This window comes from Oncorhynchus masou, chromosome 12 (assembly GCF_036934945.1).
Source record: "Oncorhynchus masou masou isolate Uvic2021 chromosome 12, UVic_Omas_1.1, whole genome shotgun sequence".
Taxonomy (NCBI): domain Eukaryota; kingdom Metazoa; phylum Chordata; class Actinopteri; order Salmoniformes; family Salmonidae; genus Oncorhynchus; species Oncorhynchus masou.
Window position 1 is genome coordinate 63,755,094 of NC_088223.1, and position 72,089 is coordinate 63,827,182.

A 72,089-nucleotide genomic window follows, 5' to 3' on the forward strand; every position below is an offset into this window, starting at 1 on the left:
GGTACAATACAGGGAAGAAAAGGATATAGTGTACTTGTCTTTTTTAGTGAACTATTGCTTTAAAAATGTGTGATGAACATGAATGAATATATTTGATGGTATGATTAGAAAGAATGAAGGGTATTGTCTTTTAATAGTCATTAAATGTCTACTTTTCTATTCAAATAATTTTAACATTCTGTACCAGACAGAACCTTTTTACTTAAACTCAGATTGACATTACAGAACTACAAGGTTCAATTTGCAATTGCAATCCCCTAAAAAATTGGTTTAAAAAATGTACCATGATTTGCGCTTTAATCACTGGCTCACCAAGAAACAAATATAAAAATGGTATATATTTTTTATAACTATTTGTTTTTATACTGAAATGCCTACTTAAAATGCGATATATAAAGCATTGCAAACATCTCAACCAGACGGTTGAGTTGCCCAATTAGGAATTACTATTAGGATTTGCATAGACTTTTAAAATCATCAAAAAATGACTTAACATTATGTCTGCTTCAGTTACTTATAATGGAAGATACATTTGTGTGCCATAACATGAAAATTAAAATATACAGTACCAGTCACAAGTTTGGACACACCTATTCATTCAAGGGTTTTTCTTTATTTTTACTATTTTCTACATTGTAGAATAATAGTGAATACATCAAAACTATGACATAACACACATGGAATCATGTAGCAAGCAAATAAGTGTTAAAGAAATCAAAATATATTTCAGATTTTAGATTTTTCAAAGTAGCCAGCCTTTGCCTTGATGACAGCTTTGCACACTCTTGGCATTCTCTCAACCAGCATCATGAGGTAGTCACCTGGAATGCATTTCAATTAACAGGTGTGCTTTGGTAAAAGTTAATTGTGGAATTTCTTTCCTTTCTTAATACATTTGAGCCAATCATTTGTGTTGTGACAAGTTAGGGGTGGAATACAGAGATAGCTCTATTTGGTGAAAGACCAAGTCCATGATATGGCAAGAATAAGCTAAGAGAAATGACAGTCCATCATTACTTTAAGACATGAAGGTCAGTCAAGAACTTTGAAAGTTTCTTCAAGTGCAGTAGCAAAAACTACCAAGCGCTATGATGAAACTGGCTCTCATGAGGACCGCCACAGGAAAGGAAGACCCAGAGTTACCTTTGCTGCAGAGGATAAGTTCTTTAGAGTTACCAGCCTCAGAAATCTGCAATTAACTGCACGTCTGATTGCAGACCCAGTAACATACACATCTCAACATTAACTGTTCAGAGGAGACTTGGTGAATCAGGCCAAACTTTTGTCCAAACTTTTGACTGGTATGTATGTAAATTAATGCATTAACTGTTAATAATGGTGCCCATAATACCTGTAAAATGAAATGTACTGAAACATATTGAAGATAACAGGCAAACAGTAAATACTGAAATGAATATGAAAATATTATTCTATTTACACAGACCAAAAACAATATTTCTCCATTGTCCAAATAACATTCATTTAATGGGTAACTCAACCAACTGGTAGACAACATTTTTCTAGAGTTGTTAAAATGATAAAACAACATTTGAATAATTTCATCATTCCAAAACCATGTTTTAGAGGTCAACAACATTTTACAGTCTTGTAATTTCCAATTTTATATACAGTGCCTTCGGAAAGTATTCAGATCCTTCGACTTTTTCCACATTTTGTTACGTTACAAACTTATTCTAAAATTGATTAAATAGTTTTTTCCCCGCATCAATATAAACACAATATCGCATAATGACAAAGCAAAAACTGCTTTTTTAATAAGGTTTACTAATTTATATAAAAAAACTGAAATATCACATTTACATAAGTATTCAGACCCTTTACTCAGTACTTTGTTGAAACACCTTTGGCAGCGAATTCAACCTTAAGTCTTCTTAGGTATGACACTACAAGCTTGGCACACCTGTATTTGGGGAGTTTCTCCCATTCTTCTCTGCAGATCCTCTCAAGCTCTGTCAGGTTGGATGGGGAGAATTGCTGCACAGTTATTTTCAGGTCTTTCCAGAGATGTTCGATCCGAGTTCAAGTCCAGGCTCTGGCTGGGCCACTCAATGACATTCAGAGACTTGTTCCGAAGCCACTCCTGCATTGTCTTGGCTGTCTGCTCAGTGTCATTCTCCTGTTGGAAGGTGAACCTTCACCCCAGTCTGAGATCCTAAGCACTCTGGATCAGGAGTTCATCAAGGATCTCTCTGTACTTTGCTCTGTTCATCTTTGCCTCGATCCTGACTAGTCTCCCAGTCCGTGCCGCTGGCAAAACATCATCACAGCATGAGGCTGCCCCCATCATGCTTCAACGTAGGGATGGTGCCATGTTTCCTCCAGAACTGAAGTTTGGCATTCACGCCAAAGAGTTCAATCTTGGTTTTATCTGACCAAAGAATCTTGTTTCTCATGTTCTGAGAGTCCTTTAGGTGACTTTTGGCAAACTCCAAGCGGGCTGTCATGTGCCTTTTACTGAGGAGTGGCTTCCGTCTGGCCACTCTACCATAAAGGTCTAATTGGTGTAGTGCTGCAAAGAGGTTGTCCTTCTGGAAGGTTCTCCCATCTCCACAGAGGAAGTCTGGAGCTCTGTCAGGGCCCTTCTCCCCCGATTGCTCAGTTTGGCCGGACGGCCAGCTCTAGGAAGTGCTTCCAAACTTCATACATTTAAGAATGATGGAGGCCACTGTGTTCTTGGGGACCTTCAATGCTGCAGAACATTTTTGGTACCCTTCCCCAGATCTGTGCCTCAACACAATCCTGTCACTGAGCTCTACGTACAATTTCTTCGACCTCATGGCTTGGCTTTTGCTCTGACTTGCACTGTCAACTGTGGGACTTTATATAGACAGGTGTGTGCCTTTCCAAATCATGTCCAATCAATTGAATTTACCACAGGTAGACTCCAATCAATGATGAATGGAAACAGGACTTGAGCTCAATTTCTAGTCTCATTGCAAAGGTTCTGAATACCTATGTAAATAAGGTATTCCTGTTTTCTGTTTTTAATACATTTGCAAAAAAATCTGAAAACCTGTTTTCGCTTTGTCATTATGGGGTATTGTGTGTAGATTGATGAGGAAATTGTTTTATTTGGTCATTAACATAACAACATGTGGAAAAAGTCAAGGGGTCTGAATACTTTCTGAAGGCACCGTATAATTAATACTGCAAATGTGTGATTAATGAGGTTTGGTTTCCTACAGGTTCACTGCCTGCCAGCTGGCTCAGCACAAAAACAGTTCATGACTGAGGGCTGGCCTCCCCGACCAACATCCATGCCAAAACCCTCATACAAATTCTAACTACTACCACCCCTGCCAACATGTTTGTAAAGTGGTGGAAAGCTGAACCACGTGAATTTAGTAATAGTACAAACTTTGGAGAGGTGTGTGACCACTTGGAGACGCCAGTTAGACCTTTTACGCAAACCCTTGTAATTCTTTTGTCTTATGTTGCACCTACCTCACATTTCCATAAATATTGTTATTATGTTACTGAATGTACAGTGTCCAAACTATTTTCAGTAAAGGGTTAAGGAAAATGTTTTCACAAAAATGTGTTTGTTCACGGAAAATAATTTAAAGGTATGCATTAATTAGGAGTCTGTAATATAAATGTTGGCAAAAATGAATGTAGACATTAATAAATGCATTTCTATATCTTCCAAAACCTTTCAAACAATAGTGGAGGATAACAAACATTGTGGTGCAGTGGCTTCAAAACAGTGCACCCTGTCAGTCATTATTTATATACATAACTGTCAAAAGAAACATGAGGTGACAGAGGTTGGTTGAGTGGTAAAACCATCAACTCTAGAGAATACATGTCCCTTACTGGAGACTGGGGTTCAATTCCTGTTTCTGTTTTGTCCACCTATGCCAATCACTCACTATTCTTCCTAAAAAAGGGCAATGGAATTCCATTTTGCTTTTAAAAACTAACATGAAAAATTGACTGCACACACAATGCCAAAATGGACTAGCCTACATCACTCAAGTTACAATCTGAAGCTGTTGTGATAGAGGAATTAAATTCCTATATGTTTAATACCCAATTAAATTAATACACTCAGCCCATTTCTAAAGATTTGTAAGAAACGTATTTGCATAAAATGGGCGGAGACCAGTCTCAAAATCAAGCACTAGTGTTTGTTCTCGAGAGTACTGAACATGATACAATTTACCTACAGGTTATAAACTGAACATGACGCCATTAGGTTTCGAACTGTCCCGTCTCTCCACCACTCCGGTACAATGGGAGTATAGTTCTCAAGCCTTCCTATATCCTACAGATAATTTATGACCAAGCCAAGGTATTCCTGTGTAGATAAGCATTCTAGCCAGTCTGACAAGGAACAGACAGTCATTGTTCTAATTCTTGATTATAATTACACACATTATATTTAGTACTAGGATTAAAAGAAAATTCATACATCTATACAGTAAAATAATAGTATTCTGATTAGTCAGTCCTGATGGAAATGTATACATAATTAGTCATTATTGATAAAAATCCCTTAACAAGTTGCCAATTATTTTTCCTAGAGTTTGATTTCACCAGAGGCCTCCAACCTTGTAACCATGTTTGGGAGTTTGGGTTGGGAGTGTTACCATGTTCAGGGTTTTGGATAAAAGGCTGTGATGCTGTTTCAGTCTTGAGGGGTGGAAGAGAACTCAGAAACCAAAGAGAGGACCCTGTGGAAGATCATCTCACCCTTTTTGTTAGTGTTATACTTCAACAATTTATGTCAGGGACAATCCTTCTTATGTTATCTTATGTGCTTGTTGTGATGCTGATGTTTTATGTTAGAGTTGAAAGTGTTATTGTGTCCATTGTATCTACATCTATTGAATTATACAACATTGAATTATAGTCAGTTGTTTGTTTTTGGTTACTTTTTTAACTTTTTCATTAAATAATTTGGTTAAATATATTGACAGTATTTGTTACAAAACAGTAAGTATTTAATGAGAGGCAGGGTAATGAACAAGGATTATCAAATTGTATTTGTTGCTTGGTAGATCTTTTCTTAAAGTCATAATACCACTAGTATTTATTTGGTATTTATTATTAAATAACATTATTACATTCTCCTGCAGGTTGTGACATTCACTCTGGGTGGCAAATGGAGAACCACACCTACCCTATGAACATGTTCCTCCTGGAGGGGTTAAAGGTCACTCAACAGTCCTCCTACCCTGCCTTCATCCTTCTCCTCATCATCTACATCTTCACGATGGTTTCCAACATCGGCCTCATACTACTAATCTCCATGGAGAGGAGCCTGCACCAGCCCATGTACATCCTCTTCTGCAACCTACCTCTCAATGACGCTCTTGGAGCCACGGTTATCATCCCTCGTTTGCTGAGTGACATATTTGTGGCAAGCGCAGAGCGCTACATTAACAACGTTGCGTGTGCCATCCAAGCATTTTGCGGCCACATGTTTGGCACAACATCACATACAATACTGATTATCATGGCCTTTGATAGATATGTGGCCATCTGCTACCCCCTGCGATATGCCACCATCATGACCAACAGGATGATCGCAAAACTGACTTTTTTTGCCTGGGGGTCTGCCTTTCTGCTTGTGGGGGTCCTCCTGGGCCTCACACTCAGCCTGTCACGATGCAGATCTGAAATCTTCAACCCCTTCTGTGACAATGTCTCGTTATTCAAGCTCTCCTGTGAAAGCGTTGTTATTAACAATATCTATGGACTCACTTTTACCATCCTACTCCTGGGGTCCTCCATAGGGAGTGTGACACTAACATACCTTAAGATAGCTATGGTGTGTATGAGAAACAAAAACAGGGTTCTGAATAGCAGGGCCTTGCAGACCTGCTCCACACACCTGTCTGTGTACATCATCATGCTGGTGTCCGGTTTCATCATCATCTTTCTCCATCGCTTCCCTCAGTGGGCCGACCACAGGAAACTGTCAGCCATTTTGTTTCATGTGGTTCCTCCTTGGCTCAATCCTATTATATACGGTCTGCAGACCAAAGAGATCAGACAGAAAATCTTCAACAAGTTTCAAAATAATAAAGTGACTGTATGATGAATGGTTGTAAGAAAAAAATATGTATTAATTCTTATTCTGATTTGTCTCTCTCTCTCTCCCTCACTCTCTCTCGTTATGAAAAGCCAACTGACATTGGTGTTGAATTGTTGCACCCTCTAGGCCATGGGTTCACATTTTCACTCGGAGGTCCCTTTCCAGCATTGGGGAACATCACCCCCCCAGCACATGTGCACATGTGTGACATCTATTTCTATGGGCACAGGCACTGTTCATGACACAAACTGTTCCCACCCCTCTTATTGGTGGAGAGAATTTAGCACGTCAAGCTAATGTACAGAGTAGTCATGGATTGTGCAACTTCAATTGTTTAGTTGAAGTGGATCTGGCAGCATTTTATCAACATGAAATCTTTTCATTTTTTTTCACTGACAAGCGAGCACTTAGACATGGTCATTTTCATGTTTTCATAAATTTTGAGAATTTTGGGGAATTACGTATACTAAAGCATTTGTAAAAATTCTATTTGACTAATTTTCAACGGAAATATGGGCAGGGTCTCTAGTTTTTTTTTGTGGGGGCCTTACCGTTAAACACTTCCGGACAATATTTTGTATTTAGCTAACTAATTCACTATCGCTATCACAACTTCCAAAACATGGATTCACGCAAAATGTGCCTTTTATGTTCAGTAAGGGATGCCACAATAACTGACAGAAAAGAAAGCTGTTCATGGAGCAGGAGTGTTTTAACCACCAAACATTTTAGAGGAGGGAGTGCTGTTGCGGTAAAGCAAGCGGTAGCGGAGCGCCAAGTCTAGGTCCAAAAGGCTTCTTAACAGCTTCTACCCCCAAGCCATAAGACTCCTGAACAGCTAATCAAAGGGCTACCCAGACCCCTCTTTTACGCTGCTGCTACTCTCTGTTTATTATCTATGCATGGTCACTTCTTCTCTACCTACACGCACATATTACCTCAATTACCTCGACTAACCGGTACCCCCGCACATTGAATCTGTACTGGTACAGTGCCCCCTGTATATAGCCTCGCTATTGTTATTTTACTGCTGCTGTTTAATTATTTATTACTTCTATTTTTTACGGAACACATTTTTCTTCACTTCTTAAAGCATTGTGGTGAAGTGCTTGAAAGTAAGCATTTCACTGTAAGGTTTACACCTGTTGTATTCGGGGCATGTGACAAATAAAATGTGATTTGATTTATGTTGGCCACATACCACACCCCCACGGGCCTTATTGCTTAAATATATACTGTATATAGTTTCCTGTTCAATCTGATTCATTTTAATGCTCCTACATGTATTGTACCTTTGCCTGTTCCTGATAATTACAGGGATCCACTAGGATCAGGGGTGGGCAAATTCCAGTCCTCGAGGGCCTGATTGGTGTCACAATTTTGCCCCAGCCCCAGCTAAAACACCTGACTCCAATAATCACCTAATCATGATCTTCAGTTTAGAATGCAATTTGATTAATCAGCTGTGTTTGCTAGGGATGGAGAAAAAGTGTGACACCAATCAGGCCCTCAAAGACTGGAGTTGCCCACCCCTGCATGGTGCTGCAATCATTACAAAATGTCTCTAACAGATCAAGAGGAAAGACAACTGTTTATCAAGTGCCACATTGTTTTTCATAATTTGTGCCACTTGAAAACCAAACCAAGAATCAAACTGAAAACACATTTGAAACCCTCATTTCAAAATGTTAAGTATTACAGAAAATGTCAACAAAGTGGAATTTCATAGTTGTCATGCATAGGTGTAATAGGTGGCAGGGAAGTCAGGTGCAGGAGAGTCAAATGGAGTGTAAAATGGAGTCTTTTAATAAAGTCCACGGAGTATGCTCCATAACACTAAATGTACATGAACAAACAAACATGGGTACGAGGACCCGACGCGCACCTATACAACAATCACACTACACTGACAATAAAACAACCTCTGACAAAGACATGAGGGGAAACAGAGGGTTAAATACACAACAGGTAATGAATGGGATTGAAAACAGGTGTGTGGGAAGACAAGACAAAACCAATGGAAAATGAAAAAAGGATCAATGATGGCTAGAAGGCCGGTGATGTCGAACGCCGAGCAACGCCCGAACAAGGAGAGGCAACAACTTCGGCAGAAGTCGTGACAGTACCCCCCCCCCTGACGCGCGGCTCCAGCTGCGCGTCGACACCGGCCTCGGGGACGACCCGGAGGGCGAGGTGCAGGGCGATCCGGATGGAGACGGTGGAATTCTGATAACATGGAAGGATCTAACACGTCCTCCACCGGAACCCAGCATCTCTCCTCCGGCCCGTACCCCTCCCAGTCCACGGGGTACTGAAGGCCCCTCGCCCGACGTCTCGAATCCAAAATGGATCGAACAGAGTACGCCGGAACCCCCTCGATGTCTAGAGGAGGCGGAGGAACATTACGCACTTCAGCCTCCTGGAGCGGGCCAGCCACCATCGGCCTCAGGAGAGACACATGGAACGAGGGGTTAATACGGTAATGAGTGGGTAGTTGTAACCTATAACATACCTCGTTCACTCTCCTCAGGACTTTAAACGGCCCCACAAACCGCGGATCCAGCTTCCAGCAGAGCAGGAGAAGGGGCAGGTTTTGGGGCGAGAGCCAGACCCTGTCCCCTGGTGCGAACACTGGGGCCTCACTGCGGCGACGGTCTGCGCCAATTTTCTCTGCCCAGGGCACGAACTTCGCCCACTCCCCCGGTCAATCCTAGCAATAAGACCGCAGAAACCTACCCACATCCTGGTTAACTCTCTCCACCTGCCCATTACTCTCGGGGTGAAAACCTGAGGTAAGAATAACCGAGATCCCCAGACGCTCCATGAACGCCTTCCAGACCCTTGATGTGAACTGGGGACCCCGATCAGACACTATATCCTCAGGCACCACATAGTGCCGGAAAACGTGTGTAAACAGGGCCTCTGCAGTTTGTAAGGCCGTAGGGAGACCGGGCAAACAGGACTTTGAAAACCGATCCACAACGACCAGGATCGTGGTGTAACCCTGTGAAGGTGGAAGATCAGTCAAAAAGTCCGCCGACGTTCAGGGATAACATCAGCACTGAAATTCACATCAACAATAACAACCTGCCCGGATGGAGCCCAGACAGTAGTTTGCATCTCTCAAGTCCTGTGCAGAACATGCTCATTTGCCCCTGCATGTCACATACACATGGTTAGCAGATGTTAATGCGAGTGTAGCGAAATGCTTGTGCTTTTAGTTCCGAAAATGCAGTAATCTAACCTAACAATTCCAAAACTAATACCTTATACACACAAGTGTAAAGGGATAAAGAATATGTACATAAAGATATATGAATGAGTGATGGTACAGAACGGCATAGGCAAGATGGAGTAGATGGTATCGAGTACAGTATATACATACAGTATACATATGATATGAGTAATGTAGGGTATGTAAACAAAGTGGCATAGTTTAAAGTGGCTAGTGATACATGTATTACATAAAGGTGCAGTAGATGATATAGAGTACAGTATATACATACAGTATACATATGAGATGAGTAATGTAGGGTATGTAAACATTATATTAAGTAGCATTGTTTAAAGTGGCTAGTGATATATTTTTTTACACCAATATCCACCAATTTTCATTATTAAAGTGGCTGGAGTTGAGTCAGTGTGTTGGCAGCAGCCACTCAATGTTAGTGGTGGCTGTTTAACAGTCTGATGGCCTGAAGATAAAAGCTGTTCTTCAGTCTCTCGGTCCATGCTTTGATGCACCTGTACTGACCTCGCCTTCTGGATGATAGCGGGGTGAACAGGCAGTGGCTCAGGTGGTTGTTGTCCTTGATGATCTTTATGGCCTTCCTGTGACATCGGGTGGTGTAGGTGTCCTGGAGGGCAGGTAGTTTTCCCCCGGTGATGCGTTGTGCAGACCTCACTACCCTCTGGAGAGCCTTACGGTTATGGGCGGAGCAGTTGCCGTACCAAGCAGGGACACAGCCCGACAGGATGTTCTCGATTGTGCATCTGTAAAAGTTTGTGAGTGCTTTTGGTGAGAAGCCAAATTTCTTCAGCCTCCTGAGGTTGAAGACGCGCTGCTGCGCCTTCTTCACGACGCTGTCTGTGTGAGTGGACCGATTCAGTTTATCCGTGATGTGTACGCCAAGGAACTTAAAACTTACTACCCTCTCCACTACTGTCCAGTCGATGTGAATAGGGGGGTGCTCCCTCTGCTGTTTCCTGAAGTCCACAATCATCTCCTTTGTTTTGTTGACGTTGAGTGTGAGGTTATTTGCCTGACACCACACAACGAGGGCCCTCACCTCCTCCCTGTAGGCCGTCTCGTCGTTGTTGGTAATCAAGCCTACCACTGTAGTGTTGTCCGCAAACTTGATGATTGAGTTGGAGGTGTGCATGGCCACGCAGTCGTGGGTGTTCAGGGAGTACAGGAGAGGGCTCAGAATGCACCCTTGTGGGGCCCCAGTGTTGAGGATCAGCAGGGTGGAGATGTTGTTACCTACCCTCACCACCTTGGGGCAGCCCGTCATGAATTCCAGTACCCAGTTGAAAAGGGCGGGGTCGAGACCCAGGGTCTCGAGCTTGTTGACGAGTTTGTAGGGTACTATGGTGTTAAATGCTGAGCTGTAGTCGATGAACAGCATTCTCACATAGGTATTCCTCTTGTCCAGATGGGTTAGGGCAGTGTGCAGTGTGGTTGCGATTGTGTCGTGTGGACCTATTTGAGCGATAAGCAAATTGGAGTGGTCTAGGGTGTCAGATAGGGTGGAGGTGATATGGTCCTTGACTAGTCTCTCAAAGCACTTCATGATGATGGAAGTGAGTGCTACGGGGCGGTAGTCGTTTAGCTCAGTTACCTTAGCTTTCTTGGGAACAGGGACAATGGTGGCCCTCTTGAAGCATGTTGGGATAGCAGACTGGGATATGGATTGATTGAATATGTCCGTAAACACACCAGCAAGCTGGTCTGCGCATGCTCTGAGGACGCGGCTGGGGGATGCCGTCTGGGCCTGCAGCCTTGCGAGTGTTAACACGTTTAAATGTTTCACTCACGGCTGCAGTGAAGGAGAGTCCGCAGGTGTTGGTAGCGGGCCGTGTCAGTGGCACTGTATTGTCCTCAAAACGGGTAAAAAAGTTATTTAGTCTGTCTGGGAGCAAGACATCCTGGTCCGCGACGGGGCTGGTTTTCTTTTTGCAATCTGTGATTGACTGTAGACCCTGCCACATACCTCTTGTGTCTGAGCTGTTGAATTGCGACTCAACTTTGTCTCTATACTGACGCTTAGCTTGTGTGATTGCCTTATGGAGGGAATAGCCACACTGTTTGTATTCGGTCATGTTTCAGGTCACCTTACCCTGGTTAAAAGCAGTGGTTCGCGCTTTCAGCTTCACGCGAATGCTGCCATCAATCCACGGTTTCTGGTTGGGGAATGTTTTAATCGTTGCTATGGGTACGACATTGTCAATGCACTTTCTAATGAACTCGCTCACCGAATCAGCGTATTCGTCAATGTTGTTGTTGGAAGCAATGCGGAACATATCCCAATCCACGTGATCGATGCAGTCTTGAAGCGTGGAATCAGATTAGTTGGACCAGCGTTGAACAGACCTGAGCGCCGGAGCTTCTTGTTTTAGTTTCTGTCTGTCGGCTGGAAGCAACTAAATGGAGTCGTGGGCAGCTTTTCCGAAAGGGGGGCGAGGGAGGGCTTTATATGCATCGTGGAAGTTAGAATAACAATAATCTAGGGTTTTACCAGCCCTGGTTGCACAATCGATATGCTAATACAATTTAGGGAGTCTTGTTTTCAGATTAGCCTTGTTAAAATCCCCAGCAACAATGAATGCAGTCTCAGGATATGCGGTTTCCAGTTTGCATACAGTCAAATAAAGTTTGTTCAGGGCCATCGATGTGTCTGCTTGGGGGGAATATATACAGCTGTTATTATAATCGGAGGGGAATTCCCTTGGTAGATAATGCTGTCGACATTTGATTGTGAGAAATTCTAAGTCAGGTGAACAGAAGGACTTAAGGCTTATTTGATATTGATATTTCTCTGTGCATTTGTAGCTCCTCATCTCTTTCCCATCCACACTGATTGACAAGAATAAATCATTAAAGATGTCTTCGTTGGTGATATGTGGCCATTTTTTCATATCGTCCTACCACTTTTGAATAATCTGAGGATTTGGCATAGACTTGCCATTTGACTTTAATCGGTTTTCCTTGGTATCATCCCACGACATTTTGACCTAGCTTGCTAAAGTTCGCAAAACGGCAAGAACGCCACAAAGGAATTCCTCCACGAAACAGAATGTTCGGACATTGTTTTGGTTACGGGATCTTAAATAAGGCAAATAGCAATATAGAATGGGAAGGCAGCCGTGCGTTTGGACAATTAATAGACACTTCAGTAAATAAAACCTGTCTTGTCTAGGAACGGAGTCTACGCAGACCGGTGCACCATAGCCAATCAGAGCTACAGTAGGCCTTCATGCAAACAATAAATTTGCCACACAGGCCTGCCATCCACTTTGAATTGGACTGTGTGTTTACAGGAAGTTGCAAAAGCACAACTTTAGATTATTCGAACGCATTTGCAAAAAGCGAAAGGAGAGGAGTCTTTGAAGAACCTGGCGAACATGTTGGATGTGTTCAACCATGGACCTGGAGAAGATGAGGATGTCATCCAGGTACACAATCACAAACTGGTAAAGGAAGTCGCACAGCACATCATTAACCAGGGCCTGGAAAACAGCCGGGGCATTTGTAAATCCAAACAGCATGACACGGTACTCATAATGTCCATTTGGGGTGTTGACCGCTGTCTTCCACTCATCTCCCTGTTTGATGCGCACCACATTGAATGCATTCCGTAAATCACTTTTCTTTTTAAACGTAGCTCCCTGTAGTCTCTCAAAGACTGACGACATAAGAGGAAGAACGGTTGTTGATGATAATGTTATTTAAACCCCGGTAATTGATACAGGGACGAATCCCCCATTCCTCTTTCCAACAAAGAAACCCGCTCCTGCAGGTGAAGTGGACGGCCGAATAAAACCAGCTGCCAGCGCCTCCTTAATGATCTGTTCATGGCTGCAGTCTCTGGACCTGAGAGAGAATACAGCCCTCCTCTTGGAGGAGTGGTGCTGTGCAGGAGGTCGATGGCACAATCGTAGGACCTGTGAGGAGGCAGTTCACTGGCCCTTCATTTACTGAAGACCTGACCCAGATCCCAGTAATCCCGAGGTACGTGGGAAAGATCAGGCTTGTCATCCCTAGCTGGGGGAACAGGAGAATCAGAAGCCTCCAGACGCGCAGGGCTGGAAAGATGTAGAGAAAGTTACTGGCAGGTGGACTGGCATGAAGGATTCCATCTCAGAACACTTCTCAAGGACCAGTCAATTTGAGGATTATGGATAGAAAGCCATAGATGTCCAAGAACCAGGGGAAGCTCAGGAGAGTCCAACAAATGTAACTGGATAAATTCCACATGATAATCCAGAACTCGTATCTGAATAGGCATGGTGAGTGGCTTCACCTTCCCAGACCCTAGGGGTTGACCTTCCAGCTTAGTGAGAGGCAGCCCCTGTTGGCGAGCTAATGTGTGATCCAGAAACAGGTGGCCCCAAAGTCTATGAAAGCAGGAATGTCCAACTGCCCATTGTCTCACCGCAGGTGAGAACCTCGCTGAGTCCGATCAGAAAGGCTGAGTGAAGTGCCTCTGTATACAACCACTTTCAACGGCAAGCGTCCGAAAGTCAATGGTGTAATCTGCTACCCTCCGGCTGCCGTGTCGAAGCACAATGAGTCTTTGAGCAGCGTTCCTGCCACTGATGGGGTGATCAAAAACCCTCTTCATCTCCTGGGTGAAGCTTTGACAATTAAAACAAATGTCTGATTGCTTCTCTCATATGGCCGTAGCCCAGGCCAGAGCCCGTCCTGAGAGCAAGGAGATGACGTATGCCACTCTGAAACGCTCAGTGGGAAACGTTGTTGCCTGCAGCTTGAAGGCCAGTGAGCATTGGAGCAGTAACCCACGACACCTCCCAGGATACCCCTCATAGCTCTCCTGTGCCGGGAGATGAGGCTCCCAAAGGGATGACGACGCTGAGCCGGTAGGGAGTGGAGGATTAGGAACAGCCACTGGTGCAGCAGCCGTTGCTACCGACTGTCCTGCCTGCAGAGTGGACACAAGAGTTCTTAAATCGCCCGACAATGTCTGCAGTCGCGCCTCATGGCGATCAATTTATTTTGTTTTTATTTAATCTTTAATTAACTAGGCACGTACATGCACATCCAATCACAGTGCCATTGTAGGTGAGAGCCGACCATAAATGGTGGAATTCGGAGTGTTCCTCGGATGACTAAAAGTCCATTGTAGACTTAGGACTACTATACCAATAATGCAAGTACGAACTCGATTCCAGGTGCATAGAAACACAGCAAGCAGGAGTAAGGATAAATCCAGAACTTTTACTTAGTCTTAACAGAAACAAGGCAACCGCACAAGAGCACACTAATAAAACATGAGACCTAAGCAAAGATACAGACCAACAAAGGAACCTAAATAACAAGGCAACCAGGTGAACAGAGAGGGTAATTAAACACAGGAGAATCCAATGAGTAATAATCAGGGTAACCTGAAATCTAGAAAACAGGGTAAGGGTGCCCTCCAGCGGTAACCTAGGGAAATAACAATCAAATAACACAGAAACTGTGACACTTCTGGCTTGTACCATCAGTTTTGTCTAATTCTTCTGCATCCGTTGGTACCATTAGTCTGTGTGTTTAATGGGGGCTGAGCTAGAAAGGTGTTTGTGAGACAAGGGCGGATCCTGAAGGGACCCAGGGCCAAGTCTTTGTACAAAAATGTCTGTAGAGTCTGAATGGTTTGAGCTGCAAACAATTAAAAGCGATCTATGAAAAGCTGGGACTCTCATGTGACATGTTGTGCTCTATATGACGTTCACAAGCTACACAATAGTCGTTAGAAGGTAAGGGTGGGGTTCTCCATAGAAGATCATAGAAAATCCCAGGACGTAGTGTCTATAAAACTGTAATAAGCTCACATAGTTGCTTTCACAAACTCCACACAGTTGTCACTGACTAGTTGGATATTTATTTCCCACTGAGCAAACCATTTCTGTACTTACAGCATTCATATAAATTCCTTTTTATCAGGTTTTTATAATAAAAACATATAAACATGCAGATAAATGAAAGTCAGATGAGTCTCGGGACTGATAAGGTTAAAGAAAACAAATCATGGATTACAATTCTTCTATCAAGTTATAAAATCCTGAACTTCCCTTTAATCTCTTAAAGGTCACTCAACATACCTCCTACCCTGACCTAATCCTCTTCCCTATCATATACATCTTCACCTCGTGGCCAACATCGGCCTCATAGTACTGATCTCCATGGAGAGGAGCCTGCATCATCCCATGTACAGTACATCCTTTTCTGACACTTGTCTCTTAATAACATAGCACGGCCAGGGGCTACAGCGATAGTCCTGGGGCATACATTGTCTGTTAGGGGACATTTTGACCGCAGAACCTGAGCGATATATCACTTGGAGTGTGTCATTCAGGCTTTCTGTGCTCATGTTTATGCAACGACATCACACACAGTTCTCATGATCATGGCCTTTGACAGGTATGTGGCCATCTGCAACCCCCTGCAGTACACTACCATCATGAACAGCAAAATGGTTTCAGGTTGTCTGTGTCTCCCTGGGGGGTAGCCATAGTCTGAGTGGGGATTCTGCTGGGCATCACAATCCACCAATCACGCTGTAGGTCTAACATATTTAACCCGTACTGCGACAGCGCCTCCTTATTCAAGCTCTCCTGCGAGACCGTGTTTATAAATAACATATATGTGTTAACATTTACTGTTATGCTGTTTGTCTCGTCCGAAGGCAGCATCAGTCTCGCCTATCTGAAGATTGTCATTGTTTGTCTGAGTAGTAGAAAAAGCTCTTTAAACAGCAAGGTCCTGACAACCTGTTGCACACGCTTACTGGTCTACCATATTGTGCTGGGATGTGGGTTTACCATTATCATCCTCCATCGCTTCCAAGCCTATGCAGACCTGTGCAAACTGAATAGTGTGGTCCCTACCTGTGTCAACCACATAATATATGGTTTACAGACTAAAGAGATTTAACAGAGGATATTTAGGGTGTTCACAGAGCCAAGGTAGCTGCAGGGTTTTGTGTTAAATCTGATGGGAAAATAAATAATATATAATATAATGAGAACTGTTCATAAAACAAGGGAGTTTCTTCTCAACCACCACCTGAGGGACCTGTAAGGGTTCTGTTGAATTGGATACTAACATAAGTTGAGAGCCATTATTTAATTGATGGTATGCATATTCACAGCATGTTCTAACAATTAAAACATACAGCTGCCCCGGATTCGGTTAGTACTGATGGAAAAAAATCCTAATGCATAATGCAAATCTACTCTAAAATACATAACTAGGAATAACACTACTACTATGTTTTCAAACTGACATTTATTTTAGGTGGTGCAAAGTTTTGGGGGGTGTTCCATGAATCATTTCTAGATTTAATTTCCGCATGCAAACCATCATAGAATATTTTATTGTGCAAATGTTTGTTTTAATTTGTGACGCTTACAGAGAAGGCAGAGGCACAAAACCAGAATCTGTTGGTACACTTTATTTGACAGTGTGCTATTTCTCTGATATTTAGGAATAATATTGTGAGATTGTAATTACACAATAATCACCTAACAATTACTGTTGTTTCTTTGGTATTGATTAAAAACAAGTATAATCACATGCCATTTAGTACTGTATCTGGTAGTTTGTACAATGCGATTGAACAGGACTTTACAGTTGTTATTTCGTTTTTATCAATAAACTTAAAACTATGAAATCAGATGTATACAGTTGTGCAACCTACACAATGAACCAAATGGTAAATACAAATTTTGTTTGGTTTCGTATATAAGTGCATGATAATGAAACATTTAGCTGTTCTGCTTTCCAAACAACAAACAATAATTGGAAACAGTGACTTTGCATTATTTTGGAATCTCTGAAAATTATCACACTTTTTAGCCCAAAGGAGTTTGTATTGAATGTTTTGCTGTCAGGACAGTGTGTTGAGTGTTTTGCGGCTCTGAGGTGAGACGTCTGTGTCGGCAGAAGGCCCTCTTGATGGCCGCTCTCAGCTCCTTGTTCCTCAGGCTGTAGATCATCGGGTTCAGGAAAGGAGTCAGAGCCGAGTACAGCACCGACACGATGATACGCACCTACAACAATAACACAACATGAATACAACATTAAGACAACCGCAATGCAACAATGATTCACACAACCACAATATAATAAATAACAATGATACGCACTTACAACATCAACACAATGTTATCTAACCTTATCACAACGTTATTAACAGTATGACCTTGATCATATTCAAACAGAAACATATACGTAGCATTATTAGGGATGGTTGGATTCCATTTAAATTCCAATCAATTCAGGAAGTACTCTGAAATGGAATGGAATTGTCCCCAATGCTGAAATCAGGATTTTCACAGCCTTGACACATTGACAAAAACCAACAATAACTGAAGTGCATCAATATGTTACAAACAATGAATACAACAGTGCCATCTCCTGGTGGGAATGCCTTTTGCGTACCATTAGACAACAGTGAATAACAAATCAGAGAGGACATGGGTCACCAGAGTAATGGCGCAAATATCAGTCAAACTCTACAGCTGGTGAATGTAAGATCACAGTGTTGACTGAAGGTTGTCTGATGGAAGACTTAAACAGTCCTTAAAACAGGGAAAGGAGGAATGGGGGAAAGAGGATGAAGGGGAGGGTCACCTCTGGAGAGAAGTTTCCCACACGGTAGGAGATATAGACAAATGAGGCAGAGCTGTAAGAAATGGACACAACCGTCAGGTGGGCGGCACAGGTGCTAAATGCCTTCAGTCGCTCTGCGGTGCGCATTTTAGCTATCTTCACACCGATGAGGATGTAGGAAGTGAGGATGAGCACACCAGTGGTGAGCAGCGCTACGAGAGCAGAAGACAGTGACACGATGTTGTCCACCTGAGTGTCCCCACACACCAGCAGCCTCACTGAGGACGGGTCACACCAGCAGTGGCGCACCACGTTGGGTCCACAGTATGAACGCTGCACTGCCATGCTAGTGGTTGGGAAGGTGCAGATGGCGCCGAAGGTCCATGCCCCAATGATGAGTAGCAGGCAGACGGGGCGGGTCATCACAGCGGCATAGCGGAGAGGATTACAGATGGCCACATAGCGGTCGTAGGCCATAGCGGTCAGCAGGGCGCGGCCGGTAACAGACATGTGGATGAAACAGTACATCTGGAGGAAGCAGCCGGGGACGGACACAGTCTTGACATCAGTCAGGAAGCCTGACAACATGTTGGGGATGGTGACCGTTGTGTAAATCATGTCCACGATGGACAGGTTGTGGAGGAAGAAGTACATGGGGGAGCCCAGCTTCGGGTCGGTCCGGACCTTTAGGACGAGATAAAGAAAGCAGTTAGACAGTGATGACATAGATAGGCCCAGCTGAGAGTTTTCCCTGACAACATGACTCGACCAGGGGAAACTCTGGGCCCAAGCCATAAATCTCAAGAGTTCTAAACTCCTGACTCCTGAGGAGTATAGTGTTGTCTACGGGCCCTTAGAGCAAATTCTAAGTGAAAGGACCTGAACAAAACCCTGTGATTACTTACACTAACTACAACTCATGGTCTCTTATAACATCATCTCTATCTAATGTTATTGTGATCTGGTTCTGGTTCTGGCTGTGTGTGTACAATGTACAGTACCAGGTAGATGATCATGATGTTTCCACCTAGGATGACAGTGTAGGCCAGCAGGAAGATGATAAACAGGACCATCTTCTTCTCCCCCAGACTGGCCAGGCCCTGGATGATGAAGAAGGCGACAGGGCTGGACTGGGTGCTGTTCATACCTCTGGGCCAGTGGGCCTGATAGGATCTCAGACAAACCTGGTGCAGACAGAGCGATACATTGATACCTTGTAGCCTACAGATAGAAGAAGCTCATTCTTAACAAACATGGCTTAGTACATTTATCTTCTTGTTATGAAAGTATCTACAATAATATATGGTGTAACTATAATTTCTATGAAAAGTGTTGCCTGTAGAAGCAAAAAATATAACTCTTATTATTTCAGATTCTCAACCTTGGTGATGTCAGAGTGGGGAAATCTATGATATATTCGATGTGATATAATACAAACATGTATACTAATTCATAGGAAGTGGTTCTCAATTATGTTCAGTTACAGGCCCAATACAGTCAAAATTCTGTTTTCCTGTGTTTTGTATCATATTTTACAGCTGATAAAACGCAGACTGTAAATGTGTGAAGAAATTTGATGAGTATTATTTCCTGATAGTTGCTAGTTGAAAATACAATCTGCACAGGACCTTCTAATCGGGAGGTTTTACATGGGTGGAGTTTTGTATGGATCGAGGCAGTATAATGCCTCGATCTATACAACTGGGAACTTGGAACTACAACTTCCATCTTCAGTGTGTTCATGACAACTGCGAACTCGGGGAAAATTAGCTCATACTGGGAATCATTGTTTTGAAGAGTTATCCAACTTGGAATTCCAAATTGGAAACTGGCATTTTTCTTGCCCTCTGACTTTGCCACCTGGAGGTCACTGACATCATGATTTTACTTTGTTTTTTTCCAAGTTCTCAGTTGTCCAGAAAGTAACATTATTAATGGTCAGCTTTAATATTGCAGATAGATTGTAACATCCATCAATGTAATTGTCTGCATAATTTATAATCCCCCACATATAGTTTTTGTAAATAGTAAATATATATACATACATACATAGCCACATATGCACAAATATACATACATATAGTAACATTTGTTAATATAGACCAATAACAAACAGTTCCAAACCTTTTTGCCAAAAACAGATTACCGTTCAGATGACATATTCATCCCCCTCCCCACTCAGACCACTCCCAGATAGTCCGAGATAAATTATTGTTTGAGAAATAGTTTTTTGCTGAAAAGCTATTTTTGGTTCTTTTTGACAATTTGTATGGAAAAATATATATAAGTATATAAAAATATATCAGGTACTTATTTGTTAGCCAGAAATGATTTGATATTGAAATAAAAATGCCTGCATTCGGCCTTTAACAAATCCAACCAAAAGATTGAACGCTGATTTCAAATGTGTTAGTGAATGCAAATATTGTGCACTAATCTGTTGAAATCTGATTACTATAACATAAAAGTTCGTAAACAAAACACACATTTACACTTAACGCTCATTTCTAAATAATATCTCTATGAGTTATCTATATAAATTCACATAGTGTTTCCTAAGGAAGTTTTTTCAGACAAATCCACAAATCCAACTTTGAAAAAACAAAATCTATACGATAGTTTTGCAGTATTGGAGGGTTAACCTCTTACCTGAGTGAGTGCAGGTCACACTCAGTGATCTTGAAGCTGAGCAGCTTCTTAAATACAATTATTTTACCAGCATCCCATAGTCCCTGTTTTTCCACAGGATGATGTGAGAGGCCGAAGGGACTTGTTATTTATCTAGTTTGTACGTCTACACTACATTCATTAAAGAACTTTCCCTGGAATAATTCAACAAGAGAACTCCAATGCAACGTGTTTACATTAAACTCTAGGTAAATTGCATCATTACAGAATATTAATCATAAAAAGTAATTTAGCTACTGTATTTAACTCTAATTGGTGGTGTTTGTGTGTATACTTCTCTGGTGAGTAATTAGGTATGGCCTCATTAGCTGCAAACAGATGTTAAATTGGGATTTTGTTACTGGTGGAACTGTCATAAAAAAAACATGTTTAACAACTCTTACTGTGCACTGTCTTCTATTCCTACGGTGGATGAACAAAGGCCAGAATTCAACTGTAACACATGGCATTGTACTTATGACTCTGAGAATATACATTATTTACTTAGGGAACAGAAACAAATAACTAAACAACTGGACATAAGCAGAAAAAGAGGCCTCAAGGCAAATTTCAAATGACAGACCTTCAGATAAATCAGGTTTTACTCTCCCACAACCTTGTACAATATCAACATTAGAATACCCTTCTGTAAGGTCCTCTTCCTTTATGTTCTCTTCTTAAATGTACAGTGCCTTTAGAAAGTATTCACCCCCTTGGCATTTTTCCCATTTTGTTGCCTTACAACCTGAAATTAAAACAGTTTTTTTTGGGGGGGGGGGGGTTGTATCATTTGATTCATGCAACATGCCTACCACTTTGGCGATGCAAAATATTTTTTATCGTGAAACAAACAAGAAATAAGACAAAAAAACTGAAAACTTGAGCATGCATAACTATTCACCCCCCCTAAAGTCAATAATTTGCAGCAATTACAGCTGCAAGTCTCTTGGGATATGCCTCTATAAGCTTGGCACATCTAACCACTGTGATTTTTGCACATTCTTCAATGCAAAACTGCTCCAGCTCCATCAAGTTGGATGGGTTCCTGCTGGTGTACAGCAATTTTTAAGTCATACCACAGATTCTCAATTGGATTGCGGTTTGGGCTTTGATTAGCCCATTCCAAGACATTTAAATGTTTCCCTTAAACCACTTTAGTGTTGCTTTAGCGGTATGCTTAATGTCATTGTCCTGCTGGAAGGTGAACCTCCATCCCAAGTCTCAAATCTCTGGAAGACAAACAGGTTTCCCTCAAGAACTTCCCTGTATTTAGCACCATCTATCATTCCTTCAATTCTTACAATTTTCCCAGTACCTGCCAATTAAAAATATCCCCACAGCATGATGCTGCCACCACCATCCTTCACTGTGGGGATGGTGTTCTCGGGCTGATGAGAGGTGTTGGGTTTGTGCCAGACATAGCATTTTCCTTGTTAGACAAAAATATCAATTTTAGTCTCATCTGACCAGAGTACCTTCTTCACTACGTTTGGAGAGTCTCCCACATGCCTCTTATTTTTTTATTTAATTAAGCAATGGCTTTTTTCAGGCCACTCTTCCATAAAGCCCAGCTCTGTGGAATGTACAGGCTGAACACTGTGCCTGGACTGGACCTAGGCACAGGGGAAAGCTCCCGCCATGGAGCGGGACTGGACGCTATGCCTGGACTTGGCACCAATGCCGAAGAAAACTCTGGCCTTGGAGCTGGACTGGACGCCGTGCTTAGACTGGGCATCGGCTCAGGGGAAGGCTCTGGCCATGGAGCTGGAGGTTCCGGACCGTGGACCGTCTCAGGAGGTTCCGGACTGTTAAACTCCGGAAGGCTCCGGACCATTCCAATTTACAATATAAGCTCTGGACTGGGAACCTTTCCCATAAATACAGGTATTTTAGCAACCAGACTGGGAATATTTCCCTGTAATAGCTCCGGACTAGGAATTGTAGCCAGCTCTGCAGCTCTGGACTGGGGATTGTCTAAATAAGCCTGCCTTCCTTGTTGGGGCCGGCACTGGTCTAGCCATCATTGATCCTTTTTTCATTTTCCTGTTTTGTCTTGACACCGCACCATTCATTACCTGGGTATTTAACCCTCTGTTTCCACCTCATGTATTTGTCAGAGATTGTTTTATTGTCAGTATAGTGTGATTGTTGCATAGGTGCGCGTCGGGTCCTCGTACCCATGTTTGGTTTGTTTGTTAATTTATTGTTATGGAGCATACTCGTGAATCATTATTAAAAGACTCCATTTTACACTCAGTTTGACTCTCCTGAGCCTGACTTCCCTGCCACCTATTACACCTATGCATGACAGAATCTCTGACCAATATATATGAAGTCAGCAGGAGAGGACACTATGCCCATGGACCTGGAGGAACGCGTTCAGGAACAAGCGAGGGAGCTTGACTGTATCAGCTCCGTCATGGAGCACATTGTCCAGAAAATGGATCGCTGGGAGAGACAGGGAGTTTCTCCAGCACCACCACCACCACCACAACCGGAATCTCCAGTGAACATTTTTTCCTCTCCGGAATCGAGGATCCATTTATCCCTACCCACGGGATACAACGGAGATACTGCTGGCTGCCAGGGTTTCCTCCTCAAACTGAACATATCTAGCCACGGCCTCCCCAGTACCATCTGACCGTGAGAAGAGTTACGCCCTCGTCTCATGCCTCACCGGGAAAGCCCTGGAATGGGCCAGCGCTGTGTGTAGAAGGGAGGATGCGGCGTTGGACCATTTTGAGGAGTTCACCCGCCAATTCCGGATAGTATTCGATCACCCACCTGAAGGCAAAGCAGCGGGTGAGCTCCTCTATCATCTGAGGCAGGAGATGAGGAGTGCCCAGGATTTTGCTTTGGAGTTTCGGACCTTGGCTGCCGGCGCTGGATGGAGCGACAGGGCCCTGATCGACCATTACCGGTGTAGTCTACGCGAGGACGTCCGTCGGGAGCTGGCCTGTAGAGACACCACCCTCACCTTCGACCAGCTGGTGGACATGCCCATCAAGCTGGACAACATGCTGGCTACTCGTGGACGTCTAGATCGGGGTCTGGTTGTTCCATCCTCCCGCACCCTCTCTCCCGAACCTATGGAATTGGGAGGGATGGTGCGCAGGGAGACCGGAGGGGGTTCCCGCTCGAGCACCATTCATGGTCGCAGAGGGCACACTGCTGATCGGTGCCGGGTTGGTTCCTCTGGGAATAGAGAGGGCAGGCAGGGCATTCTGGCGTCACCCCAGGTGAGTAGGCACCATTCTCATCCAGAGCCCTCTGCTGCACTAATGTTTGTCTCTGTCTCTTTTCCTGATTTTTCACTGCATTCCCAGTATAAGGCACTAGTAGATTCAGGTGCGGCTGGGAATTTCATTAATAAAAGTCTAGCTCATAGTTTAGGGATCCCTATTGTTCCTGTGGATATGCCTTTCCCTATTCATGCCTTAGATAGTCGACCATTAGGGTCAGGGTTTATCAGGGAGGTAACCGCACCTTTGTGTATGATAACGCAGGAGGGTCACAAGGAGAAGATTAGTCTTTTCCTTATTGATTCTCCTGCGTATTCTGTGGTGCTAGGCCTACCCTGGTTAGTTTGTCATAACCCCACTGTTTCTTGGCCACAGAGGGCTCTCACGTGGTGGTCGCGAGAATGCTCAGGTAGGTGTTTAGGGGTTTCCGTTGGTGCTACTACGGTGGAAAGTCCAGACCAGGTCTCCACCGTGCGCATTCCCCCCGAATATGCCGATTTGGCTCTCGCCTTCTGTAAAAAGAAGGCGACTCAATTACCACCCCATCGATGGGGGGATTGTGCGATAGATCTCCTGGTAGACGCTGCATATCCCAAGAGTCACGTGTATCCCCTGTCGCAAGCGGAGACGGAGGCTATGGAGACATATGTCTCTGAATCCCTGCATCAGGGGTTCATTCAGCCATCCATTTCACCCGTCTCTGAAGACTCTGTTTTCCTCGGTGCCTGTGCTGGCTCATCCGGATCCCTCTTTGCCATTCATAGTGGAGGTGGACGCATCCGAAGCTGGGATAGGAGCAGTGCCCTCTCAGTGTTCGGGTACGCCACTGAAGCTTCGCCCCTGTGCTTTCTTTTCGAAGAAACTCAGCCCGGCGGAGCGAAACTATGATGTGGGGAACCGAGAGCTGTTAGCTGTCGTAGAAGCCTTGAAGGTATGGAGACATTGGCTTGAGGGGGCTAAACACCCTTTTCTCATCTGGACTGACCACTGCAATCTGGAGTACATCCGGCAGGCGAAGAGATTGAATCATCGCCAGGCAAGGTGGGCCATGTTTTTCACTCGTTTTGTGTTTACTCTTTCTTACAGACCAGGCTCCCAGAACATTAAGGCAGACATATTGTCTCGGCTGTATGACACAGAGGAGCGGTCCATGGATCCCACTCCCATACTCCCAGCTTCGTGTCTGGTGGCGCCTGTAGTGTGGGAGCTGGACGCGGACATTGAGCGGGCGTCACGTGCAGAGCCTTCTCCCCCTGAGTGTCCAGCTGGTCGTCTGTACGTTCTGTCTGCTGTCCGCGACCGAATGATATATTGGGCTCACACGTCACCCTCCTATGGTCATCCTGGGATAGGTCGGATGATGCGCTGTCTTGAAGGAAGGTACTGGTGGCCCACTTTAGCTAAGGATGTGAGGATTTATGTTTCTTCCTGTTTGGTGTGCGCCCAGTGCAAGGCTCCTAGACACCTGCCCAGAGGTAAGCTACAACCTCTACCCGTTCCTCAACGGCCATGGTCGCACCTGTCGGTGGATTATTTGACTGATCTTCCACCTTCACAGGGTTACACCACGATCCTGGTCGTTGTGGATCGGTTTTCAAAGTCCTGTCGTCTCCTCCCTTTGCCCGGTCTTCCTACGGCCTTACAAACTGTAAAGGCCCTGTTTACACACGTTTTCCGGCACTATGGGGTGCCTGAGGATATAGTGTCTGATCGGTGTCCCCAGTTCACATCAAGGGTCTGGAAGGCGTTCATGGAGCGTCTGGGGATCTCGGTTAGTCTTACCTCAGGTTTTCACCCCGAGAGTAATGGGCAGGTGGAGAGAGTTAACCAGGATGTGGGTAGGTTTCTGCGGTCTTATTGCCAGGATCGGCCGGGGGAGTGGGCGAAGTTCGTGCCCTGGGCAGAGATGGCTCAGAACTCGCTACGTCACTCCTCCACTAACCTTACTCCCTTTCAATGTGTATTAGGGTATCAGCCGGTTCTGGCTCCTTGGCATCAGAGCCAGACCGAGGCCCCTGCGGTGGACAATTGGTTTCGGCACGCTGAGGAAACCTGGGAGGCAGCCCACGTCCACCTTCAGCGTGCCATAAGGCGCCAGAAAATTGCCGCAGACCGTCGCCGCAGTGAGGCCCCAGTGTTCGCACCAGGGGACAGGGTCTGGCTCTCGACCCAAAACCTGCCCCTTCGCATGCTCTTCCGGATGCTGGGTCCGCGGTTTGTGGGGCCGTTTAAAGTCCTGAGGAGAGTGAACGAGGTATGTTATAGGTTACAACTACCCACTCATTACCGTATTAACCCCTCGTTCCATGTGTCTCTCCTCAGGCCGATGGTGGCTGGCCCGCTCCAGGAGGCTGAAGTGCGTAATGTTCCTCCGCCTCCTCTAGACATCGAGGGGTTCCGGCGTACTCTGTTCGATCCATTTTGGATTCGAGACGTCGGGCGAGGGGCCTTCAGTACCTCGTGGACTGGGAGGGGTACGGGCAGGAGGAGAGATGCTGGGTTCCGGTGGATGACGTGTTAGATCCTTCCATGTTATCAGAATTCCACCGTCTCCATCCGGATCGCCCTGCACCTCGCCCTCCGGGTCGTCCCAGAGGCCGGTGTCGACGCGCAGCTGGCGCGTCAGGGGGGGGGGGTACTGTCACGACTTCTGCCGAAGTCGTTGCCTCTCCTTGTTCGGGCGGTGCTCGGCGTTCGACGTCACCGGTCTTCTAGCCATCATTGATCCTTTTTTCATTTTCCATTGGTTTTGTCTTGTCTTCCCACACACCTGTTTTCAATCCCATTCATTACCTGTTGTGTATTTAACCCTCTGTTTCCCCTCATGTCTTTGTCAGAGGTTGTTTTATTGTCAGTATAGTATGTTTGTTGCATAGGTGCGCGTCGGGTCCTCGTACCCATGTTTGGTTTGTTTGTTAATTTATTGTTATGGAGCATACTTGTGAATCTTTATTAAAAGACTCCATTTTACACTCAGTTTGACTCTCCTGCGCCTGACTTCCCTGCCACCTATTACACCTATGCATGACACAATCTGCACAAAGGCAAAAAGGCTATTTTTAAACAATGGAGGAGCTTTTCTAAGTAATCTACTTGAGAACCATTTAGGGTTCAAATAAAACATTTGAATGAGTGAAACTTTTAGAGAAAGGTTTAGTGCTTTTATATTTAATAATCTCAACACACCCAATTCATATTCATTATATAGATAGGCACATTTTATTTTGTCTGGTTTAGCGTCCCAGATAAAGCTAAATATTTTTTGCTCATATGATTTTAAAAACGAATCATCAGGAGTAGGCAGCGTCATAAGTGAGTAAACTGAGATATGACTAAGGAGTTAATCAGGGCAATTGTTCCATAAATAAACAGGTATTTACCTCTCCATGGTTGCAGGTTCTGTCTTATTTATTGTTTGTTTCACAATACAAAATATTTTGCATCTTCAAAGTGGTAGGTATGTTGTGTAAATACAATGATACAACCCCCCAATAAATATATTTTAATTCCAGGTTGTAAGGCAAAAAAATAGGACAATACCAAGGGGGGGGGGGTGATTACTTTCGCAAGCCACTGTATATCATACATAAACACCTTCCTAACATTGAGTTGCACCGAACCTTTTGCCATCAGAACAACTTCAATTCGTTTCGGCATGGACTCGGTGTTGAAAGCATTCCACAGGGATGCTGGCCCATGTTGACTCCAGTGTGTCCCACATCTGTGTCAAAGTGGCTGGACATCCTTTTTGTGGTGGACAATTCTTGATACACACAGGAAACTGTTGAGCGTAAAAACCCAGAAGCGTTGCAGTTCTTGACACACTCAAATTGGTGCGCCTGGCACCTACTACCATACCCTGTTCACTTAAATATTTAGTCTTGCCCATTCACCCACCCTCTGAATGTCACACATACACAATCCATGTCTCAATTGTCTTAAGGTTTAAAAATCCTTCTTTAACCTCCTCTACACTGATTGAAGTGGATTTAAAAGGTGACATCAATAAGAGGATCATAGATTTCACCTGGATTCATCTGGTCAGTGTATGTCATGGAAAGAGCTGTTGGTTTTGTACACTCAGTGTATGTCATGGAAAGAGCTGTTGGTTTTGTACACTCAGTGTATGTCATGGAAAGAGCTGTTGGTTTTGTACACTCAGTGTATGTCATGGAAAGAGCTGTTGGTTTTGTACACTCAGTGTAAAGTGATGTCATGGAAAGAGCTGTTGGTTTTGTACACTCAGTGTATGTCATGGAAAGAGCTGTTGGTTTTGTCATACACTCAGTGTATGTCATGGAAAGAGCTGTTGGTTTTGCTGTTGGTTTTGTACACTCAGTGTATGTCATGGAAAGAGCTGTTGGTTTTGTACACTCAGTGTATGTCATGGAAAGAGCTGTTGGTTTTGTACACTCAGTGTATGTCATGGAAAGAGCTGTTGGTTTTGTACACTCAGTGTATGTCATGGAAAGAGCTGTTGGTTTTGTACACTCAGTGTATGTCATGGAAAGAGCTGTTGGTTTTGTACACTCAGTGTATGTCATGGAAAGAGCTGTTGGTTTTGTACACTCAGTGTATGCATGTAAGTATGCATGTACCTGTGTGTATATATAAGTATGATCGTTTTATTTTTATTTACAACAAATAGTGTCTAATAAGCCCATGTGAGCTGGGCATTATGAAGATGCATGACACTATAATAATTCAAACTGATGTCTTTTCAACCAGGCTTTGCGTACTGGACACCTTCACTGGCTTCCTGCTTTTCACTATGTGATTGGAATACTGTTAGTGCTGTAATGACAAAGGGTCCTCTTGAATCTTTATGTCATTACAGCACTCTCTGATTACTTTACAGGTAATAAAGACAATGTAAAGCAAAGGTATTTTGTTGTATTTCATAGCTGATACATGTACACTTAAGAATGTAGCTGTAGGAGAAGAGTCAGCTCAGGAAGAAAGAGAGAACAAAAGGCAAAGTATATAAAGAGGTAGAAAAAAGCAGACAGACAACCAGAGAGGGATGGAAAGAGAGAGAGGGAGCAGGATTCTGAGTCAGGGGATCAGACTCTGGTGGTAATCAGGGCAGAAGTGCAGCACGGCTGTTTCTCCTCCTCTGGCACCCTCTGCTAAGACTGAATCTTAGCAGAGTTATTAGGAGTAAGCAAGAACCGCTGAGAACCATCTCAAGGTCGAAATCCCCCTTCACGGAGTGGCAGTATGATTTCAAACACCGATTCAATAGAACCATTGAGAGCTAGACAACCTACAGGAGCACTGACCCTGTCACGCCCTGGTTGAGGTATATTGTGTTTGTCTGCATTTATTTGGTCAGGCCAGGGTGTGACATGGGTTTTTTTTGTGGTGTGTTTTGTCTTGGTGGTGTCTAGCATAGTCTATGGCTGCCTGAGGCGGTTCTCAATCAGAGTCAGGTGATTATCGTTGTCTCTGATTGGGAACCATATTTAGGCAGCCATATTCTTTGAGTATTTCGTGGGTGATTGTTCCTGTTTCTGTGTTTGTTGTCACCAGATAGGCTGTATAGGTTTTCACGTTCCATTTGTTGTTTTGTATTGTTCGTGTTTTTTCGTCATCATTAAACATGTATCAAAAATACCACGCTGCATTTTGGTCCGCTTCTCCTTCACCAGACGAGAACCGTTACAGACCCTCTCAACACAATGACTGACGGATTTAACAAGGTTTATCATTAGAGAGATATAGATTTAAAGATCTTACTGAGGCAGTGACCTTTATCAGAGCTATATGATGAAATGATTTAGAAGGGCTGGTCTTGTTCTGGAAACACTTAGTGAATGTTAAATCCTGTAGACTTCCATTTGGACATGGTGGGGGAATGAACCTGAAGGGTAGTTCACTTGTAGGTACAGATGTAGGTACAGATGTAGGATTAAATATGATCACTCTTTTGTTGCTGAGAATTTTCCTGTGAAACAGGAAATGCAAACTTCTAAAGTTTGTCACTTCCACCGTCAAATTTCAGACCGAATTTGCCATAAAGAAAAATGTATCAACCCCTAAATAAAAGTTCCATTCATTAAAATCCACATAATAATTCACATTTCCTGTTGCTGCAGCAAACTGCCTGAAATTAAGCTCCTACATCTGTAACTATAGCTCTGTACCGAATATTGTATCTGCCTTTGGGAGGGCCAGACACATCAACAGCAGAGGGAACACTCACTGCACACAAAGCACAAGTCGTATTTTTGCCACACCCTGATCTGTTTCCCTTGTCTTGTGATCATCTCCACCCCCTCCAGGTGTCACTTATTTTTCCCGGTGTATTTATTCCTGTGTTTTCTGTCTTTCTGTTTCAGTTTGTCTCGTCTTGTCAAGTCAACCAGCGTGTTTTTTCCATGCCTCTGCTTTTTCTTATCTCTCTTTTGCTAGTCCTCCCGGTTTTGACCCTTGCCTGCCCTGACTCTGAACCCGCCTGCCTGACCATACTACCTGCCCTGACCTCGAGCCTGCCTGCCACTCTGTACCTCCTGGGGTCTGACCTTGTTATGATCTTTTTGCCTGTCCACGACCATTCTCTTGCCTGCCCCTTGGATACTAATAAATATCAGAGACTCTAACCATCTGCCTCCCGTGTCTGCATCTGGGTCTCACCCTGTGCCAATATTGTTTTCATCAGTTTGTTATATACTGGAATTACTAGATTAAGGCTTAATTTGCATTATTTGCCAAAGAGACAGAGATTTAGTGAGTGAGAGAAGGGGTGCCAGAGATACAGAGAGAGGGGAGTTTGCCATTCCCCGATTAACCTGTGGCAGCATGCAAGTGTGTACGTTCATGTGTTTGTTTTGTGTATGTGATAGTGAGGTCATTAGGGTCCATGATAGTTAGTGGGATTTTAATTAGTAGGTAAAGTGTGTTTATGTTGACACTGCCCTATTAGTCTTCACGTCAGAGAATGTTCAATGCAGACACCTGGGGCCATCACCTCTCTTAATGAGCTATTACATCAAATAGATTCACGAGCGTACGCACACACGTACACCCTAAGGACTCCACACGTTACATGCAACCCCAGGTTAACTCTCAAACACTTGTGTGTAACACTTAAGCTTGATTCCTCCCTAACCTTTGACAGCCACATCAAACAACTGGACATGTCATTTAATACCTGAAGAACATTGCCGAACATCGTCCCACCCTCACTCAGTCTGACTCAGAGGAGCTTGTCCATGCTTTTATCTCCTCAAGGCTGGACTATTGCCTATTCCCAAAAGATTGGAAAGCTGCCACGGTCATCCCCCTCTTCAAAGAGCGAGACAGTCTAGACCCAGACTGTTATAGACCTTTATATATCCTACCCTGCCTTTCTAAACTCTTCGAAAGCCAAGTTAACAAACAGATCACCTACAATTTCAAATCCCACCGTACCTTCTCCGCTATGTAATCTCTTGATCCACCTCTACACAGACGACACCATTCTGTATGCTTCTGGCCCTTCTTTGGACACTGTGTTAACAAACCTCCAGACGATCTTCAGTGCCATACAACACTCCTTCCGTGGCCTCCAACTGCTCTTAAATGCAAGTAAAACTAAATGCATGCTCTTCAACCGATTGCTGCCCGCACCCCCCCTCCCTTCTATCATCACTACTCAGGATGGTTCTGACTTTGAATATGTGGACAACTACAAATACCTAGGTGTCTGGTTAGACTGTAAACTCTCCTTCCAGACTCACATTAGGCATCTCCAATCCAAAATTAAATCTAGAATAAGCTACCTATTTCGCAAACAAAGCATCCTTCACTCATGCTGCCAAACATACACTCGTAAAACTGACTATCCTACCAATCCTTCACTTCGGCGATGTCATTTACAAAATAGCCTCCAACACTCTACACAGCAAATTGGATGCAGTCTATCACAGTGCCATCCATTTTGTCATCAAAGCCCCATATACTACCCACCACTGCGACCTGTATGCTCTGGTTGGCTGGCCCTCGCTTCATATTCATCGCAAAACCCACTAGCACAGTTCATCTATAAGTATTTGCTAGGTAAAGCCCCGCCTTATCTCAGCTCACTGGTCACCATAGCAGCACCCACCCATAGCACACGCTCCAACAGGTATATTTCACTGGTCATCTCAAAGCCAACTCCTGCTTTGGCCGCCTTTCCTTCCAGTGCTCTGCTTCCAATGGCTGGAACGAATTGCAAAAATCACTGAACCTGGAGTTTTATCTCCCTCACTAACTTTAAGTATCAGCTGTCAAAGCAGCTTACCGATCATTGCACCTGTACACAGCCCATCTGTAAATAGCCCACCCAACTACCTCATCCCCATATTGTTATTTTTTATTTTTTGCTCCTTTGCACCCCAGTATCTCTACTTGCACATTCATCTTCTGCCCATGTATCACTCCAGTGTTTAATTGCCGAATTGTAATTATTTCGCCACTATGGCCTATTTATCGCCTTACCTCCCTAATCTTACTACATGTTGCACGCATTCTATATAGATTTTTCTATTGTGTTATTGACTGTATATTTGTTTATCACATGTGTAACTATGTGTTGTTTTTGTTGCACTGTTTTGCTTTATCTTGGCCAGGTCGCAGTTGTAATTGTGAACTTGTTCTCAACTGCCCTACCTAGTTAAATAAAGGTGGGAAAAAATTTGCAACACATTCTTCCTCGGGATCCCTGGCAGGAGTCTCCAGAAGCTCCAATACATCCAGAACAGTGCTGCCAGGATCTTGATGAGAGTGTGGAAACACCATCACATCTCCCCCATCTTGTATCTCTGCACTGTCTCCCCATCTCATTCTGGATTGAATTCAAAAACCCTCCTGCTGACTTTCCAGTGTGTTCATCACACTGCCCTTCCTTATCTTAAAGATCTGATATACCTTCATAGCCCCACCCTCAGATCAAGCCATAGCCTGCTCCTCCACGCCCCCAGGACCAAATGCCTCTCCTTGGGGTATCGACTGCCCCCAGCCTCTGGAATGCCCTCCTGGACCACCTGAAGGCACCACAAACGGCTTAAAGACATTTCTCTTTGGGAGTGTTTTCTGTTGATATCTATGCTCCTTCGTGTGCTTGTACTATATATTGTCAGCTGGGCTCTTTGTGTCAGTTGCCCTATCTAGTTGTGTCCCCAAATAAAATAAAATGCACTTTTGAGATGATTCTGTACAATGAAAAGGGCTTTACAAATGTAATAAATCATTATAATTCACAGTACATCCACCGACAAGAAGACTAACTGTATTTTGAAATAGGCAAACAAACACAACCATGATGCTATTCTGTAATTCCCTGCTACAGAAGAGTGTGTTGTTGGTAACAAGGTTATAATGACTTGATATGAGCTTGGAGGTGATGACACCCACAGGACTCATTAGGACCTTATCTGGAGGAGGGGGGGGTGTCAGGAGGGGGCAGTGTGTGTGGGGGGGTCATTAAAGAACAACTGCCCCTACAAACCAACTAATCCCTTTGTGGCATCGATATGAGTCCGAAACATTTATTCTAGTGTGAAAATTGACTACAAAGTGTAAATAGGATTATTTGGGTCAAAAAGTCAGTCTCATCTAAAATGAAGTTTGGAACCTCAGTGCTTTACAACAAGTAAATTAAGGTTAGGTTTTGGATGACAATTATGTCTACAAATCAAGCAAGCCCTCAGTTGCCAGTAACAGTAATGACAACATTGCCATCTCTGGCAAAAGGTGTTTCCTACTAATTATTTGCCTACTTTAGTAATGTCATCATATTTCCATGCCACTCTAAGTTAGTGTAATTCAGAACTAAACGGTCCACAGCCTCTGAGGTTAAACCCTTGTCTAGGGCACAAATACAGAAGGTAACCCACTTCATTCATTTGATAATCCAGTTGTGAAACATAATTTATGTAAACTGACATTATTTGTTGCTTATTTTCTATTTCGTAGATGTGTCGTGTCTTTGGCATCATTAAACTGAAGATTAATCTTTATCATATAACTCTGTAATTATTATTACGTGATTAAACTGATTAACCACGTGGTGTGGTTAAAAGATTCAGCCATCTACTCAAACCTTAGGTTTATGGTCTCCTCTCAAACCTTGGCCCTCTCGTTATCGAGTTAAGCTGGTCCGCAACCTTTGTCATCTCGTAATTGAGAGAAACATGGTCTGTTGAGAAATTCTCAAGGTCAGGGTTTTATTCGGAAGAGCAGAATGGGGCCTGTTCCAGGACACCAGACCATAACTGTGCTCATGGGCGGTCCTCTGATTTATTGGAGTTTCCTTCATTCAACAGTCCAAAATCACATTACACAATTTCACAAACAGTATCATCCTCACTCATTCATCTTATACAACAATTAGATGTAAGCCTCATATCTGAGGCAATTGTATAAACAGTTTATGGTAATGTGGCCGTATTGTCTCCCATGAGTTTCACAAAATTGTACCAAATGGACCAGTTCGTAGCTGGATTCTTCACCGATCTTCTATACCTTCTCCGGAACATAAATGTTGTTCGGACCTCAAGTTCTGTGAGGTGGAAGAAATTCCTTATCTTTTACCCTTTTCTCAAATTGTTTTCGCTTTAGTTCTTCCCGTAGTGGAACTTCTGGAGAACATTGGTCTATGTTTTGATCGTCCTTTAACCCTTTGATACCGTTGTGCTCTGACACTTTTTGTGGGTTGTGTGCAGGAACGTAGCGAACAGGTCGATTGTAGCGGTAGTCATGTTGATGGCGACGTACTTTACAGTTATTTCGAATGCGGAGGTTATTGGAATCATGATTTGGTGGTAGAAACTGTTGTGCGTCATCTCTCAACGCTCCAATACTTGATAATGCACCCTCTAACTGGAGTGAGTGCTCCTGGTCAAACTTAAATACCGAGTGGTAAGGGCTCTTAGCGTTGTGAACTTTTGATGCCTCAAAAGCTGTGCTTGCAAGCTCTCTGAGTTGTAAGATAGACAAGCCAATGTGGGCGGCAGGGCCCAAGTAGGTAATGAAGGTGTGATACATGTTCGACAGGAACATTTGTTTAAATGGTAACCGGTCCTATTCCATTCCTGTTTCAGTGTTTAGGCCAAAGTAAGCTGAACGAAGCTTATGATTGTAAGCTTGTGGGTGTTCGTTCCGAGCTTGTTTGACGGTGTTAGCCAGTGAGCTATCGTGTTTACGAGTCGCAGAACCACTGAATTCTACTTTCAAATCTGTGGCAAGTTTAGCGTAGTTGTTTAGCACATGTTGCTGTTGTAGACGAATGAACCTTGTCACGTGTCTATTCGACGTTCGCTTCAACAGGTAAACTTTTGTCAGAACCCGTATGCTCGGGTAGCCATCCAACGCGTCCCCTCTATGTCAGCTAGAATGTCTCAGTATCGTTTGGTTGACCTGGAATGGGGTCAAAGGTGGGGAAATTCTTGACGAGTTTGTCAAGGTATTCCGCGCCAAGCGGGCGGAGAGGGTTGGCTTCATGCTGTGGAGAGATTGGGGCCGAAAGGCCAAAAGGAGAAGCCAAGCCTTGCTGCTGTTGGCCAAGCGGTGTCATATTACTCAGTGCCGAATGGCAAAGAGGAGAAGACTGAGGGACACATGAGGAAGGCAACGTCTGAAACCTATCGTCTTTACTCCTGTGAGTACAGGGCTCCGGATGCTTGGATGGATTGTCACGCTGTAGAGCGTGACCATTCTGGACTTCCACCAGATGGTACCTAAGGGTGATATTCTGCTGCATTGCAGAGTCCACTTGAGCACTTAGAGTACTGATGTTGGACACGTGAGTGTCACACCTGCTCCTTTCGGTCTCAAACTCATCTGTCATGGTTTGCAGATAGAGGTCTTGAGTACGGAGCGAGAGATTCAGTGATGAGATTTCCTCCGCTTGCTTAGAGATCAATATTTCCATCTTCATCACCTGATTTCTCTCATCATTAATTTGGTCAGCGACTTCAATGAGTTCTGCTGATTTGTCATCCAACTTTGTCATTGTGTTCATTAACTGTTGATGGAATTTATAGCTTTAAAGGAATGATTAGAATACTCCACTCAGAAACCATATAATTATAGAAATTTACTCAAATCATAAAGTTATAATTAATGGTGTGTGTAGTTTTAGTCAGTCAAGCAATATGTCTATTATAGTGTCTTGCACAGACTGTCTGAGCAAGATTCGGGGCCAACCTTGGCTAGGGGCCACTGAGAGATTGGGGAGAGGACAGGGAGTCATTCTCACTGTGTTTTCACGGTCCCTAATCTTTGTCGGCTGGGTAGCAGGAAATTGTGTGAATGTGTGTGCGTATGCTTGTGTGAATGTGTGTGCATATTTTTGTGTGAATGTGTGTGCGTGAGAAACCAGTATAAAATGAATTGTTTTGTACAACAAGCTAGCGTGCTCTCATAAAGAAATTCTGACTATCATAGCTGGGCCTCCATCTGATTCATTTAAACCTACAAATTCTGGGTTTCAGGCTGAGTAGTTAATTGAATTGGGTTTATGAACATTGAGAACATAATTCTCGTCACAATTGGTCCTTCGAGAACCGGATCTCAATACCTGCCTCTGTCGTCCCAAGGAACTGCTGAAATCCGTGCATGAGCGGATCCAGGATCTGTAAGATAAAGACCTGACCTCTGACTTGAGGGTTTATTTCAGGCCAGTGGTGAACTGGTACACGACAGAGGTGGTGACGAGATCTAACCTAGCTTTTCCCAGTCTACGAGACCAGGTCAGTAGATCTTCATTCACGAATTTGAGGGAATTGACGCTCGGGCTACATTCAGAAATATATTTGATTGTTTTTGTGTAGTTTAGGTGTTGATTTTACAAATCCCAGAGTGCATTCTTACCTGGTGACCTGTTTTTAGAATTTTGTGTACAGAACCCTGATATAGGTAGTATTCTAGGTCAAGATACATTAGCAGGTCTAACATACTAAGATCTAACAGCAATTGATCTGGAGTATATTAGCAGAAAGGTGAGAGTCAGATGTCCGCACATCTACAGTGGTGCAAAAAAAGTATTTAGTCAGCCACCAATTGTGCAAGTTCTCCCACTTAAAAAGATGAGAGAGGCCTGTAATTTTCATCATAGGTTCACTTCAACTATGACAGACAAAATGAGAAATAAAATCCAGGAAATCACATTGTAGGATTTTTAATGAATTTATTTGCAAATTATGGTGGAAAATAAGTATTTGGTCACCTACAAACAAGAAAGATTTCTGACTCTCACAGACCTGTAACTTCTTCTTTAAGAGGCTCCTCTGTCCTCCACTTGTTATCAATATAAAAGACACCTGTCCACAGCCTCAAACAGTCACACTCCAAACTCCACTATGGCCAAGACCAAAGACCTGCACCAGGCTGGGAAGACTGAATCTGCAATAGGTAAGCGGCTTGGTTTGAAGAAATCAACTGTGGGAGCAATTATTAGGAAATGGAAGACATACAAGAAGTCACGCCCTGGTCTATATTTATTATGTTATCTTCATGTATTGGGTCAGGCCAGGGTGTGACATGGGTTTATTTGTAGTGTGTTTCGTCTTGGGGTTGTGTGGGGTGTATAGATTAGTCTATGGCTGCCTGAGGCGGTTCTCAATCAGAGTCAGGTGATTATCGTTGTCTCTGATTGGGAACCATATTTATGTAGCCTGGGTTTCACTGTGTGTTTGTGGGTGATTGTTCCTGTCTCTGTGTTTGTTGCACCAGTCAGGGCTGTTTCGGTTTTCGACGTTTGTTGTTTTGTATTGTTCGTGTTTCGTCATAATTAAAGATGTATCAAACGAACCACGTTGCATTTTGTCCGATCCTTATTCCCCCTCTTCGTCAGAGGAGGAGTTGGAAGAAAGCCGTTACAGAATCACCCACCACAAACGGACCAAGCAACGTGTCAACGGGCAGGAGCCACAGGAGAAGCAACAAAGGCAGCAACAGTTGGGTGGGGGCTAACAGGGAGTATGGCTACGCCAGGTAGGAGACCTGCGCAAACTCCCTGTGCTTACCGGGGGCTAGAGAGACCGGGCAGGCACTGTGCTATGCTGTGGTGCGCACGGTGTCTCCAGTGCGGGTGCATAGCCCGGTGCGTTCTATTCCAGCTCCGCGTATCGGCCGGGCTAGATTGAGTGTCGAGCCAAATGCCATGAAGCCGGCTCTACGCATCTGGTCCCCAGTGCGTCTCCTTGGGCCAGCTTACATGGCACCAGCCTTACGCTCGGTATCCCCGTTTCGCCTGCATAACCCAGTGCGGGCTATTCCACCATGCCGCACTGGCAGGGCAACCGAGAGTATTCAACCAGGTAAGGTTGGGCAGGCTCGGTGCTCAAGAGCTCCAGTGCGCCTGCACGGTCCGGTCTAGCCAGTACCACCTCCACACCCCAGCCCTCCGGTGGCAGCTCCCCGCACCAGGCTTCCTGTGCGTGTCCTCGGCCCAGTACCACCAGTGCCAGTACCACGCATCAGACCTACTGTGCGCCTCGCCTCTCCAGCGCTGCCGGAGCCTTCCTCCTCTCCTGTGCTGCTGGAGCCTCCCGCCTGTTTAGCGCTGCCAGAGCCTTCCGCCTCTACAGCGTTGCCGGAGTCTCCTGCCCGTTTAGCGCAGCCAGACCTGCCAGTCTGCATGGAGCAGCCAGAGCTGCCAGTCTGCATGGAGCAGCCAGAGCTGCCAGTCTGCATGGAGCAGCCAGAGCTGCCAGTCTGCATGGAGCAGCCAGAGCTGCCAGTCTGCATGGAGCAGCCAGAGCTGCCAGTCTGCATGGAGCAGCCAGAGATGACAGTCTGCATGGAGCAGCCAGAGCTGACAGTCTGCATGGAGCAGCCAGAGCTGCCAGTCTGCATGGAGCAGCCAGAGCTGCCAGTCTGCAAGGAGCTGCCAGTCTGCATGGAGCTGCCAGTCTGCATGGAGCTGCCAGTCTGCAAGGAGCTGCCAGTCTGCAAGGAGCTGCCAGTCTACAAGGAGCTGCCAGAGCTGTTAGTCTGCCTGGAGCAGCCAGAGCTGTCAGTCTGCAAGAAGCCGCCAGAGCTGTCAATCTGCATGGAGCAGCCAGAGCCGCCAGTCAGCATGGAGCAGCCAGAGCCGCCAGTCAGCATGAAGCAGCCAAAGCTGCCAGTCAGCGTGGAACAGCCAGAGCCGTCAGTCTTCCAGGATCCGCCAGTCAGCCAGACTCTTCCAGATCTGCCAGTCAGCCAGACTCTTCCAGATCTGCCAGTCAGCCAGACTCTTCCAGATCTGCCAGTCAGCCAGACTCTTCCAGATCTGCCAGTCAGCCAGACGCTTCCAGATCTGCCAGTCAGCCAGACTCTTCCAGATCCGCCAGTCAGCCAGGATCTGCCAGAACTGCCAGACAGCCAGGATCTGCCGGATTAAACTACCTAGCTGGGCTTCCTCTCAGTGCTCGGCTTCCTCTCAGTGTTGGGCTTCCTCTCAGTGCTGGGCTTCCTCTGTCCCGAGCTGCCCCTCTGTCCCGAGCTGCCCCTCTGTCCCGAGCTGCCCCTCTGTCCCGAGCTGCCCCTCAGTCCAGTGGGGTTCTGGGTGAGGACTACTAGGCCATGGTCGGCGGCGAGGGTGGACAATCCTAGGACGCGAGGAGGGGGGACTAAGACATTCATAGAGTGGGTTCCATGTCCCGAGCCGGAGCCGCCACCATGGACAGACGCCCACCCGGGCCCTCCCTATTGTTTTTGTCGTGCGTCCGGGAGTCCGCACCTTAGGGGGGTTCTGTCACGCCCTGGTCTATATTTATTATGTTATCTTCATGTATTGGGTCAGGCCAGGGTGTGACATGGGTTTATTTGTAGTGTGTTTCGTCTTGGGGTTTGTGGGGTGTATAGATTACTCTATGGCTGCCTGAGGCGGTTCTCAATCAGAGTCAGGTGATTATCGTTGTCTCTGATTGGGAACCATATTTAGGTAGCCTGGGGTTCTCTGTGTGTTTGTGGGTGATTGTTCCTGTCTCTGTGTTTGTTGCACCAGTCAGGGCTGTTTCGGTTTTCGACGTTTGATGTTTTGTATTGTTCGTGTTTCATCATAATTAAAGATGTATCGAACGAAACACGTTGCATTTTGGTCCGATCCTTATTCCCTCTCTTCGTCAGAGGAGGAGTTGGAAGAAAGCCGTTACACAAGACCACTGATTATCTCCCTCGATCTGGGGCTCCACGCATGATCTCCCCCCGTGGGGTCAAAATGATCACAAGAACGGTTAGCAAAAATCCCAGAACCACACGGGGGGACCTAGTGAATGACCTGCACAGAGCTGGGACCAAAGTAACAAAGCCTACCATCAGTAACACACTACGCCGCCAGGGACTCAAATCCTGCAGTGCCAGATGTGTCCCCCTGCTTAAGCCAGTACATGTCCAGGCCCGTCTGAAGTTTGCTAGAGAGCATTTGGATGATCCAGAAGAAGACTGGTAGAATGTCATATGGTCAGATGAAACCAAAATAGAACTTTTTGGTAAGACCTTAACTCGTCATGTTTGGAGGACAAAGAATGGTGAGTTGCATCCAAAGAACACCATACCTACTGTGAAGCATGGGGGTGGAAACATCATGCTTTGCGGATGTTTTTCTGCAAAGGGACCAGTACGACTGATCCGTGTAAAGGAAAGAATGAATGGGGCCATGTATTGTGAGATTTTGATTGAAACCTCCTTCCATCAGCAAGGGCATTGAAGATGAAACGTGGCTGGGTCTTTCAGCATGACAATGATCCCAAACACACCGCCCGGGCAACGAAGGAGTGGCTTCGTAAGAAGCATTTCAAGGTCCTGGAGTGGCCTAGCCAGTCTCCAGATCTCAACCCCATAGAAAATCTTTGGAGGGAGTTGAAAGTCCGTGTTGCCCAGCAACAGCCCCAAAACTTCACTGCTCTCGAGGAGATCTGCATGGAGGAATGGGCCAAAATACCAGCAACAGTGTGTGAAAACCTTGTGAAGAACGTTTGACCTCTGTCATTGCCAACAAAGGGTATATAACAAAGTATTGAGATAAACTTTTGTTATTGACCAAATACTTATTTTCCTCCATAATTTGCAAATAAATTGATTTTAAAATAATGATTTTAAAATAAAGTGATTTTCTGGAGAAAAAAAATCTCAATTGGTCTGACATAGTATAGTGTACCTATGATGAAAATTACAGGCCTCTCTCATCTTTTTAAGTGGGAGAACTTGCAAAATTGGTGTCTGACTAAATAATTTTTTGCCCCACTGTCGGTCTGATCATCCAACGAAGAGGGGAAGCCTAATATAGCGGAGGGAGATACGAGATATTAACGTCAATAGAACAAGCAACAACAGAAAAATAGGCTGTTGACGAGGGATTTGTGACCCCTGGAAAATAGCTTATAGATGTATACGGGTGAGACCTAATGTCCGATCGACACCTCAACACACTTTATAGATAAAGTTTCAAGAAAGGAAAAACACAGATCCGTAATGGCTCGAAGGTATCTGCACTACCAATTTAAACTATCTATGTTGAGACCTAACCGTTAACTTGGCCAATATACATTAGCTGATCTAACATACTAAGATCTAACAGTAATTGATCTAAAGTATATTAGCAGGGAGGGAGGCAAGAACTACAGGAGGCACGCAAAATAGGTCTGACTATTCCATGAAAGGAGACACCCACATAGATTGTGAGATTAAAGAGACACAAACATAGATTTTGCAGGAATAACAACTATAGTAATTGGATAACGGGAAAAAGCACATACATAGATCATAGAAATACATACACACAGATTTTGAGAATAGGTATAGGAACTACAAGGGTTACCCCAAAGGAGGTCCCGGAATTAACGGGAGATGAGAAATATATGCAGGGAAAAGATAAGAGGAACACCTATTTTGGCCCGACATGAGTAGTAAGTACGAATTTGAGGAGTAAGTACGAATTTGACGGACATTTAAATATAGAAAAACTGGAATCAATGATTAAACAAATAAATAGGGTTTGTGGGGACAAGGCAGATAAACAACGAGCAGAGGGGCTAGACACAGCGAGGGTATGGTTAGCCGAGGCGAGGAAGAGAGCTGAGGGAGAAAGGAAAAAGAAGGAATATGTAAGTTGCCAGCAACAGAGAGCAATAACTCCCACGGCTCCTCTGGAGGTCCCTCATAAACCTAAATTATAGCCCAATGAGGAGAGGAGTAGCAGAGTGGCTGGATGACAAAGATGAAAGGGAGGCTAGTCAGTATCCTCTAATTGCCTTACCCAACCCACGGGCTGGGGACGCAGGACAGGAACCTATTTTAGAAGTGTATAGGGCATGGACCCATAGGGATGTAGAAAGAGAGGTGGGGGGAATGGTACACCCTAAAACAGGCATGGAAGGATTTAGAAGGGATCTAGAAGGTTTGACAGCCAGCTTCAAGTTAAACACAGGAGAAGATGAGAGAGCGGTACGGCAGTTGGTGGGGATGGACTGTGCAGCTGTACAAAGGCAATGGATACCAGGGCATAACAATTTAATTACAGTGCCATGGGCGGCAGAGGGTGATTACGTTGTCAAAATTGCAGAATTGTATAATAATTTGAGGGATTATTATCACCGACATGCAGACTTCTCTAAGGTTTCCAAATGTAGGCAGGGGGATGGTGAGTCCATCAGTCAGTACTTAGAGAGACTGAAGGATGTGTTTAACACCAACAGTGGGTTAACAGAGCCCCTGCTAGCAGATGGTTTTAACACTGCATATCACCAGCAGCTGAAGATACCTTTTCTCAGCAGAATGTGCCCCGAGATTAGCAGTACCGTAAAGAAAACCTTGGTGGGGTGGGGACTAGCAGAACTGGGGGAAGTAAAAAGATATGCAATTCATTTTGAACAGCACGGTAAAAGCGAGGAGACTAAGAAGAAGCTGAAAGGGGCAGAATACTTGATGGCCACTCTGGGTGAGATAGCCAGTAAGGGCTCTGACAGAAAGGGATGGAAGGCTAACAGAAGAGGAGATAAGGACAGAGATAGAGATGATGATAGATGTTTTAATTGTAACAAGTCGGGTCACTTTGCTCGGGATTGTGAGGCACCATGCAGGCACTGCAAGAAAGTAGGATACAATCACAGTGATTGTCGTAACAAGAAAGATAGAAAGGGACAAAACAAGCAGGCGCCCACAGCCTGAGTCAGAGGAGGAAGAGGAGGCGTGACTAGATTCAGGGGCAGAGGATAGCGGTAGCGAGACGGGAGAGGGGAGGTCGGAACAGAATTGTGAATTTTTTTAATTAGTAACTATTGATTTAGCATTGCAAAAGGAACAGATGAATTAAAGGAGTAACTCCGGTGCAAGTGGTTCCAAAATCAAATTATAGACCTGACCAAAAACCATACCCATTAAAGCTGGAAGCAATTAAAGGGATAACACCCAGTTTTGAACAGCTACGAAAGGGAGGGGATATCATACCGGGGAATGAAGCATTCTGTAACTCTCCTCTTCTTCCAGTGACAAAAGTATTTCCTAGCACTGACTGGAGAATGGAGTCGGATTTAAATTACTGAATCATAGAAGATACCGTTACCTAAATCTAATGAATTCTAAATAATAACAGAGAGATAATTGCGATAGAGTTGTGCCCATCGAAATGTGTTTTTATTCTTATGGATTGAAATTGAACAGGAAGTTAAGGTATACTAACATTACAATCTGTTTCCATTACGTGGAACCATGACAGGTCCGCAAAGTGCATTGCAGTTTGAGTTAATTTTATTTTAAAGGGACAGTGCACGATAATCACAGTTGTGGGGGTCTATTGGCAGGGTGTTCATATCAAGCATTTTGAGAGACTGTTTGCAGACAGACAGAATGGGTTTTGCATATAACCATTGAGGAAATTTAAAACTAATGATTTGAGGGAGTACAATGGAATTATCATTATTATTAGGTTTTGTTTGTAAAAAACTTTCGGGTTTGAGGAGATTTCCATGTTTCCCAGAGACACGATATCTTAAAGGGGTACACTCACATATGGAATATTAGAAGTTTTGTTTTCTGAGTTTTAATTAAACACGTGAGTTCTTTTAGATAAAGGGTTCTTTAATTTATCTAATATAGTATGGAACATGACTGTAAAAGGGTGACCTTTGACCTCTATCATGGCTTTCTGTTGGGGTCTAATCAGTCTCATGGGAGGGCCATTTGGATAATGAATTTGAGGTCATTTGTGGTAGTGATTTTAAGGTAAATTGATAATTATGGACGAGTTTATATAATATATATTATAATTTGAACCAACGAGAAGAAAGAAATGGCATAGCCTTGGATTAATGATAGATGTATATTAAGTATTTAGAACCTAATCCAGGCCAACAGGACAGGGATATATGACATCTGTGGTGATTCAGGATTATCGATAGGATCGAGATAACCTTAACTTCTTTGGGGTAGGGGGCAGTATTGGGTAGCTTGGATGAAAAACGTGCCCAAATTTAGCTGCCTGCTACTCAGCCGTAAAGGCTAGAATATGCATATAATTAGTATATTTGGATAGAAAACACTCTGAAGTTTCTAAAACTGTTTGAATGATGTCTGAGTATAACAGAACTCGGCAGGCATAATCCTGAGAAGCATCCAACCAGGAAGTGGGAAATCTGAGGTTTGTGGTCAACTCAGCCACATTGAAGATACAGTGGGATATTAGTTATGTTTCACATCTCAAGGCTTCCACTAGATGTCAACATTATTTAGAAACGGTTTTGAAGATTCTTCTCTAAAGGAGGGGCTCATAAGAGCTCTTTGAGTGAGTGGTCTGGCAGAGTGCCACAGCCTCGTTCTGGCGCTCACGTGAAAGGTAGTTACGTTCCACTTCATTTGTACAGACAAAGGAATTGTCTGGTTGGAACATTAATTAAGTTTTATGTTAAAAACATCCCAAAGATTGATTCCATACTTAGTTTGGCATGTTTCTACGGGCTGTAACAGAACGTTTTGAACTTTTTGTCCGACGTTCGGCGCGACTGTAACGGTTTTCATGCGGTGAAGGAGAGTCGGACCAAAATGCAGCGTGTACATTGCGACCCATGTTTAATGAACAAACGTAAAACACGAATCAATACAAATACTACAAAACAAAAAGAACGTAACAAAAACCGAAACAGCCTATACTAGTGTAAAATAACACAGAGACAGGAACAAGGACACTAAGGAACAATCACCCACAAAACACACAAAGAATATGGCTGCTTAAATATGGTTCCCAATCAGAGACAACGATAATCACCTGACTCTGATTGAGAACCGCCTCAGGCAGCCATAGACTAACGCTAGACATCCCACAAAACCCCAAGACAAAAACACACCACAATAACCCATGTCACACCCTGGCCTGACCGAATAAATGAAGAATAAACATAGTATATTTCGACCAGGGCGTGACAGCGACCTGAACGCGCTTTTGGATTTGTTTACCAAACGCCCTAACAAAAGAAGATATTTGGACATAACTGATGGAACTTATCGAACAAATCAAACATTTATGGTGGAACTGGGATTCCTGGGAGTGCATTTTGATGAAGATCATCAATTGTAAGTGAATATTTAAAACGCTATTTCTGAGTAATGTTGACTACCTAATATAGCGGGTATCTTTTTGACTGCTTTGTTGTCTAAAGGCTGTACTGTATTATTGCATGGTTTGCTTTCTCCGTAAAGTTTTTTTGAAATCTGACATAGCGGTTGCATTAACTTCTTGAGTGTAGGGGGCAGGATTTTCATTTTTGGCTAAAAAACGTACCCATTTGAAACTGTCTATTTCTCAGGCCCAGAAACTAGAATATGCATATAATTGTCAGATTAGGATAGAAAACAATCTAAAGTTTCCAAAATGGTCAAAACATTGTCTGTGAGTATTACAGAACAGATTTTGCAGGCAAAAACCTGAGGAAAATCCAACAAGGAAGTGCTGTTTTTCCTGAAAGCGCTCTGTTCCATTGGATGCCATGCCTCCATTTAAAGGGATATCAGCCAGATTCTGTGACCAGTCTTTAGACATAGTTTCAGGCTTTTATTTTGAAAAATGAGTGAGGAACAACCCATCGCGTCAGTGGATGGCTGGGTGCCAGCAGCGTTTTGTATGCGCAGAAGCCATTTTCTCTCGCCTATGGAAGAAGCTACATTCCAGTTGACATATTATCGATTATATATTGTAAAATCAACATGAGGATTGATTCTAAAAAAAAATTGACATCTTTCTACGCACTTTACGGATACAATTTGGATTTTTCGTCAGCAATGTCGTGACCGCTCGAGCCTGTGGATTTCTGAACATAATGCGCCAAACAAATGGAGGCTCGGGACAGGAGGCATGGAAATGTCCAGACTGACCACAGTAAAGACAACGTTGCTTGTTAATCCTGCACCATCTCTCCAGAGCGGAAACCTAGTGCTTCCCAATTGTATTGGCTCTTCTGAAGGATATGAAGGAGAACCAGAGCTGAATTGAGGACTCTGATGGGGTACAGGACAAGCAAACGCAGCATAAGCCAGTGGAACAAACAAAGAATTGACTCCCTCAGCAGAAAACAAAACACTGGAAACAACTCTGAACCCCTCCGTCCTCTCACGACGACGTTCCCGAAGCCGGTTGTCAATCCGGATGGCCAGAATGATAAGCTCATCCAGAGTGTCAGAGTTGTCCCGGGAAGTCGGTTCATCCTTGAGGACCTCGCTGATGCCATTCAGAAAGGCTGAGTGAAGTGCCTCTGTATCCAACCGCTTTCAACGGCAAGAATCCGAAAGTCAATGGTGTAATCTGCTACCCTCCGGCTGCCGTGTCAAAGCACAATGAGTCTTTGAGCAGCGTCCCTGCCACTGATGGGGTGATCAACAACCCTCTTTGTCTCCTGGGTGACACTTTGTCAATTAAAACAAATGTCTGATTGCTTCTCTCATATGGCCGTAGCCCAGGCCAGAGCCCGTCCTGAGAGCAAGGATATGACATATGATGGTCCCAAATGGAGGAAGACATTGAGCTGGTTGGGAGTTGAGGATTAGGAACAGCCACAGGTGCAGCAGCCGTTGCCACCGACTGTCCTCTCTGCAGAGCAGACACAAGAGTTCTTAAATCATCTGACAATGTCTGCAGTCGCGCCTCATGGCGACCAATTTATTTAATTTGTATTTAACCTTTATTTAACTAGGCATGTACATGCACATCCAATCACAGTTCTATGGTGGGTGAGAGCCGACCATAAATGGAATTCGGAGTGTTCCTCGGACGACTGAAAAATCTCTGCTGGGTCCATTGTAGGCTTAGGACTACTATACCAATAATGCAAGTATGAACTCGAATCCAGGGGCAGAGAAACACAGCAAGCAGGAGTAAGGATAAATCCAGAACTTTTACTTAGTCTTAACAGAAACAAGGCAACCGCACAAGAGCACACTAATAAAACATGAGACCTAAGCAAAGATACAGACCAACAGACGAACCTAAATAACAAGGCAACCAGGTGAACAGAGAGGGTAATTAAACACAGGAGAATCCAATGAGTAATAATCAGGGTAACCTGAAATCTAGAAAACAGGGTAAGGGTGCCCTCCAGCGGTAACCTAGGGAAATAACAATCAAATAACACAGAAACTGTGACACTTCTGGCTTGTTGTCACGCCTTGGTCTTAGTATTTTGTGTTTTAGTTAATTAGTTGGTCAGGCCAGGGTGTGACATGGGTTTATGTTTGTTGTATTTCTTAGTGGGGTTTATTAGTTATTGGGATTGTGGCTGATTAGGGGTGTGTGTTGCATAGGTTTGGCTGCCTGAGGCGGTTCTCAATCAGTCAGGTGATTCTCGTTGTCTCTGATTGGGAACCGTATTTAGGTAGCCTGGGTTTCACTTTGTATTTCGTGGTTGATTGTTCCTGTCTCTGTGTTAGTGTTCACCAGACAGGCTGTATAGGTTTTTTCATGTTCCGTTTGTTGTTTTTGTTATTTTGTGTATCATCATTTGTTCTATTAAAAACATGAGTAACCAACACGCTGCATTTCGGTCCGACTCTCTTTCGACAAACGAAGAACGCCGTTACACTTGTACCATTAGTTTTGTCTAATTCTTCTGCATCCGTTGGAACCATTAGTCTGTGTGTTTAATGGGGGCTGAGCAAGAAAGGTGTTTGTGAGACAAGGGTGATCCTGAAGGGACCCGGGGCCAAGTCTTTGTACAAAAATGTCTGTAGAGTCTGAATGGTTTGAGCTGCAAACAATTAAAAGCGATCTTTGAAAAGCTGGGACTCTCATGTGACATGTTGTGCTCTATATGACGTTCACAAGCTACACAATAGTTGTTAGAAGGTAAGGGTGGGGTTCTTCATAGAAGATCATAGGAAATCCCAGGACGTAGTGTCTATAAAACTGTAATAAGCTCACATAGTTGCTGTCACAAACTCCACACAGACTAGTTGGATATTTATTTCCCACTGAGCAAACCATTTCTGTACTTACAGCATTCATATAAATTCCTTTTTATCAGGTTTTTATAATAAAAACATATAAACATGCAGATAAATGAAAGTCAGATGGGTCTCGGGACTGATAAGGTTAAAGAAAACAAATCATGGATTACAGTTCTTCTATCAAGTTATAAAATCCTGAACTTCCCTTTAATCTCTTAAAGGTCACTCAACATACCTCCTACCCTGACCTAATCCTCTTCCTTATCATATACATCTTCACCTCGTGGCCAACATCGGCCTCATAGTACTGATCTCCATGGAGAGGAGCCTGCATCATCCCATGTACAGTACATCCTTTTCTGACACTTGTCTCTTAATTAGATAGTTGTGGCTACAGCGATAATACCTTGTCTATTAGGGGACATTTTGACAGCAGCTCCCGAGCGATATATCACTTACATGGAGTGTGTCATTCAGGCTTTCTGTGCTCATGTTTATGCTCCTCCTTATTCAAGCTCTCCTGCGAGACCGTGTTTATAAATAACATATATGTCTTAACATTTACTGTTATGCTGTTTGTCTCGTCCGAAGGCAGCATCAGTCTCGCCTATCTGAAGATTGTCATTGTTTGTCTGAGTAGTAGAACAGCTCTTTAAACAGCAAGGCCCTGACAACCTGTCGCACACGCTTACTGGTCTACCATATTGTGCTGGGATGTTGGTGTACCATTATCATCCTCCATCGCTTCCTAGCCTATGCAGACCTGCGCAAACTGAATAATGCGGTCCCTACCTGGGTCAACCACATAATATATGGTTTACAGACTAAAGAGATTAAACAGGATATTTTGGGTGTTCAAAGAGCCAAGGTAGCTGCAGGATTCGGTGTTAAATCTGATGGGAAAATAAATAATATATAATATAATATAATGAGAACTGCAGTATATGTTTTCAAACTGACATTTATTTTAGGTGGTGCAAAGTTTTGGGTGGTGTTCCATGAATAATTTCTAGATTTAATTTCCAAATGAAAACCATCATAGAATATTTTATTGTGCAAAGTTTTATTTTAAAACCAAAATCTGTTGGTACACTTTATTTGACAGTGTGCTATTTCTCTGATATTTAGGAATAATATTGTGAGATTGTAATTACACAATATTCTCCTAACAATTACTGTTGTTTCTTTGGTATTGATTAAAAACAAGTATAATCACATACCATTTAGTACTGTATCTGGTAGTTTGTACAATGCGATTGAACAGGACTTTACAGTTGTTATTTCATTTTTATCAATAAACTTAAAACTATGAAATCAGATGTATACAGTTGTGCAACCTACACAATGAACCAAGTGGTAAACACAAATATTGTTTGGTTTCGTTTATAAGTGCATGGTAATGAAACATTTAGCTGTTCTGCTTTCCAAACAAACAATAATTGGAATTCTTTTGGAATCTTTGAAAATTATCACACTTTTTAGCCCATACTAAACTATTTTAAAGGAGCTTGAATTGAATGTTTTGCTGTCAGGACAGTGTGTTGAGTGTTTTGCGGCTCTGCGGTGAGACGTCTGTGTCGGCAGAAGGCCCTCTTGATGGCCACTCTGAGCTCCTTGTTCCTCAGGCTGTAGATCATCGGGTTCAGGAAAGGAGTCAGAGCCGAGTACAGCACCGACACGATGATACGCACCTACAACAATAACACAACATGAATACAACATTAAGACAACCGCAATGCAACAATGATACCCACAACCACAATATAATAAACAAAAAGTTACACATTATTAAACAACAATGATACGCACTTACAACATCAACACAATGTTATCTAACCTTATCACAACGTTATTAATAGCATGGCCTTGATCATGTTCAACCATAAACACATACATAGCATTAATAGGGATGGTTGGATTCCATTTCAATTCCAATCATTTCAGGAAGTACTCTGAAATTCCAATTATTCTCAACGCTTTCCAATTAGGAAAATGAAATTACAATTGGAATTTCGTATACTTTCTTAATTGACTGGAATTGAAATTAAATGGACCCCAACCCTGTTATTGGGATTTTCACAGCACTGACAACATGACACAAATGTACAGTGACTGAAGAGCATCAGTATGTTACACTAAAATAATACAACAGTGCCATCTCCTGGTGGGAATGCCTTTTGCGTAACATTAGACATCAACAGTGAATGACAAATCAGAGAGGACATGGGTAACCAGAGTAATGGCGCAAATATCAGTCAAATTCTTCAACTGGTGAATGTAAGATCACAGTGTTGACTGAAGGTTGTCTGATGGAAGACTTAAACAGTCCTTAAAACAGGGAAAGGAGGAATGGGGGAAAGAGGATGAAGAGGAGGGTCACCTCTGGAGAGAAGTTTCCCACACGGTAGGAGATATAGACAAATGAGGCAGAGCTGTAAGAAATGGACACAACCGTCAGGTGGGCGGCACAGGTGCTAAACGCCTTCAGTCGCTCTGCGGCGCCCATATTAGCTATCTTCACACCGATGAGGATGTAGGAAGTGAGGATGAGCACTCCCGTAGTGAGCAGCGCTATGAGGGCAAAAGACAGTGACACGATGCTGTCCACCTGAGTGTCCCCACACACCAGCAGCCTCACTGAGGATGGGTCACACCAGCAGTGGCGCACCACGTTGGGTCCACAGTATGAACGCTGTACTGCCATGCTAGTGTTTGGGAAGGTGCAGATGGCGCCGAAGGTCCATGCCCCAATGATGAGTAGCAGGCAGACGGGGCGGGTCATCACAGCGGCATAGCGGAGAGGATTACAGATGGCCACATAGCGGTCGTAGGCCATAGCGGTCAGCAGGGCGCGGCCGGTAACAGACATGTGGATGAAACAGTACATCTGGAGGAAGCAGCCGGGGACGGACACAGTCTTGACCTCAGTCAGGAAGCCTGACAACATGTTGGGGATGGTGACCGTTGTGTAAATCATGTCCACGATGGACAGGTTGTGGAGGAAGAAGTACATGGGGGAGCCCAGCTTCGGATCGGTCCGGACCTATGGGATGAGATAAAGAAAGCGGTTAGACAGTGATGTCATAGATAGGCCCAGCGGAGAGTTTTTCCTGACAACATGACTCAACCAGGGGAAACTCTGGGCCCAAGCCATAAATCTCAAGAGTTCTAAACTCCTGATTCCTGAGGAGTATAGTGTAGGCAGCAGGGTAGCCTAGTGGTTAGAGCGTTGGACAAGTAACCAGAAGGTTGCGAGTTCAAACCCCCGAGCTGACAAGGTACAAATCTGTCATTCTGCACCTGAACAAGCAGTTAACCCACTGTGCCTAGGCTGTCATTGAAAATAAGAATTTGTTCTTAACTGACTTGTCTAGTTAAATGAAGGTGAAATATTTTTAAAAATTAAAAGGCCCTGAGAGCAAATTCTAAGTGAAAGGACCTGAACAAAACCCTTTGATTACTTACACTAACTACAACTCATGGTCTCTTATAACATCATCTCAATCTAATGTTATTGTGATCTGGTTCTGGTTCTGGCTGTGTGTGTACAATGTACAGTACCAGGTAGATGATCATGATGTTTCCACCTAGGATGACAGTGTAGGCCAGCAGGAAGATGATAAACAGGACCATCTTCTTCTCCCCCAGACTGGCCAGGCCCTGGATGATGAAGAAGGCGACAGGGCTGGACTGGGTGCTGTTCATACCTCTGGGCCAGTGGACCTGATAGGATCTCAGACAAACCTGGTGCAGACAGAGCGATACATGGATACCTTGTAGCCTACAGATAGAAGAAGCTCTTTCTTAACAAACATGGCTTAGTACAGTTATCTTCTTGTTATGAAAGTATCTACAATAATATATGGTGTAACTATAATTTCTATGAAAAGTGTTGCCTGTAGAAGCAAAAAAATATAACTTATTATTTCAGATTCTCAACCTTGGTGATGTCAGAGTGGGGAAATCTATGATATATTCGATGTGATATAATACAAACATGTATACTAATTCATAGGAAGTGGTTCTCAATTATGTTCAGTTACAGGCCCAATGCAGTCAAAATTATGTTTTCCTGTGTTTTGTACCATATTGTACAACAGCTGATAAAACGCAGACTGTAAATGTGTGAAGAAATTTGATGAGTATTATTTCCTGATAGTTGCTAGTTTAAAATACAATCTGCACAGGACCTTCTAATCGGGAGGTTTTGCATGGGTGGAGTTTTGTATGGATCGAGGCAGTATAATGCCTCGATCTATACAACTGGGAACTTGGAACTACAACTTCCATCTATATATATATATATATATACATACATAGCCACATATGCACAAATATACATACATATACATATAGTAACATTTGTTAATATAGACCAATAACAAACATTTCCAAACCATTTTGCCAAGAACAGATTACTGTTCAGATGACATATTCATCCCCTTCCCCACTCAGACCACTCCCAGACAGTCCTAGAATTTTTTTGCTTGAGAAATAGTTTTTTGCTGAAAAGCTATTTTTGGTTCTTTTTGACAATTTGTATGGAAAACTATTACAGTAAGGTACTTATTTGTTAGCCAGAAATGACTTGATATTGAAATAAAAATGCCTGCATTCTGCCTTTAACAAATCCAGTCAAAAGATTGAACGCTGATTTCAAATGTGTTAGTGAATGCAAATATTGTGCACTAATCTGTTGAAATCTGATTACTATAACATAAAAGTTTGTAAACAAAACACACATTTACACTTAACGCTCAGTTCTAAATAATATCTCTATGAGTTATCTATATAAATTCACATAGTGTATCCTACGGAAATATTTTCAGACAAATCCACAAATCCAACTGTTAAAAAACAAAATCTGTATGATAGTTTTGCAGTATTGGATTGTTAACCTCTTACCTGAGTGAGTGCAGGTCACACTCAGTGATCTTGAAGCTGAGCAGCTTCTTAAATACAATTATTTTGCCAGCATCCCATAGTCCCTGTTTTTCCACAGGATGATGTGAGAGGCCGAAGGGACTTGTTATTTATCTAGTTTGTTCATCTACACTACATTCATTAAGAACTTTCCCTGGAATAATTAAACAAGAGAACTCCAATGCAACGTATGTTTACATTAAACTCTAGGTAAATTGCATCATTACAGAATATTAATCATAAAAAGTAATTTAGCTACTGTATTTAACTCTAATTGGTGGTGTTTGTGTGTATACTTCTCTGGTGAGTAATTAGGTATGGCCTCATTAGCTGCAAACAGATGTTAAATTGGGATTTTGTTACTGGTGGAACTGTCCGTAAAATCATGTTTAACAACTCTTACTGTGCACTGTCTTCTATTCCTACGATGGATGAACAAAGGCCAGAATTCAACTGTAACACATGGCATTGTACTTATGACTCTGAGAATATACATTATTTACTTAGGGAACAGAAACAAATAACTAAACAACTGGACATAAGCAGAAAAAGAGGCCTCAAGGCAAATTTCAAATGACACCCTTCACATTCAGTGTACACGTTTTGGGCCTCATTTGTTCTCTTGTCAAAAGTTAGGAATAAGGGCTCATTTGAGACACAGACCTTCAGATAAATCAGGTTTTACTCTCCCACAACCTTGTACAATATCAACATTAGAATACCCTTCTGTAAGGTCCTCTTCCTTTATGTTCTCTTCTTAAATGTACAGTGCCTTTAGAAAGTATTCACCCCCTTGGCATTTTCCCCAGTTTGTTGCCTTACAACCTGGAATTAAAACAGATATTTTTTTGGGGGGGGGTTGTATCATTTGATTCACACAACATGCCTACCACTTTGGAGATGCAAAATATTTTGTTACAAACAAGAAATAAGACAAAACAAACTGAAAACTTGAGCGTGCATAATTATTCACCCCTTCTAAAGTCAATACTTTTAGAGCCACCGCTTGCAGCAGCTACAGCTGCAAGTCTCTTGGGGTATGCCTCTATAAGCTTGGCACATCTTGCCGCTGGGATTTTTGCCCATTCTTCAAGGCAAAACTGCTCCAGCTCCTTCAAGTAGGATGGGTTCCTGCTGGTGTACAGCAATCTTTAAGTCATACCACAGACTCTCAATTGGATTGAGGTCTGGGCATCAACTAGGCCATTCCAAGACATTTCAATGTTTCCCCTTAAACCACTGTTACTTTAGCAGTATGTTTAAGGTCATTGTCCTAATGGAAGGTGAACCTCCGTCCCAGTCTCAAATCTCTGGAAGACTGAAACAGGTTTCCCTCAAGAACTTCCCTGTATTTAGAGCCATCCATCATTCCTTCAATTCTTACTATTTTCCCAGTCCCAGCCGATTAGAAATATCCCCACAGCATGATGCTGCCACCACCATGCTTCACTGTGGGTATAGTGTTCTCGGTGTGATGAGAGGTGTTGTGTTTGTGCCAGACATAGCGTTTTCCTTGACAGACAAAAAGCTCAATTTTAGTCTCATCTGACCTTAGTACATTCTTCCACACATATGGGGAGTCTCCCAAATGCCTTTTGGCAAACGTCAAACATGTTTGCTTATTTTTTTATTTAAGCACTGGCTTTTTTCTGGCTACTCTTCCATAAAGCCCAGCTCTGTGGAATGTACAGCTTAAAGGACATAGGACAGATACTACAATCTCCGCTGTGGAGCTTTGCAGGTCCTTCATGGTTAACTTTGGTCTCTTTGTTGCCTCTCTGATTAATGCCCTCCTTGCCTGGTCCGTGAGTGTTGGTGGGCGGCCCTCTCTTGACAGGTTTGTTGCCTCTCTGATTAATGCCCTCCTTGCCTGGTCATGAGTTTTGGTGGACGGCCCTCTCTTGGCAGGTTTGTTGTGGTCCCATGTTCTTTACATTTTTATAATGTATTTAATGGTGCTCCGTGGGATGTTCAAAGTTTCAGATATTTTTTAGAACCCAACCCTGATCTATACTTCTCCACAACTTTGTCCCTGGCCTGTTTGGAGAGCTCCTTGGTCTTCGTGGTGCCACTTGCTTAGTGGTGTTGCCGACTTTGCGGCCTTTCAGAACAGGTGTATATACATGTTTAAACTGAGATCATGTGACAGATCATGTGACAAAATAATGTGATTGCACACAGGTGGACTTTATTTCACAAATTGTGTGACATCTGAAGGTAATTGGTTGCACCAGATCTTATTTAGGGGCTTCATAACAAAGGGGGTGAATACATATGCACATACCACTTTTCTGTATTTATATATTTTTTTAATTTTTCAAGCATGTAATTGTTCTAGTTTCACTCCACCAATTTGGACTATTTTGTGTAAGTCCATTACATGAAATCCAAATAAAAATACATTTAAATTACAGGTTGTAATGCAACAACATAGAAAAAACGGCAAGGGGGTGAATACTTTTGCAAGGCACTGTATTCCACTGAAGACAAGTGTTAGATTATAATGTACTGGTCACCTATGAATTTAAGGACACAGATGGAGCTACAGAGAGTACATTTCTGAACAGGATTAGTTTCAGAATGAGGGGTGCTGTAGGTCTGCTGGTTTTACTGTTCTGTCTGTTCGAGACATGAGCTCAGGGAGAGAGTGGAGGGGTCTGACATCACTCCACAGGGCTGCAGCGAATAGGGAGTGGGGTCAAGGAACGGAGGCAGAGGAGACAACTCACAAACAGATGAAAGGTCAGACCTCTGCTGACATCTGGGCTGAACTGAGAGTCCTGAGAGACGTGGTGGTTGAACAGAGAGTGGAGCTGAGGAACATGGAGGAGCAGGTTGGGGAGCTGCAGAGAGAGAGACTACATGCAATAATACTCTTTTGGGATTTGAAGTAATTTTGCAACCTATTTAGTCATGATGAAGATTCACATACTGATCGATGTCATTCATTTTGTTTTCCAGCTCAAGTAGCAGCCTTGGAGGCCAGAGTGACCACCACTGAGAGAGAAAATGTGGGTAAGAATATGTGATACAGTTGAAGTCGGAAGTTTACATAAACAGGTTGGAGTCATTAAAACTAATTTTCAACCACTCCACAAATTTCATGTTAACAAACTATAGTTTTGGCAAGTCGGTTAGGACATCTACTTTATTCATGACACAAGTCATTTTTCAACAGCTTGGAACATTCCAGAAAATTACGTCATGGCTTTAGAAGATTCTGACAGGCTAATTGACATAATTGGAGTCAATTGGAGGTGTACCTATGGATGTAATTCAAGGCCTACCTTCAAACTCAGTGCCTCTTTGCTTGTCATCATGAGATAATCAAAATAAATCTGCCATGATGTCTGGTTCATCCTTGGAGCAATTTCCAAATTTCCTGAAGGTACCACATTAATCTGTACAAACAATAGTAGGCAAATATAAACACCATGGCACCACGCAGCCGTCATACCGCTCAGGATGGAGATGCGTTCGGTCTCCTAGAGATGAACCTACTTTGGTGCAAAAGTGCAAATCAATCCCAGAACAACAGCAAAGGACCTTGTGAAGATGCTGGAGGAAACAGGTACAAAATGAAAACGAGTTAAACGAGTCCTATATTGACATAACCTGAAAGGCTGCTCGGAAGGAAGAAGCCACTGCTCCAAAAACACCATAAAAAGCCAGACTACGGGTTGCAACTGCACATGGGGAAAAAAGATAGTACTTTTTTGAGTAATGTCCTCTGGTCTGATGAAACCAAAATAGAACTGTTTGGCCATAACCATCGTTTTGTTTGGAGGAAAAACGGGGACGCTAGCAAGCTGAAGAACACCAACCCAACCGTGAAGCACAGGGTTGTCCGCATCATGTTGTGGGGGAGCTTTTTTGCAGGAGGGACTGGTGCACTTCACAAAATAGATGGCATCATGAGGCGGGAAAATGATGTGGATATATAGAAACAACATCTCAAGACATCCATCAGGGAGTTAAAGCTTGGTCTCAAGTTGGTCTTCCAAATGGACAATGACCCCAAGCATACTTCCAAAGTTGTGGCAAAATGGCTTAAGGACAACAAATTTGCTTACCGCCCAAAAATGTCCACAGACGACGCAATCACAATCACACTGCACACTGCCCTAACCCATCTGGACAAGAGGAATACCTCTGTAAGAATGCTGTTCATCGACTACCGCTCAGCATTTAACACCATTGTACCCTCCAAACTCATCATCAAGCTCAAGACCCTGGGTCTCGACCCCACCCTGTGCAACTGGGTCCTGGACTTCTTGATGGGCTGCCCCCAGGCAGTGAGGGTAGGTAACAACATCTCCACCCCGCTGATCCTCAACACTGGGGCCCCACAAGGGTGGGTTCTCAGCACTCTCCTGTACTCCCTGTTCACCCACAACTGCGTGGCCATGCACGCCTCCAACTCAATCATCAAGTTTGCAGACGACACTACAGTGGTAGGCTTGATTACCAACAACGATGAGACTACAGGGAGGAGGTGAGGGCCCACGGAGTGTGGTGTCAGGAAAATAACCACACACTCAACGTCAACAAAACAAATGAGACTTCAGCATACAGCAGAGAGAGCACCCCCCTATCCACATCGACGGGACAGTAGTGTAGAGGGTACAAAGTTTTCAGTTCCTCGGCGTACACATCACGGACAATCTGAAATGGTCCAACCACACAGACAGCGTGGTGAAGAAAACTTTTACAGATGCACAATCGAGAACATCCTGTCAGACTGTATCACCACATGATACTACAACTGCTCCGCCCATAACCGTAAGGCTCTCCAGAGGGTAGTGAGATCTGCACAACGCATCATCAGGGGCAAACTACCTGCCCTCCAGAACACCTACACCACCCGATGTCACAGGAAGGCCAAAAAGATCATCAAGGACAACAACCACCCGAGCCACTGCCTGTTCACCCCGCTATCATCCAGAAGGCGAGGTCAGTACAGGTGCATCAAAGCTGGGACCGAGAGACTGAAAAACCGCTTCTATCTCAAGGCCATCAGACTGTTAAATAGCTATCACTAACATTGAGTGTCTGCTGCCAACATACTGACTCAACTCCAGCCACTTTAATAATGGAAAAATTGATGTACTAAATGTATCACTAGCCACTTTAAACAATGCCACTTCATGTAATGTTTACATTCCCTACATTACTAATCTCATATGTATATACTGTACTCTATACCATCTACTGCATCTTGCCTATGCCGTTCTATACCATCACTCATTCATATATTTTAATGTACATATTCTTATTCATTCGTTTATACTTGTGTGTGTGTATAAGGTAATTGTTGTGAAATTATTAGGTTAGATTGCTCGTTGGATATTACTGCATTGTCGGAACTAGGAGCACTGTAACGAGTTTCTTCTAACTCCTCCTCTGATGAAGAGGTGGAACAAGGATCGGACCAAAATGCAGCGGGTAGATTGCGATCCACGTTTAATGAAAACGTAAAACACGAATCAATACAAATACTACAAAACAAAAAGAACGTAACGAAAACCGAAACAGCCTATACTAGTGTAAACTAACATAGAGACAGGAACAAGGAAAAACCCAAAGACAAAAACACAACACAATAACCCATGTCACACCCTAGCCTGACCCAATAAATGAAGATAAACATAATAAATATAGACCAGGGCGTGACAAGCACAAGCATTTCGCAACACTCGCATTAACCTGTTACATCTATGGGGTCGCTATTTCATTATTGGATATAAAAACGTGCCCGTTTTAAGCGCAATATTTTGTCACAAAAAGATGCTCGACTATGCATATAATTGACAACTTTGGAAAGAGAACACTCTGACGTTTCCAAAACTGCAAAGATATTGTCTGTGAGTGCCCCAGAACTGGTGCTACAGGCGAAACCAAGATGAAACTTCAAACAGGAAATGAGCAGGATTTTTGAGGCTCTGTTTTTCATTGTCTCCTTATATGGCTGTGATTGCGCAAGGAATGAGCCTGCCCGATCTATCGTTTCCCCAAGGTGTCTGCAGCATTGTGACGTATTTGTAGACATATCATTGGAAGATTGACCATAAGAGACTACATTTGCCAGGTGTCCGCCCGGTGTCCTCCGTCGAAATTGGTGCGTCATCTTCAACTGCACGTCTTTTTCCAAGCGATTCACAGGAGAAAGTAGACATTCACGAGCGATATATCAATGAAGGGATATGTGAAAAACACCTTGAGGATTGATTCTAAACAGCATTTGCCGTATTTCAGTCAATATTATGGAGTTAATTTGGAAAACAGTTCGCCGTTTCGTTTTTATTTGGTACCCAAACGTGATGTACAAAACGGAGCGATTTCTCCTACACAAAGAATCTTTCAGGAAAAACTGAACATTTGCTATGTAACTGAGAGTCTCCTCATTGAAAACATCCGAAGTTCTTCAAAGGTAAATGATTTTATTTGAATCCTTTTCTGGTTTTTGTGCAAATGTTGCCCGCTAAATGCTACGCTAAATGCTAAGCTAGCTATCAATACTCTTACACAAATGTTTGTTTTGCTATGGTTCAAAAGCATATTTTGAAAATCTGAGATGACAGTGTTGTTAAGAAAAGGCTAAGCTTGAGAGCTAGCACATTCATTTCATTTCATTTGCGATTTTCATAAATAGTTAATGTTACGTTATGCTAATTAGCTTGAGGCTATAACTGGATACAGGTTTTTTTCATAGCCAAACGTGAACAAAACGGAGCGATTTGTCCTACACAAATAATATTTTTTTGAAAAATTGAACATTTGCTATCTAACTGAGAGTCTCCTCATTGAAAACATCTGAAGTTCTTCAAAGGTAAATTATTTTATTTGAATGATTTTCTTGTTTTTGTGAAAATGTTGCTGGCTGAATTCTAGGCTTATAGCAATGCTAGCTATCAATACTCTTACACAAATGCTTGTTTAGCTATGGTTGAAAAGCAGATTTTGAAAATCTGAGATGACAGTGTTGTTAACAAAAGTCTAAGCTTGAGAGCAAATACAGTGCCTTGCGAAAGTATTCGGCCCCCTTGAACTTTGCGACCTTTTGCCACATTTCAGGCTTCAAACATAAAGATATAAAACTGTATTTTTTTGTGAAGAATCAACAACAAGTGGGACACAATCATGAAGTGGAACGACATTTATTGGATATTTCAAACTTTTTTAACAAATAAAAAACTGAAAAATTGGGCTTGCAAAATTATTCAGCCCCTTTACTTTCAGTGCAGCAAACTCTCTCCAGAAGTTCAGTGAGGATCTCTGAATGATCCAATGTTGACCTAAATGACTAATGATGATAAATACAATCCACCTGTGTGTAATCAAGTCTCCGTATAAATGCACCTGCACTGTGATAGTCTCAGAGGTCCGTTAAAAGCGCAGAGCATCATGAAGAACAAGGAACACACCAGGCAGGTCCGAGATACTGTTGTGAAGAAGTTTAAAGTCGGATTTGGATACAAAAAGATTTCCCAAGCTTTAAACATCCCAAGGAGCACTGTGCAAGCGATAACATTGAAATGGAAGGAGTATCAGACCACTGCAAATCTACCAAGACCTGGCCGTCCCTCTAAACTTTCAGCTCATACAAGGAGAAAACTGATCAGAGATGCAGCCAAGAGGCCCATGATCACTCTGGATGAACTGCAGAGATCTACAGCTGAGGTGGGAGACTCTGTCCATAGCACAACAATCAGTCGTATATTGCACAAATCTGGCCTTTATGGAAGAGTGGCAAGAAGAAAGCCATTTCTTAAAGATATCCATAAAAGGTGTCGTTTAAAGTTTGCCACAAGCCACCTGGGAGACACACCAAACATGTAGAAGAAGGTGCTCTGGTCAGATGAAAAATTGAACTTTTTGGCAACAATGGCAACAATGCAAAACGTTATGTTTGGCATAAAAGCAACACAGCTCATCACCCTGAACACACCATACCCACTGTCAAACATGGTGGTGGCAGCATCATGGTTTGGGCCTGCTTTTCTTCAGCAGGGACAGGGAAGATGGTTAAAATTGATGAGAAGATGGATGGAGCCAAATACAGGACCATTCTGGAAGAAAACCTGATGGAGTCTGCAAAAGACCTGAGACAGGGACGGATATTTGTCTTCCAACAAGACAATGATCCAAAACATAAAGCAAAATCTACAATGGAATGATTCAAAAATAAACATATCCAGGTGTTAGAATGGCCAAGTCAAAGTCCAGACCTGAATCCAATCGAGAATCTGTGGAAAGAACTGAAAACTGCTGTTCACAAATGCTCTCCATCTAACCTCACTGAGCTCGAGCTGTTTTGCAAGGAGGAATGGGAAAAAATGTCAGTCTCTCGATGTGCAAAACTGATAGAGACATACCCCAAGCGACTTACAGCTGTAATCGCAGTAAAAGGTGGCGCTACAAAGTATTAACTTAAGAGGGCTGAATAATTTTGCACGCCCAATTTTTCAGTTTTTGATTTGTTAAAAAAGTTTGAAATATCCAATAAATGTCGTTCCACTTCATGATTGTGTCCCACTTGTTGTTGATTCTTCACAAAAATATACAGTTTTATATCTTTATGTTTGAAGCCTGAAATGTGGCAAAAGGTCGTAGAGTTCAAGGGGGCCGAATACTTTCGCAAGGCACTGTATATTTATTTAATTTCATTTGCGATTTTCATGAATAGTTAACGTTGCGTTATGCTAATGAGCTTGAGGCTATAAATAGGATCCCGGATCCGGGATTGCTCGAATCAAGAAGTTAACATCTGCTAACCATGTGTATGTGACAAATAAAATTTGATTTGATTTGAAGTATGTCACGAATATTACCGAAGGTGACTCCCCTTCTTGTTCGGGTGGCGCTCGGCGGTCGTCGTCGCCGGTCTACTAGCTATCACCGATCCGTTGTTCTGTGTTCCTTTGGCTTTGTCTGATTGGTATCACCTGTTTCTTGTTTGGTTGTTAGGGGGGGGGTTATATATAGTTTGTTCAGCCCGCTTCTGTTTCGTGCGGGCTTGTTCGTCTGTTCTATGTTTGAGTGTATTTTGTTTGTATTTTGGGTTTCGCGCTGTCCGTTTATATTTCTGATAATTTATTTTCCTACTTTTGTTCATGTTATTTTTCATGGACATTAAAGCATGTTTTTTCCCCACATCTTTTGCTCTCAGCGCCTGACTCCACACCTCCTCACTCATTTGCCGTAACAGAAGCCTGCACCACGATATGGAGTCTGCAGGAGCAGCGACCACACCTCTTCCCACCATGGAGAAGAGAGTCCTTCATCACACATCCATCCTCCATCGCCTAGGATCAGCGATGGATCAAATGATGGAGAGGATGGATCGTTGGGAGAGGAATGGTCTCCCTACTACCCCACCAACCCTCCCACCAGCAACTCTACCATCTCCCCCATCTGGATCCGGTTCCAGCGCTCTGCGCATTACGCCTCCCGAGGGAGTACGATGGAGCAGCGACGGGGTGCCAGGGATTCCTGCTTCAACTAGACCTCTACCTGGCCACCGTTCGGCCGGCTCCCTCGGACGAGGAGAGAGTGTGGGTCCTCATCACATGCCTTACGGGTAGAGCCCTGGAGTGGGCTAATGCGGTCTGGAACGGGCCCGACTCAGCGAAGGACAATTACCCGGAGTTCACCCGCCGTTTCAGGGCCGTGTTCGATCACCCTCCAGAAGGTCGAGCGGCGGGTGAGAGATTGTTCCATCTCAGACAGGGGACGAGGAGCGCGCAGAACTTCGCGCTAGAGTTTCGGACCTTGGCCGCTGGAGTAGGGTGGAACGACAGTGCCCTGATAGACCATTACAGATGTAGCCTGAGAGAGGACGTCCGCAGGGAGCTGGCCTGTCGGGACACTACACTTAGCCTGGATGGACTGATAGACCTGTCGATCCGGTTAGACCATCTGCTAGCTGCTCGCGGACGTTCTGAAAGGGTCCTGTCAGTTCTACCTCCTGACCCTCCTGCTCCTATCCCGATGGAGCTAGGAGGGACCACGTCTAGGGAGATCGGAGGAGGAAGCTCCTCCTGTACCAGTTGTGGCCGGAGAGGGCAAACGTCTGGTCCGTGCTGGAGGAATTCATCTGGGAATCGAGAAGGCAGGCAGAACACTCCTCGGTCACCCCAGGTGAGTAAGCACCACACTCTCCCAGAGTTTCCTGTTGGTCACATGTTCTTATTAATTCGTTTCCTTAATTATTCTCCTTCTCTCCAGCATAAGGCACTGGTAGATTCAGGGGCAGCTGGAAACTTTATAGATCGCGGACTCGCTCAGAGGTTGAGGATTAGTAAAAGTAGACCCCCTTTTCCCGTGCACTCTTTAGATAGTCAACCATTAGGGTCAGGGCTGGTGAGGAAAGCCACAATTTCGTTGGAGATGGTTACGCAGGGGAATCACAAGGAGCGAATTAGTTTGTTCCTTATCGATTCACCTGCGTTTCCAGTGGTGCTGGGGATTCCCTGGCTAGCTATTCACAATCCTACGATTTCGTGGAAACAGGGAACTCTCCAGGGGTGGTCTGATGAGTGTTCAGGCAGGTGTGTAGGGGTTTCCATCGGTGCGACAACGGTGGAGAGTCCAGACCAGGTTTCCACCGTGCGCATTCCAGCTGAGTATGACGATTTGGCTATCGCTTTCAGTAAAAAGAAGGCGACCCAATTACCACCCCATAGGCAGGGGGATTGCATGATAAACCTCCAGGGTAACGCTGCACTCCCCAGGAGTCATGTGTATCCTTTGTCCCAGGAGGAGACGGTGGCTATGGAAACTTATATCCCCGAGGCTCTGGGACAGAGGTACATTCGGCCCTCCATGTCACCTGTCTTTTCGAGTTTCTTTTTTGTGAAGAAAAAAGATGGTGGTTTGCGTCTGTGTATTGATTATAGAGGTCTAAATTCCATCACGGTGGGTTTTAGTTACCCACTACCTCTCATTGCTATGGCAGTGGAATCATTTCACGGAGCGCAGTTCTTCACTAAACTGGATCTCAGGAGTGCTTATAATCTGGTGCGTATTCGGGATGCAGATGAGTGGAAAACTCCATTTAGCACATCTTCTGGGCATTATGAGTACCTCGTCATGCCATACGGTTTAAAGAATGCTCCAGCTATATTTCAATCCTTCGTGGATGAGATTCTCAGAGACCTGCATGGACATGGTGTAGTGATGTATATTGACGATATTTTGATCTACTCCGCTACACGCACTGCGCATGTATCTCTGGTGCGCAAGGTTCTTAGACGACTGCTGGAGCATGACCTGTATGTGAAGGCGGGGAAATGTGAGTTTTCCAAACGATCATTTTCCTTCCTGGGTTATCGCATTTCCAGCTCTGGGTTGGCAATGGAGGGTGACCGCGTAAAGGCCGTGCGTAATTGGCCGACTCCGACCACGGTAAAGGAGGTGCAGCGGTTCTTGGGGTTTGCCAATTACTACCGGAGGTTTATCCGGGGTTTTGGTCAGGTAGCTCCCCCTATTACCTCACTGCTGAAGGGGGGGCCGGTGCGTTTACAGTGGTCAGCAGAGGCGGACGGAGCTTTTCGTAAGTTGAAGGCGATGTTCACTGAGGCGCCGGTGTTGGCGCATCCGGACCCTTCTTTGGCGTTTATAGTAGAGGTGGACGCATCTGAGGCTGGGGTTGGAGCGGTGCTCTCACAGCGTTCGGGTGCGCCACCGAAGCTCCGCCCCTGTGCCTTTTTTTCGAAGAAACTCGGGCCAGCGGAGTGGAATTATGATGTGGGGGATAGGGAGTTGTTGTTGTTGGCTATGGTTAAGGCCCTGAAGGTGTGGAGACACTGGCTTGAGGGGGCTAAGCACCCTTTCTTTATCTGGACTGACCACCATAACCTGGAGTATATCCGATCAGCTAGGAGACTGAATCCTCGTCAGGCAAGGTGGGCCATGTTTTTCACCAGATTTCGTTTCACTATCTCGTATAGACCAGGTTCCCTCAACACTAAGGCCGACGCGCTGTCAAGACTATGACACTGAGGACAGGTCCATCGATCCTACTCCCATCATTCCGGCAGCTAAGCTGGTGGCACCAGTAGTATGGGATGTGGACGCGGACATCGAGCGGGCGCTAAGGGAGGAACCTGCGCCTCCACAGTGTCCGGAGGGTCGTAGGTACGTGCCGCTGGCTGTTCGTGATCAATTGATTCGATGGGCTCATTGTCTACCCTCGTCGGGTCACCCAGGTATTTTGAGGACAGTGCGAGGTCTTCAGAGGAAGTACTGGTGGCCCACTTTGAGGAGGGATGTGCGATTCTATGTCTCCTCCTGTTCGGTGTGCGCCCAGAGTAAGGCTCCTAGACACCTGCCACGAGGTAAATTACAACCTCTTCCCGTTCCACAACGGCCGTGGACCCATCTATCGGTGGATTTTCTTACTGACCTTCCCCCCTCTCAGGGTAACACAACGATCCTGGTCGTTGTGGATCGGTTCTCTAAGTCCTGCCGTCTTATCCCATTGCCCGGTCTCCCTACGGCCCTACAGACTGCGGAAGCTCTTTTCACCCATGTCTCCGGCACTACGGGGTGTCCGAGGATATAGTTTCTGATCGGGGCCCCCAGTTCATCTCCCGTGTATGGAGGGCATTTATGGAACGTCTGGGGGTCTCGGTCAGCCTGACCTCAGGGTATCACCCGTAGAGTAATGGGCAGGTGGAGAGAGTGAACCATGAGGTGGTTAGGTTTCTGCGGTCGTATTGCCAGGACCGGCCAGGGGAGTGGGCGAGATATATTCCCTGGGCAGAAATAGCCCAGAACTCACTAAGCCACTCCTCTACCAACATGTCACCATTTGAGTGCGTGTTGGGGTACCAGCCAGTCCTGGCACCGTGGCATCAGAGCCAGACTGAGGCTCCTGCGGTGGAGGAGTGGGTGCAGCGCTCTAAGGAGACCTGGAGGGCTGTCCAAGAGTCATTACGCCAAGCGAGTGTAAGGCAGAAGAAGAGCGCTGACCGTCACCGCAGTGAGGCCCCCGTGTTTGCACCTGGGGACAGGGTCTGGCTCTCGACCCGAAACCTGCCCCTCCGCTTGCCCTGCCGGAAGCTGGGTCCGCAGTGTATAGGGCCATTTAAAGACCTGAGGAGAATAAACAAGGTTTGTTATCGATTATTACTTCCTTCGTATTATTGTATTAACCCCTCGTTTCATGTGTCTCTTCTCAGGCCGGTGGTAGCTGGTCCCATGCAGGACATCGAGGGGTCCCCGGCGTACAAGATACGAGCTATTCTGGACTTGAGATGCCGGGTGAGGGACTTGCAGTACCTCGTTGACTGGGAGGGGAGGAAACTCGGAGGAACACTGCACACCTGGCGACCTGGTCAGCGCTCACTGCGCCCGGCCTGCCAGAGTAGGTGCGAGTGCGCGATGAGACAAGAATATCTCTACAGGCCAAAACCTCCCTAACCAGGACAACGCTAGGCCAATTGTGCATCGCCCCATGGACCTCCCGGTCGCAGCCAGCTGCGACAGAGCCTGGGCTCGTACCCAGAGTCTCTGGTGGCACAGCTACCACTACGATGCAGTGCCTTAGACCACTGCGCCACCCAGGAGGCAAACATCTCTATATTTAACTATTTATTAAACATATTTCCTTTCTCACAAACAAATCAAATCAAATGTATTTATATAGCCCTTCTCACACCAGCTGATATATCAAAGTGATGTAAAAAAAAACAGCCTAAAACCCCAAACAGCAAGCAATGCAGGTGTAGAAGCACGGTGGCTAGGAAAAACTCCCTCGAAAGGCCAAAACCTAGAAAGAAATGCAGAGAGGAACCAGGCTATGAGGGGTGGCCAGTCCTCTTCTGGCTGTGCCGGGTGAAGATTATAACAGAACATGGCCAAGATGTTAAAATGTTCATAAATGACCAGCATGGTCAAATAATAATAATCACACTAGTTGTCGAGGGTGCGGCAAGTCAGCACCTCAGGAGTAAATGTCAGTTGGCTTTTCATAGCCGATCATTAAGAGTATCTCTACCGCTCCTGCTGTCTCTAGCGAGTTGAAAACAGCAGGTCTGGGACAGGTAGCACGTCCGGTGAACAGGTCAGGGTTACATAGCCGCAGGCAGAACAGTTGAAACTGGAGCAGCAGTACGGCCAGGTGGACTGGGGACAGCAAGGAGTCGTCATACCAGGTGGTCCTGAGGCATGGTCCTAGGGCTCAGGTCCTCCGAGAGAGAGAAAGAAAGAGAGAAAGAGAGAATTAGAGAGAGCATACTTAAATTCACACAGGACACCGGATAAGACAGGAGATGTACTCCAGATATAAAGGACTGACCCTGGCCCCCCGACACAAACTACTGCAGCATAAATACTGGAGGCTGAGACAGGAGGGGCCAGGAGACACTGTGGCCCCATCCGATGATACCCCCGGACAGGGCCAAACAGGCAGGATATAACCCCACCCACTTTGCCAAAGCACAGCCCCCACACCACTAGAGGGATATCTTCAATCACTAACTTACCATCCTGAGACCAGGCGAGTATAGCCCACAAAGATCTCCGCCACGGCACAACCCAAGGGGGGGCGCCAACCCAAACAGGAAGATCACATTAGTGACTCAACCCACTAAAGTGACACACCCCTCCTAGGGACAGCATGAAAGAGCACCAGTAAGCCAGTGACTCCCCCTGTAATAGGGTTAGAGGCAGAGAATCCCAGTGGAAAGAGGGGAACCGGCCAGGCAGAGACAGCAAGGGCGGTTCGTTGCTCTAGAGCCTTTTCGTTCACCATCACACTCCTGGGCCAGACTACACTCAATCATATGACCCACTGAGGAGATGAGTCTTCAGTAAAGACTTAAAGGTTGAGACCGAGTTTGTGTCTCTCACATGGGTCGGCAGAACATTCCATAAAAATGGAGCTCTATAGGAGAAAGCCCTGCCTTCAGCTGTTTGTTTAGAAATTCTAGGGACAATTAGGAGGCCTGCGTCTTGTGACCGTAGCGTACATGTAGGTATGTACATGTAGGCAGGACCAAATCAGAGAGATAGGTAGGAGCAAGCCCATGTAATGCTTTGTAGGTTAGCAGTAAAACCTTGAAATCAGCCCTTGCCTTGACAGGAAGCCAGTGTAGGGAGGTTAGCACTGGAGTAATACGATCAAATTTTGGGGTTCTAGTCAGGATTCTAGCAGCCGTATTTAGCACTAATTAAAGTTTATTTTGTGCTTTATCTGGGTAGCCGGAAAGTAGAGCATTGCAGTAGTCTAACCTAGAAGTAACAAAAGCATGGATACATTTTCCTGCATCATTTTTGGACAGAAAGTTTCTGATTTTTGCAATGTTACGTAGATGGGAAAAAAGCTGTCCTTGAAACAGTCTTGATATGTTCGTCAAAAGAGAGATCAGGGTCCAGAGGAACGCCGAGGTCCTTCACAGTTTTATTTGAGACGACTGTACAACCATTAAGATTAATTGTCAGATTCAACAGAAGATCTCTTTGTTTCTTGGGACCTAGAACAATCATCTCTGTTTTGTCCGAGTTTAAAAGTGGAAAGTTGGCAACCATCCACTTCCTTATGTCTGAAACACAGGCTTCTGGTGAGGGCAATTTTGGGGATTCACCACGTTTCATTGAAATGTACAGCTGTGTGTCATCCGCATAGCAGTGAAAGTTAACCCCCCAAGGGGGGGGCGCCAACCCAGGCAGGAAGATCACATCAGTGACGCAACCCACTCAAGTGACGCACACCTCCTAGGGACGGCATGGAAGAGCACCAGTAAATATCCTACTACAATCCACCAGGATTTTCAAATCCCTATTTTATCCCATTTATTTTAATATAGTCACAAATTATTGCACCTGAATTTGACAATCATATTTTTTCTGAAAGCTTTTAAGCAATTAATATAATGCGTACAGTAATTGTCACGTTGTTGGTAATAATGATGGTCGGACCAAGGCGCAGCGTATGTTGAGTTCCACATATTGTGAAACTAAGCAACGACAAAAACAAATAAACAATAAACTAACCACGAACCGTGACTACAGATATGCTTTGTGCACAAACTCAAAACACATACATTCAAACAATATCCCATAACCCACAGGTGGAAAAAAATGCAACTTAAGTATGATCCCCAATTAGAGACAACGATTACCTGCTTCCTCTAATTGGGAATCATACCCAAACCCCAACATAGAAAATAAACCTAGAACCCCACATATAAATAATAAACTAGACTAAAACCCCTAGTCACGTCCTGACCTACTCTACCATAGAAAATCTAGGCTTTCCTATGGTCAGGACGTGATAAGTTCCGCCCCCCCAAAGGTGCGGACTCCGACCGCAAAACCTGAAACAAAGAGGGAGGGTTAGGGGAGGGGTGTCTAGTGTCGGTGGCGGCTCTGGTGCGGGACAAAGTACCCGCTCATCCTGCGGATCCAGCCATGGACCCAGGCTGAACACTGTGCCTGGACTGGACCTAGGCATAGGGGAAAGCTCCCGCCATGGAGCAGGACTGGACGCTATGCCTGGACTTGGCACCAATGCCGAAGAAGACTCTGGCCTTGGAGCTGGACTGGACGCCGTGCTTAGACTGGGCATCGGTGCAGGGGAAGGCTCCGGCCATGGAGCTGGAGGTTCCGGACCGTTGACCATCTCAGGAGGTTCCGGAGTGTTAAATGTCGCCTGAGGCTCCAGACTGGGAACCGCCGCCGGAAGCTCCGGACTGGGAACCGCCGCCGGAAGCTCCGGACTGGGAACCGTCGCCGGAAGCTCCGGACTGGGAACCGTCGCCCGAAACTCTGAATTGGGGATCGTCGCAGGAAGCCTGGTGCGTGGGGCTGGCACTGATGGTACTGGGCTGGTGACACGCACCTCAGGGCGAGCTTGAGGACCAGGCACAGGACGTACTGGACTGGGGAGGCGCACTGGAGGCCTAGTGCATGGAAACGGAACAGGAGGCGCCAGACTGGTGACACGCACTTCAGGGCGAGTACGGGGAGCAGACACAGGACGTAGCTTACTGGCGACACGCACTTGAGGGAGAGTGCAAAGAGCAGGTACAGGAGGCACCTGACTGGGAAAGCACACTTGAGGGAGAGTGTGAGGAGCAGGCACAGGACGTACTGGGCTGTGAAGGCGCACTGGAGACCTGGTGTGTACAGCTGGCATCAATTGTTCCCGGAACATTAACACACTTCTCAGGACGAGTACGGGGAGGTGACTCAGGTGGCACCAAACTGACAAAACTTAGGGCAAATACCGTGCAACCTCCACCAACTCAACAACTCTCCCATTTCTCTCTCCTCCAAATTCTCCCTCTTCTCCCAGACTGGCTCTGGTTCACTCGCTGTCCCTCCTTCGCTGCTTCCGCCTGCTTCCATGGCAGGATCTTGTCTCCTGCCATTATTTCTTCCCAAGTCCAGGATATTCTCTCCCTGATCTCCTCCAAAGACCAGGATGCCATCTCCTACCATCTTCTCCCGTTATGATGGGATCTTCTGTCACATTGTTCGCAATACTGATGGTCGGAACAAGGTGCAGCGTATGTTGAGTTCCACATATTTTAAAAACTTCTGTATTGAATAGCTTGGATGAATAAGGTGCCCAGAGGTGATGTAACGCATATTTTGAAAATCTGAGATGACAGTGTTGTTAACAAAAGGCTAAGCTTGTGTTTGAATATATTTATTTCATTTCATTTGCGATTTTCATGAACAGGAAAAGTTGCGTTATGCTAATGCATTTGAGGCTATTATTACGCTCCCGGATACGGGTTTGCTCGTCGCAAGAGGTTAAGGAGAAGTGTATCTAAAGTTCCATGCATAACATGTTTATAACAAGTTTCTTTAAAACTATGTATAACACTTGTATTTTCATCAGCGTTTATGAGTATTTCTGTAAATTGATGTGGCTCTCTGCAAAATAACCGGATATTTTTGGAACTACTGAACATAACGCGTCAATGTATACTGAGATTTTTTGATATAAATATGAACTTTATCAAACAAAACATACATGTAGTGTGTAACATGAAGTCCTATGAGTGTCATCTGATGAAGATCATCAAAGGTTAGTGATTAATTTTATCTCTATTTCTGCTTTTTGTGACTCCTCTCTTTGGCTGGAAAAATGGCTGTGTTTTTCTGTGGCTTGGCTCTGACCTAACATAATCGTTTGTGGTGCTTTTGCTGTAAAGCCTATTTTAAATTGGGCACTGGGGTGGGATTAACAACAAGATTAACTTTAAAATTATATAAGATACTTGTATGTTTCAGGAATTTTAATTATGAGATTTCTGTTGTTTTGAATTTGGCACCCTTCACTTTCACTGGCTGTTGTCATATTGATGCCATTAATGGGATTTCAACCCTAAGAAGTTTAATGAAAGTGAAACTAAGCAACGACAAAAACAAATAAACAATAAACTAACCACGAACCGTGACTACAGATATGCTTTGTGCACAAAATCAAAACACATACATTCAAACAATATCCCATAACCCACTGGTGGAAAAAATGCAACTTAAGTATGATCCCCAATTAGAGACAAGAGCTTCCTCTAATTGGGAATCATACCCAAACCACTGCATAGAAAATAAACCTAGAACCTCACATAGAAATAAAAAACTAGACTAAAACCCCTAGTCACGTCCTGACCTACTCTACCATAGAAAATGTAGGCTTTCTATGGTCAGGACGTGACAGTAATTTTTATTCAGTAGCTAAGTGAGGAGGGAATGATGATCACAATAACTGATAGAAAAGAGTGTGTGTGTGTGTGTGTGAGAGAGAGAGAGAGAGAGATTGCTAGCTAGCCTAATTCTTGAAAGTTGTACCCCTTGTCATGGAAATTCTTACACAGAGACACTCAAAGTCGATCTTAAATTAATCATTGTTTATTGTCAGCCCGCTGGAGAGGTTCCAACCAACTCAATGCACCAAGTACACATGTCTGTCAGAAAACTCTGCCGGGGCAGTCCCAGCAGTTGTCTTATATACGGCTAT

The 72,089-nt window shown here is 44.2% G+C and overlaps 2 protein-coding genes and 3 pseudogenes across 2 annotated transcripts; 3 read left to right on the top strand and 2 right to left on the bottom strand.

Annotated features, from left to right (window-relative positions):
• The first annotated feature begins 5,128 nt into the window (after positions 1–5,128).
• On the top strand, positions 5,129–6,067 carry LOC135549381 (olfactory receptor 52N5-like). The gene has a single exon (XM_064979367.1). The coding sequence runs from the start codon at positions 5,129–5,131 to the stop codon at positions 6,065–6,067; it is 939 nt and encodes a 312-aa protein (XP_064835439.1).
• Positions 6,068–12,688: 6,621 nt separating this feature from the next.
• Positions 12,689–16,220, top strand: LOC135549382 (olfactory receptor 52N5-like; annotated as a pseudogene).
• Positions 16,221–17,175: 955 nt separating this feature from the next.
• Positions 17,176–19,045, bottom strand: LOC135549196 (olfactory receptor 5J3-like; annotated as a pseudogene).
• Positions 19,046–22,205: 3,160 nt separating this feature from the next.
• Positions 22,206–49,321, top strand: LOC135549384 (olfactory receptor-like protein OLF2; annotated as a pseudogene).
• Positions 49,322–49,715: 394 nt separating this feature from the next.
• LOC135549197 (olfactory receptor 5J3-like) lies at positions 49,716–51,892 on the bottom strand. Its single transcript, XM_064979233.1, is given in 4 exon segments — positions 49,716–49,761; positions 49,763–49,878; positions 50,568–51,230; positions 51,749–51,892. Coding segments are annotated over 4 exon segments (969 nt in total).
• Positions 51,893–72,089: the final 20,197 nt, after the last annotated feature.

Bases quoted from the DNA above. Each gene is read 5' to 3' on its own strand.
- LOC135549381 (XM_064979367.1), top strand. From the start codon at position 5,129: ATGGAGAACCACACCTACCCTATGAACATGTTCCTCCTGGAGGGGTTA.